Here is a 60,948-nt window from a genome sequence, read left to right as displayed (position 1 = left end):
TAGGAGTTGTGAAAACTTCTCAGAGTGTTGATCTTGTGATATCTCAGTTGTATTGTGTGAGATTCTTTAGATAACATTCATCATCTTCAATCTTGAACTAAGAACCCATGGTTATGATGCTCAACTATAAAGATTGACTTTGAGTGCTAAATCCAAGGTACATTATAAAATCTAATGTTTTTTGTGAGGTTTTATTGTTTGTATCAGAATAAAGAATCATTTTGCTTTTATGGTATTTGTGGATTAACATCCAGCAAGAGAAGAGTTTATCTATACTCCATGGAATACTTCGGTAGAATCGAATAAAGATTATTGTAGAACAAAGTTGGGAGTTGTCTGATCATTTTTGTGTAGAACAAATGCTCAGACAAGGAACATGTAGGACTGAGTAAAGGTTGTTGCGTAAGAAAAGTTTGGAGCATGATTTTTGTGTCCACCATGATTGTTGGGTCAAGAAAAGTGAAGATCTTGAAAATATTAGAGTATTAAGTGTTCTACTACTATAGAAAGGAAAAAATATATATATTTGTGTTGGGTAAAGCAATAGGCTTGTAGTGTTCAACATTGTTGATTATTTATTGTACCAAATATACTATTCTACCAAATTTACAAATATTGAAATGCCCTTCAAATTTTCAATGGTGAAATAATTGAAGAGTAGATTAAGCTCTATTAAGGACGAATGCGCTAAGCCACTATAAATCGGATGTACATTTTTCTTCTCCATGCCTCTTTTACATTCCAGCATAATATTGCATTTTTTAATTTGTTTTTCATTTTTAGAATACTATATTATTTGATCTTTTACCTTACTTATAGTGATTTATTGTATAATTGTAAGTAGTTTTAACTTTAGATTTGACAATCGATTGATCAGAACTCAATTAGAACTACATGTAAAAAAATGAATTAGGTAAATTTTTGTATTGCTTTCCAAAACAACTTCACTTATCTTGGTTGTGTTTATCTCTTTCAAAACATTTTTTATATTTTGCTCCCGCTTGTTATCTACGCATCATTTGTTAAAACTCTGATTTTGTAAAAGAAAATGTTTTTGAAAATAGTTTTAGGGAAACAGACTATTCAACCACCCTATTTTAGATCATTCGATCTCCATATTCTCCACCATTAACTTCTTGTCTGGACTTTACTATTATGTAATTCATGTAGACTTGTAACATATCTCTAATCTCATGTCGGTATTCTTGAGTTTGAAAATGATTTATTTGTTACAAAAGTTGTTGTTTTGATCGTAAAGCATGTTTTTTGAGCAATTCTTCAGATCCATGGTATCTAATTATAACTCAAATACACATTCATGACCAATAGAATTTTGAACCTACCAAAAAAGTTATCTAAATTTTCAATGTTAGAGGGGGAGATAAGTGTCATCCTAACAAGCCTTATTATGATGAAAGCATCACATATTAACTATTTATTAATAAATTTCTTAAATGCAATACTATTTAATAAATTTTAAATTACATTTGTACGTCTTCTTGGGATTGTGAGTTAACCACGAGGTTGGCGGGTCGGGTGAGTAAGATGGTCGAATTAGTCCGGATGACTTTGCTCTTAAGCACTTTGTTTGTTTAAACTTCATACTTTGGAAACTGTGTACATTCCAGAATTGTCTGTTAACCCTAAAGTTGGCAAATCGGGTGATTAAGATGTTCATATTAGTCTCAATGACTTTACTCTTAAGCAATTCGCCTCTCCATGTATCATGCTTGAGAAATTGTGTATATCTTAGAATCGTCGTTTAACCACAAGGTTGGTGGGCTGGGTTTATAACCAAGTCAGGCATGGCTCATTTTTCAAGTCTTCCTGTTTGTTTTTGCTTTTTTTTAAAATAATTTTTGTAGTGTAACATAAATTTGTGTAAAAAAAATTATAAAAGAACTTTTCATCTTTAGATGAAAATTTGTTTTTAATACTTATCCTATTTAAATATTTTATAATTTTATTGAATTTTTTTTTTGGATATCAAAATTTCATTAAATCATTTAGTTTTGAAACTATTTCATAGATTTTTATAAAAATTATTTTTATAATAAAATTTTTTGAAAAAATTACAACTTCGACTATGATTTGATTTTCAATAATGTGTGTTTATATTATAAAATATCGAAGTTAGTATTTTAATTTTTTAAAAGGTAAATATAAAAAAATTTGTAATATTTTAAAAATAATTTTATAAAATTCATTTTTAAAAATACAAAGAAAAATATATTTTTTTTAAAGGAAAAACAAAGAGGGTCTATCCCAAGGCCGAGATATATCCATAACAAATATTTATGGTCCATAACATACTAAAAATCAGATAAAAGATTATTATGATCCTTAATTAGAATTTATTTGCATTGATATCCGGTCTCATATTATGCTAATGAAATTAGTATAAAAGAAAGCATGCTTCAAAAAGAATGGAATCGACTGAATTCTTACGAAAAAGTCACATACTATAACTATTTCAAACCGAATGGAATAGACTGAATTAGTACGAAAAAGTCGCATACTCTTTCAAACCGATTGGGATAGATTGAATTCTTACGGAGAAAATCACATACCATGACTCTTCCTTACCAAAATTAGAGGAATTATTCAAGACTCCCGTAATGTTATTTGCGTGAAGAATATCTAACAGAAACATTTATAGTTTGATATTACTCTTAAGGAGAAGGCAAACATCCTAACGGTTTTATCTCATTGAAATTGAATAAATAAACAAATTTGTGATACATTTAGGCGAAGCTAGAAGAGAATATGAAGCTACGAGTAGATAAAAGTAGGGATGTTCACACGAATGTATACGGTTCCGTTTGATATGTTAGAGTTTTCTCCTAGTCCTATTACACTGTATATATTTACAAATAGAAAGAAAGCTTTTCATTTTCTAATAAAGTGAACATCCCCTGACCGTTGATCAACATGTTTGATCCATCGGTTAGGAATAACATTTCCCTTATGCGAGTTCTCACCACCACCGGCCGCCGATAAGTGCGCCATATGAAGTCCCTTCCCCACCGGAAGAAACACCGAACGAACAAGCCGTCTGGATCCCCTCGCCACCACGCTCCACCATATATAACCAGAATCCATCTTAGAAATATAATTGGCATTCTTGCATATCAACACAGCACCTTTTCCACTCAACTCAGCAAGCCTCAAAACTCTTGAAAAATCCTTCCTCCGAGAATCAACAACCAAGAAATCTATTCCGACCAAACCATCCATCACTTCTTCCGGTTCACCAACAATAATTTCCGGCGACATACCGGCTTCTCCCATGATCTTTGCATACTCTGATCTAGACCGTTCATCAGGAACTATGCACACGTGTCTTCCACCTGTGTGACGGCTTGCTATGGATAAACCAACACTCGTTGGGATAACTCCGCCACGTGACCATGTTTCAACTATCAGCTGTGCGTTCCATCCCGCTGCCATGGCGGATACAAGCTCCGCCACGCCGGACTCATTGGAAAGTTGGGACTTACTGCTACTAACTGCTTCAATGGTGTCGATGTATGAGTTAGTTGCTCTCTCTGGGGACCAAACTAGTTTCATTGCTTTCATGTTGTTGCTATGTATGTTTTTCTCTCTGTATGTGTTTGTGAATGTGAAGTTGTTGTTTATTGTTGTGTTTGTCGTTGGAGTGTGGAATGGGAATCGGGTGCTGGGTGTTATATTTATGGGTGTGTCGTGGGGAACAAGATCGTTGACTTTTCCTGTTTCGTTTTTGAATGTGTGACGTATTGGATTACGATAGCTGTGGGGTTCATTTTTCAGTAATGGCCTTTGTTCTCTATTTGGCATTTTCTAGGTGCTTTCTTTCTTTTCTTACAGACTCGGTGCGCATAATGAATACTCCCCTTTAACATGTCCAAATTACCAATATGACCTAATATTTCATTACTTTTCGTGGACGGTACTTCTGTTCTGTTCATAACTTTTCTTCTACTACTGTTGGCGTTGCAATTCAAGTTTCAAGGCTAAGTGCCACAAAATATCAAACCTTATTTACCAAATCTATCTATCTACTTCTATCTACTATCTACTATCTACTATCTACTATCTATTCAATAATAATAGATTGACCAAATTGCCTAAATTACCCTTTTACTAAAATTTATTTGCACTAATAAAAGGTCATTTTTGTAACTAACAAATTAAGTATTCACTCTTTCAACTTTATTGAATGGATGTCCCAAGTGTTAGCTTTTCATTGGTCCGAATTAAATAACATTTTCCCTACAACTTTATTGCATGAATGATGACATCACATGTAAGCCAAGGATGATGGAAGTCATATTTAAATTTCTTTTACATTTCATTTTCCCACACTTTCTTACTTTTATTTTAATTTTTCTTAATTTATTTATTATCACATAAAATATTAATAATCTATTTTTAAATTTTAATCTTACTAAAAATTTCAAATTTCCTTCACATTTTATTTTTTCATACTTTCATTTTAATTTTTCTACATTTATCTATTATCACAAAAAATATTAATAATCGATCATTTAATTATTATTCTCAAAAATATTTAATTATTTCACAGGCCACTATCAACACAATATTTAATTTTTTTAATCGATCATTACACATTTTCTCTATCTTAATTAAAATTTCAAATTTCTCTCACATTTTTTCACACTTTCTTACTTTCATTTTAATTTTTTTCTCTATTTATTTATTTATTTATTATCTCACGGGTCACTATCAACATAATGTCTATTTTATTTTAATCAATCATTGTCTTTATTTGAGAGATAATATCTTTATTTTTATTTTTTTCTCCATCTCACGATTTTTTATCATTATTTAATACAATTAAATGTCCATGATTATTGTTTATTTTACATTTGTTTTTAAATATATTTTATATCACATCAAATGATTTTTTTTATTTCACGGGTCATTATCAACATAGTAGATATTTTATTTTAATCAACAATTACTATTAATTGAGAGATAGTTTTTATTTTTAGATGTTAATATTTTATTTTTATTATCTCCATCTTATAGTATTTTTTTATATGATTATTTAATATAATTGAATTTATATGATCATTTTTCATTTATAATTAAACCATAGTGATCTATATCATTTTTTTTAATTGTTGTTGGACCGTTAATTGTTAAATTACCTGACCCAAATTTGTTATTGTGTTCTTAACCTATCTTAAACATTTTTTTGTGGATTATTGTTTTCTATATAATTATTGTTAAATTTACAATTAAGTAAATTATTTCATATTTTTCATTTATATTTAAAATTTTACATTTGCATTTGTTAAAATTTTATTTTTTTCTCCAACTCACATGTCCTTTTTTATATGGTTCTTTATTACACACAAAATTAGCACATGAATACGATAATAATGTTTAATCTTAAGGGCCACTTTCAATACAATGCCTATTTTATTTTAAATAATAATGACTTTTATTTGAAAACTAAAGTATTTATTTTCAAATTTCAAAATCATTCCTATGGATATTCGGTTTTCAAAGAATTGGGAGTATAACAGAACAATCAATAAAACTTTAACTCTATTCAAGTAAAACAATTCATTTTAATTATGCATATTGCTTATAATTCCTTTTATTTATATTATTCCTATCATTAAAAAAATACTACACCAGAAAAAAAATCACCCGTGCGGAAGCACTAGTCTCTGACTAGTTTCATTTTATATTATATTTAGGACTACGACCGTTCTATATTATTTTGCTTTATATCTTAATTTTTGACAATTAGTTTTTTCTGATTGTTATCTGAGGAAACAGTATTCTATTCTGATAAGATTGATGGCTTGGATGTAATAAATTGGCCTGAATGACACGTTCTCCGTGTAAAAAAAGAAAAGGAAAAGAGAATACACGGGTCAAGGAGTTGAGGAAAATAGGAAAATCCAGAAGAAAAATAGTCAAATGGATACCGTTTTAACTTTTAACTTTAAGACTAGTTCAAGAAATAAATAGATTTGCCTTATAAGTTTAAACTTGAAAGATTAATCTGATCAGGTCACCGTATTCGGAATTAACAATTATGGATGGAGTCTATGCTTGATTTAGTTTGTTAATTAACGTCACCACTTATGTTCTCATCTTAATCTAAATTGACTAGCTAGTTGGAATCATATTTAGATTAATTAATCAAAAACAAATATACAAGAGTAAATATGATTTAGGCTTCCGTAATCTTTTAATCTTTAAATTGGTTGTTTTTGTTTTACGTCCGTGCGGATTTTAATTTTAAAGAATAAAACCAAAAAAAAAAATTGACATTTAAGAATTATTTTAAAAAAATAAAATACAGACAAAAATTAAAAACATACAAACTTAGAAAGATTAAAAGACTATTTAAGCATATGATTTAATATAAAAAAAAATAGAAGAAATTATATCATATTATTATTTGCAAGCATTTATTTATATTATAATATTTATATCATAATATGAATCTTATTCATAGACACAAATGAGATAAAAACATACTTGATATAAAATAAGAGTCATTATTTATTAGTGGAACTGTTTTGGGCCAATCAAAATCTCTAAAGAGAATAGTGATTCACTCAAATTTGCTCATAGCAGAGTAAAACTATCCTAAGAAAAAATATAGGAAATTCGAGTTCAGGATACATCCAACGATTTCCTGCACCACACGCCTAGAGAATAGCAAATTGTTATAATCGTTTCATTATATAAAGGACACATACGAAGAATCTCCGATACACAATTTCAAATTTAAATTTCATTCTCTCGTGTCCTTCACATACTGACTTGAGCGTGGAGTGCTAACCTTATAAGTTAGCCTCTCCTCCACCGCATTTGAAGCTCTGGTCCCCCATTGTCCAGAGCCTCCACCGATTCTCCAATAAATTCTAGTTTTATAACACAACATAAAGTTTATTAATTGAAAGACAACATATTTAGCATCTATAATATATTATTCATAACATTCCACTTATATATTCATCGAATGACATAAATTGATATGTCACATCGTATATAATTAATAAGATACATCAGTGCTCAAGTCACATTGAGATATTATCCTTCAGAACCAAGTAGGGTTTCATCATCTTCTTAAGGTCTTAAAGGATCTTCTTCACATTTCATGATCTAACAATTATTGTGGGAGACAATAAATATGATTTGTCCATATAGAAACATTCACTACTAGAAAAAACATGTTTAACCTCAATTGAATATGAGGTGTTATCTCGGTTTTAAAGACAAGGTAACGAATGACATCATAAAAAGTATCCATTTTACCTCTAGAGTATTGCTCCACCGAGAAAAAAGGCTGAACTTGTAGTAGGTTTGATACTCAACAACCGCATACTTTTTTTAGACGCTACTTTATCTCTCGGTTATTAATATAATCGAGGGGATATATATATATATATATATATATATATATATATATATATATATATATATATATATATATATATATATATATATATATATATATAGCAAGTGCCCATAATGTGGATGAAAGAGCTTCCAGATTGAGGGAAAGCATAGAGGATAGACTCGCACTTTATAAGTGAGATGACTCATACACCTATCACCTTAAGAGTGTGTTTGGATGAGGCAATTAAGAATTTTCAAAGAATTTAAAATTCTAAGCAATTCAAATGATTCAATTGAAATTCATTCAATTTAAAATTCTTTTGTTTGGATGAAGTATTAAAATGATTCATTGTTAAATTTTTTGGTCATTTTCATCAATTTAAAAACTTTTGGGGCAAGTTTGAAATATAAAAAATAGGGACTAATTTGTAATTTTTGAAAATTTTAAGGGACCATTTTGTAAATTTGGAAAATTATTAGGGACTTATTTGCAATTTTATGAAAAATTTTGGAATAAATTTATAATTTTAATAAAATATTGGACCATTTTGCAAATTTAGAAAAATTTATAAGAAACAATTTAACACTCAAGTTATGGAGCAATTTCAAATTCTTTACTTTTTGGTGTCATTTGAAATTCTTTAAATTTAACTTGATTAAAATACTTCATAAATTTACATCATTTTAACAATTCTCCATATTTTTTATCCAAACAATGGATTTTGGTCAAATCATTTTCAATTCCCTCAAAAATTACTTTCTCTCATTAAAATGCTTCATCCAAACACACTCTAAGAGTGTGTTTGGATGAGGCAATTAAGAATTTTTAAGGAATTTAAAATTCTAAGCAATTCAAATGATTCAATTGAAATTCATTCAATTTTAAATTCTTTTGTTTGGATGAAGTATTAAAATGATTCATTGTTAAATTTTTTTGGTCATTTTCATCAATTTTAAAACTTTTGGGTCAAATTTGAAATATAAAAAATAGGGACTAATTCGCAATTTTTGAAAATTTTAAGGGACTATTTTGTAAATTTGGAAAATTAATAGGGACTTATTTGCAATTTTATGAAAATTTTTGGGATAAATTTATAATTTTAATAAAATATTGGACCATTTTGCAAATTTAAAAAAATTAATAATAAAAAATTTAACACTCAAGTTATGGAGCAATTTCAAATTCTTTACTTTTTGGGGTCATTTGAAATTCTTTAAATTTAACTTGATTAAAATACTTCATAAATTTACATCATTTTAACAATTCTCCAAATTTTTCATCCAAACAATGGATTTTGGTCAATTCATTTTCAATTCCCTCAAAAAATTACTTTCCTTCATTAAAATGCTCTATCCAAACACACTCTAAGAGTGTGTTTGGATGAGGTAATTAAGAATTTTCAAGGAATTTAAAATTCTAAGTAATTCAAATGATTCAATTGAAATTCATTCAATTTTAAATTCTTTTGTTTGGATGAAGTATTAAAATGATTCATTGTTAAATTTTTTTGGTCAATTTCATCAATTTTAAAACTTTTGGGCCAAATTTAAAATATGAAAATTAGGGACTAATATGCAATTTTTGAAAATTTTAAGGATCATTTTGTAAATTTGGAAAATTATTAGGGACTTATTTGCAATTTTATGAAAAATTTTGGGATAAATTTATAATTTTAATAAAATATAAGGATCATTTTGCAAATTTAGTAAAATTAACAATAAACAATTTAACACTCAAGTTATGGAGCAATTTCAAATTCTTTACTTTTTGGTGTCATTTGAAATTCTTTAAATTTAACTTGAATAAAATACTTCACAAATTTACATCATTTTAACAATTCTCCATATTTTTCATCCAAACAATGGATTTTGGTCAAATCATTTTCAATTCCCTCAAAAAATTACTTTCCCTCATTAAAATGCTCCATCCAAACACACTCTAAGGTTTTGAGTGAGTATATCGTTGCTCATAAAGAAAAGACTCCGACGTAAATGTTATCTCGTGTTGACCCCCCGAATCAATAGCCCCAACATATCATGCTTCCAAATTCTACCTATATCCCTTTGATTCTTCTTTATTCACTGAACAGCATCATATTCAGATATATCTAAGTTAACTAACATAAGTAAATCATTAACAAAACTAGACATTTTATAATTTTTATTTTATCTACTATCTAGCAATCAAAATAATAGTCCTGCACAATTACATTATTGCCCTTCCTTTTTAACTAATTTTCTACTCAAGGGTTAGTTTGGTCATTTCATAAACCAACTATTTTTCTACACTTTCCACATATCCTCACCTTTTCCTTTTCTTCTTTTCATTCAAATTTCAAATTTTCCCCCACATTTCTTTTTCTTACACTTACTTTCTTACATTTCAACTTTCTTATTCATATTTATTTTCTTATTTTTCTTACACTACTCTTATTCTATCTCACTTCTCTCTCCACATTTATTTATCATTTCATTTCTACTTACTTTTCTCTCTCTTTCTCTCTTGCATTTTTCTCTCCAATATTTTCACTTTTATTTTAATTTTTTCGCTCACAATTTTAATAAATTGAATTAACATAATTATTAAAAAAATTATTTTCAAATGTCAAAATGATTCATAATTATTAAAAAAATTATTTTCACATGTCAAAATTTCTACTTTTCTCACGGATCACTATGAACAAAATACATATTTTGTTTTAGTTGACATTATACTTATTTGAGACACAAAATTCTTATTTTCAAATGTCAAAATTTTCTATTTTTCTCACGGGACACTATCAATAAAATAATCATTTTATTTTAATTACTAATTATCTTTATTTGAGACACAAGATTTTTATTTTCAAATATTCAAATTAAATTTAAATTATTATTATTCATTTTATAATTAAATAACTCATTTCAAATTTAGATGCATATTTAAATAAAATCTATATCGTATTAAATAAATTTGTAACAGGACACGATCAGTTAAAGTTACGCAAATTTTTTTTTGATAAATATTGCTTTCAATATACATTTGAATACGAATTTACTATACAAAATTATTTTAACCTATACAAACTCATGAATATCATTAATTTTTTATGCAAATTATTTTTTCGCTCACAATTTTAATAAATTGAATTAACATAATTATTAAAAAAATTATTTTCAAATGTCAAAATTATTCATAATTATTAAAAAAAATATTTTCACATGTCAAAATTTCTACTTTTCTCACGAATCACTATGAACAAAATACATATTTTGTTTTAGTTGACATTATACTTATTTGAGAACAAAATTCTTATTTTCAAATGTCAAAATTTTCTATTTTTCTCACGGGGCACTATCAATTAAATAACCATTTTATTTTAATTAACAATTCTTATTTGTAACGGAACACGATTAGTTAAATTCACACAAAAATGTTTTTGATAAAAATTGCTTTCAATATCCATTTGAATACAAATTAACTATACAAAATTATTTTAACCTATACAAACTCATGAATATCTAATTTTTATATAATTAAACTTATCATTCAATATTCTAAACATCTAAACAAACTATATATATAATATCAAATAAATGTACCCGTGCGGCAGCACGGGTAGTTTACTAGTTTTAATATAAGAAGACTTATAACCTATCAATAGATCATTGCCTGATAAAATTTGCGTCTCTCCTCTCTAAAAGAACTACATAATCAATTCAACAACAGAAATTATACAAATCCAAATTCAAAATAAACATGTATAAGTTGTAAAAGTTTTTATATGTCTGACTAGAAGACTTGTAGTGCAATTTACAATTATTTGTCAATGATTAACTTAGATAGCTTTATTGCATGCTCATGAAAATAAATGACAGCCATGGATGAAACCCAGCAATTAGGAATTAGTAGATCATTTTGAATGAGCCGGAAACACACTTAGCTCCTGAATCACATTCACCATGTTTGGTCTTTCATCAGGGCTTTCATGGACACACTGTACTCCAAGCTTTGTCAGCATCATTGCTTCAGAACTAGAATATCTTCCATTAAGATTTGTGTCAATGCAATCATCAAATCTGAGAGACTCAAACGCCGTCCGTATCGAACCACCTATCGCTGTCTTGCCAGACAAAACTTGGAGTACAATAACCCCAAATGCGTATATGTCACTCTTCTCAGTAAAGCGACCGGTAGTAATGTATTCCGGAGCTAGGTATCCCATGGCAGCACTTACTTTTAGAGCTGAGAAAACAACGTCTTCCGCGAGAAGTTTGGGAAGTCCAGCATCCATGATCAATGGATTAAACTCTTTGTCAAGGAGAACATTCTCTACTGAGATATTCTGGTGTACTATTGTAGGTTTGCTTGCTTCATTGCTGTGCAGATATCCAATACCTGATCATAAACGAATAGCAAGTATCAAACATAAAGAAAACAGCAAGGATCAACAATCTTTCTGCTATTTGGTTAAATCCGGAATAACTTACCCTTTGCAATGCCCTTGATGATAGAAACCCTCTTGGACCAATCAAGCAAATGGCCACTTCTATCTTCCATGTCAAGATATTGGGACAGGTCGCCCATTGTGGCAAAGTCATAAATAAGGTAACATTCACCTCTACTACTTGAGCAACAGAAACCTCTCAGCTTGACAACGTTTTCATGTCTAAGTGAGGTTAATAAGCTCAATCCCTTTGCAAATTCGGCTTCCTCGGCTTTGCAACATGTCATGTTAATGCTTCTAATAGCTACGAAAGAACCATCCCTGAGAACTCCTTTATACATTGCTGAGAATTTGCTCTTACACAATAAATTCGCCTCCGAAAGATATTGCGTTGCAGACTCGACTTCATCTACATTAAATCTGAATTTATTTAGATATTCATTGGCTAATCCACCAGCTTTTTGATCATCGGGCAAAGGATAACATCCATTATAATAGTCAAGATTAACAAGGGTAGATGGGCTTTTTCTGTAAAAATCTTTAGGCTGCTGAGGACTAAGTTTCCCTTCAGAATAGTTCGAAGAAATCTTCTGCTTTCGACGGCGGTATTTGACGAATGTAAACAATCCAGCTCCTATGAATACAAGAGTGATGATTATAGCACTTGCTGTTGTGATGACACTTTGAGGAAACCTTGATTTTGAGCAATGTGTCTGGTTACAATGCACTGGGATATTTGCAGGCTCCGGGCGAGGCGTGGCGAGGTTATTATTTTTGAAGTGGTCTTGATCCGAGGTATCAATGTTGCTGACATTTAAATCTGGATACTGGTTGCAAGCTCTCAAAGTAGAAAGCCCAACTCCGCATAAACCTTGGTTGTTTGCCCCTTGGAATCCCTCCCCAAGTCGCTTCAATGCTTCGTTTTCATTTTCAAAATGTCAGTTAGGATTTACACTATAATGTACAAAGCTACTATGTAGTACCGACACTTCAAATTGAAGGTGTGTGAGGTGTCAAAAATTGTTGGTGTCTGACACAAGCCAGTAACACAATTGATTAGATTCAATTAACTTATTTTTTCAAATTAATGTCGGTGTGAACGTGTCAGTGTCTGCATTTGTGTCTTGCTTCATAGGCACAAAGAAATGCAAGGAAAATTTGGAAGTGGGGTTAGGTTAAAATTCAAACACTACTTTACTAACAGAACAGGAGATAGAGGCATACCAGAAGGAACAATTCCTGATAGAAAATTGTTTTGAATATCCAATACTTCCAAATGAGCAGCATTGGCTAGTGTTGCTGGAATAGTACCACTGAAGTTGTTGAAGCTCAAATTTAGCCTGCGTAGTTTCTCCAGGTTCCCCAAGCTAAGGGGAATTTGACCATTTAACTTGTTATGTTGCAAAGCAAGAGTAGTAAGTTGCTTCAACAAACCAATCTGTGTCGGTATATTCCCAACCAATTGATTATCTCCCAACTGGAGTACTGGAATAACAATTCAAAATCAATTATCATCACAGCGAAACCAAACACGCGCTTAAAAATTGAGCTTGGATCAATATACATGACCCGTAACAAGGTCGCTCATTGAAAACACCTAAAACCATTTAAAGGATTCATTCCACAAAAAACCTGAGATTTCAAAATATATTCAAATTCAACACAGTAATACAAACTCTCACCTAAAGTCATATACCAAAAAAAAAACACCTAACAACTGTAAAGTAACATTTCCACATGACATTGAATACAGAAGCACCTTTTTTTCTCTTTTTTTTCACTTTTAAGTAAAGTAGTAAGCGGAAATTAAGTGAAAAGGTTCGCAATATTGGTCTTGTTTGAACTCACAACAGCTTGATCTTGCAAAACCAAACAACTATTAAGAACTTGAGACTAAAAGACAGTACTTATGTACTATATACAATTATACATACCTTGGAGACTAGCCATGTTGCCAAACTCAGGAGGAATAGTTCCAGATAGACTATTAACATCAAGATAAAGATCAACAAGCTCAGTGAGATTCGAAATCTGTGATGGTATCTCACCAGAAAGATTATTGTAATGCAAGTATAACCCTGAAAGGCACTTCAGTTCAGCAACAACCGGAGATAATGAACCAGAAAGACCCTTTCCCTGCAAAGAAATATTAGCCACTTTCCAATGATCATTACAAGCAATCCCTTCAAATGAACCACTACATGGATTACCATCACTGATCCATGAAGTAAGAATCTTTCCCTCTGGATCAAGAGAGAATTTCAAGTCCATCAAAGCCCTCAGCTCAGCATTTCCACAAACAGTTTGTAGAGTTAAAAGTGAAATCAAGAGAAACATAGAAAGGAGAAGATGGAAGAAACTCATCTCTTAATTTGGTTCAAAAAAGACACCCTTTTGAGTTTTTATGTTAAAAAATCAAACTTTGATTATGGGCTGATTAGACAAGTACCTAATTTGAAGTTTGTTTTGGGACTTAGTTAATTTAATGGTGTTGGATTTTGTTAGTTTGTGTGGATAAATTTAGATAGAGAAAAAAAGTGATTAAAAGGGGAAGCAATTTTCAAAAAAGGAGTGCATAATTAATGGGTTTAACTTTATGAGTTGATGACAGAGAGACTAGGTAGTAGTTTGTTCACATTGCATGAGTCTTGACTTTGAACAGTTTTGGGGGGGAAATGGGAGTTTATGATGACATTAGTGTTTGGTGGGAATGGCTGCAATAGCACTCTTTGCGGAAAATCTTGGTGGAGTTAATTAAAGCATGAATATGATGTGTTGTAATGTGGGGCTATAATCTTTGACTATTTTGTTTTCACTTTTCAATCATTGAGTTTCTAGTGAGTACTACTATTGTTTGTCTAGGAGTAGTTTAGTGCACTTGGTTTGTACTGATTACTGTTTTTGAACTTGGTGGATATATTTGAAATCTTAGCATTTATAGCATCCAGCTACTGCCTCACCCGCGAAGTGCCCAACAGGGTGGACAAAAGGAATTGAGGCAATTCGAGTATGATTCATCTGCAAGTTGGGTGGTTTATGTTTAAGGCTGATGTGAGGCATGTGTCTTGATTCCTATGTCATACTTAAGTTATTTTTCTGCATTTTTTAAAGAAAGGTGATTTCTAGATAGTCTTAGGGAGATAAGAAGAGAATTCTTAAAAGGTTTATACTCTAAGCTTATGTTTGGAAATCGATCGCATGTTTTGTAAAAGCTACTAGTAGCTTCGTAAAATCACGGTGGAAAGGATGTGAGTGAACATGCAGCAGAGGTAATTGGCATTGTTGCCAAACACACGCTAAGGTTGCGTTTGATTCACATTGAAGTACAGAACAATGAGAACACTGGCATTGTTGCCAAACACACGCTAAGGGTGCGTTTGATTCACATTGAAGTACAGAACAATGAGAACAGCACATCACAAGCCGTTAAAGAACTGGACAATTATTTGTCTCGTGCTTTGTTTGAAAAATCATGGACATCACAAGCACAATAATTTCAATTTTACCATTATATTTTTACAACCCCTTTGTCTTTTAAATTTGACTATGGTTATTTGTTAATAGTTAGTATCACTACTACTAAACGCGCATATGACTAAACTCATCATCAATCGTGATTCTTGTTCTTCATACATAAGGTATTCTTCTTCTTCCATCTTCTTGTAGATAGTTTATAATTATCTCTTTTGTTGAATCTTGTTTAATGTTCTCTTTTTTGTAGATTCGTCTTCACGACCTTAACAGGAATAAAGTACAAGAAATATGAAGTTATGTTGAAAACTTCATCCCCCTTGTACTTCTTCATCATAGTTTCACAAACAATATGAACTCCATACTTTGTTACAGTTCCACGAATTCATGCAGGAGTGCCTTGAGCATAGGCTTGCGGGGCGGGAGTCCAGGACCCCATGATTTTAGGGGCACCGAAATTTTTTCTTTATCCCTATATATATTAAAAGAAAAATTTCTATAATAAAAAATTTTGTTAGAATTTAAAAATAATAATAAAAAAATACTGACTAACAAAATTATAGGGGCACTACAAAGTCAAAATTTATAAAAGAATGTAAGTTCTCATAAATAAAATATAGAGTAGAATAAAATCAATTAATTCCCCTAAAATAAAATCAATTAATATATCTATAATTTTAGCAAGTAAAGAATTTAATTAAGGCACTAAAATTAAAATAATGATATAGAGAATATTTTATATTATTGATAATGTTATTTGTTAGGTCATAAATCTTCTGACTGTGTCAAATTTGGATTAAGTTGTTGATCTTGATGGTGAAATTTTGTTTGAAGAATTGAAGGTTATTAGAGAAGTTTTAACAGTTGAATCAAAACCAAGCTATATGATATTGAGTCCTTTAAAGACTTTTAATTGTTTTCCTAATGCATGCATAGCTTATAGAATAATATTGACTATTCATATTAGTGTTGCATCTGCTGAAAGAAGTTTTTCTAAATCAAAATTATTAAAATCTTATTTGAGATCTATTATGTCACAAGATATATTAAATAGTCTTGCGTTGATTGTTAAGAGTCCCACATCGGATAATATATGGCCTGAACATGTCCTTATAAGTGGGGGCAATCCTCACCCTACAAGCCAGTTTTGTAGGATTGAGTTAGGCCCAACCACATTTCTTAACATAGTATCAAGAGCCTTGTTTAAGATCCGGTGGGCCACCTTCTATGGTTTTCGCTATCGGACCACCCGCCATTTATTTCCACGCTCCAGTTGTCTAGTCCTGGGCGTGAGGGGGTGTGTTAAGAGTCCCACATCGGACAATATATGGCCTGAACATGTCCTTATAAGTGGGGGCAATCCTCACCCTACAAGCCGGTTTTGTAGGGTTGAGTTAGGCCCAACCACATTTCTTAACATGGTATCAAAGCCTTGTTTAAGATCCGGTGGGCCACCTTCTATTGTTTCCGCTATCGGGCCACCCGCCATTTATTTCCACGCTCCAGTTGTCTAGTCCTGGGCGTGAGGGGGTGTGTTAAGAGTCCCACATCGGACAATATATGGCCTGAACATGTCCTTATAAGTGGGGACAATCCTCACTCTACAAGCCTGTTTTGTAGGGTTGAGTTAGGCCCAACCACTTATAAGGACATGTTTAGGCCATATATTGTCCGATGTGGGACTCTTAACACACCCCCTCACGCCCAGGACTAGACAACTGGAGCGTGGAAATAAATGGCGGGTGGCCCGATAGCGGAAACCATAGAAGGTGGCCCACCGGATCTTAAACGAGGCTCTTGATACCATGTTAAGAAGTGTGGTTGGGCCTAACTCAACCCTACAAAACCGGCTTGTAGGGTGAGGATTGCCCCCACTTATAAGGACATGTTCAGGCCATATATTGTCCGATGTGGGACTCTTAACACACACCCTCACGCCCAGGACTAGACAACTGGAGCGTGGAAATAAATGGCGGGTGGCCCGATAGCGGAAACCATAGAAGGTGACCCACCGGATCTTAAACAAGGCTTTGATACCTTGTTAAGAAATGTGGTTGGCCCTAACTCAACCCTACAAAACCGGCTTGTAGAGTGAGGATTGCCCCCACTTATAAGGACATGTTTAGGCCATATATTGTCCGATGTGGGACTCTTAACATTGATTTTAGTTAAAAATAATTTTTTGAAGAACCTTGATTATGACCAAATTATTAATGATTTTGCAACAAAAAATGCTAAGAAGATGATATTTAAATAATTTTAAAGGTTTAACAAAATTATAGGAAAAAAGATCAGATCAAGAAGAAGAAGAAGAATAACTCTCTTCATATTGGTTTATATTTTGATGTAGTATAAACATTGATTCAAAGATCCATACATGTATTTTTCTTTTGCACAATGTCAAATGAAAATGTATTTTTTATCCAATTATTTCTTTTATCCTTATGTATTTATTGTTAAAAAAATATAGGGCACCACTCTTCTGATTCGCTCAAAGCACTCAAATTCAAAGGACCGGCCCTTACTTCATGTATATCCATTGATGAAGTAAGTTGTTAGTGTTTTTAATTTGTTTCATGTATTTGTTGTTGAAAATTAAGTTTGCTATTTCACATCTTGATAACTTTCATGGTGTTTGAAGGACTCAAAACAAGAACAATACATTGTTAAGTCACAAGAAAAGTAAATGAAGAAACAACAACAACAACAAATTTCATCCAATTTGAGAAACTATGAGAAGAAATATAAGAATTATAAAGTTGTTGTGTAAACTTATTACTCCTTATATTTCTTTTTCATAGTTTCACAACCTAGATGAACCTCATAATTGATTCATGTTCCATGTACGATTAGTTTTAATAAAAGACGTGTCCTAGAAACATTTATAATATTTAGTTCTGTTGTATGATGTTGTTTTGTTGATAACTGCTTTTGTATGTTGTTGTTGTTGATTAATATTCTCAGAGCAAGAATATTAGGTTGAGTTTGTTATATTTTATGTAGTTTGTTTGTTTCACTAATCCTCACTTAAAATACAGTCAATTAAATTGACATAGATACTTATAATCTGCAAATTAAGTTGTATTTGAAAACCAACTTATATCAATCAATTTTTTTCGAAATGCTTGCGTCTTATCTTTCATTTCATGCTCTTTTACATATAGAATATGGTATAATGACATGCCTTCTTAGATGCATCGCTATCTTTGATTATAGTTAAATTTCAATAACAATAATTAATTGGCTAATCTGCCTCGTCACTAACGCTTATAATCGTAATTTTTATGATGATCTATCATCATAAAAATTACGATGATAAGTGATGATGACGAGGCAGATCATCCAATGCCTTGTTGTTATTGAAATTTAACTATAATCGAAGATAGCGGTGTATTGAAGGATTTAAACCAATAAACCACAGTCTATATGTAAAAGAGCATGAAATGAACGATGAGTTGCATGCAATCAGAAAAAATGATTTATTTAGTTGGTTTTCAAGAATACTTAATTTTCATATTATAGACTTCTTCATCAATTTGAATGCTTGTATTTCTTTAGTGAGGTGTTTGGAAAAATAAGCAATCTACATATTATATAATAAACTCTGGGTACTTTCAACAACGATTAATTATTGTAACTGTGATCAAAAGTAATTTATGTTTTAAATTAATTGTTGTTGTTGGGTTTCGAACCCAGTACCTACGTGTATATATCACAACATTTTATAAGAATAACCGTTGTGATATGTGGCGCGCGCCCTACCTTACAGTAACGATTTCCAGACCGTGGTGGAAATAACGAACTTACAACCACGCCCTATTTAACAACGGTATGGCACGCGTGATGGTACCCTTTTTCTAGCCGTTGTGTAAGAGGTTTTCCGTAGTAGTGTATTTGTATTTGTTATTGTTTTCAATTGGTTGAAGTAATTAGTTGAGGTTTTAAATTTAGAACAAGAATATTTAGTTTAATTTGGATTGTTGTTAATTGTTGTTGCAATATTTGACTAAATAATAATATTTATAATTATTTTACTTTATTAGTATGAGACTCATTAAATAAACTTACTAGATTTAGATTAATCTCTAATTAAGCAGATTTATTATAGTATTGTAAATTACAACGTTAAAATATATTTAAATTTTTTTCTAAATGGTATCAGGAGCTCCCAATTTTTGGATGAAATTGTAAATTATTCCATTCAATTTTTTTCATTAAAAAAAGGGTGAAATTGGAACAAAGCTTGTGATTCTCTTTGCTATTATTTGTTGGGATTTTTTTTTCTTGTTCTCTTAAGAAGACAATTTTGCATGTATCATCCAATATGGTTGAAAATGAATGTATTATCATTTTTCAGTTTAAATATTATCGATACTTATTCTCAAAGTGCTTGGATCCTTGATTATGCTATTATTCATCATATGACATTTAATTCTTAATATTTTTTATGAATATTTTTCTTAAAATTTTGTATATTATTATTGGAAATATAGTTGTAGAGACATTGATCTTCAATCTTTAAAATTGAAATATGTGTTTCATGTTCTTGGATTATTGAACAACTTTATCTTTATTTGTAAGTTTATAGAGGATAATAATTGTGTAGTCGTATTTTCTATTCTCGTTGTACTTTTTAGTATCTTGCAATGTGGAAAATGATTGGAGTTGCTAAGAAACATGGAAGCTTATACTATATCTATGATATATAAACTTATCAAATGGCGTTCTCTTCTGAACTTCAATCTCAATCAAAATATTTTTTTGCCTCCCAATATGAATTCAGCACAAGCTTCTTGGTCATTCTATTTTTCACTAATGACGTGTTTGTTTCCTTTCTTGTTTTCAAAACAATTTGTTAATTCTTTTAAAAGTATGTGTTGAGTATCCATTTCTCCAGGGTTGTTACCTTGCTTGTTACCTTGCTTTCCAATGTAATGCTAGTTGTCTTTTCAATTTGAATATCAAATAGTAGTTGATATTTTTCACACATAAACAACTCGGATGCAAACTATACCAACAAGTTAGCAACAACAAGGATAACAACTAAGATTCTATATACAGTATAAACAAAATACACAAAATAAATTAAAACGATAAAACTTACTAATAAGTTTATAATATCTAAACACCAGCCTCGGACAACAACATCATTTTGATGAACAATATAGTGGTATAATTGTTATTAAAAACAAAAGTGAGCATTTTATATTGTCTTCACATGGACTGATATAATAAATAACTTATAAGTAATTATTACTATTTTAAGTAAAATAGAGTTTCAAGATTGGTTTGAGAAATGTATTCAGACTATGCAAACACCCAACCTTTTTAAAGTTGACGTATGTAATGTAACTGCAAACCCAACATCGATGGACGAGCTTAAAGATTATCTCTAAAAATAGTTACTATGTACCAAGTAGCAACGAGGAAACTCGAAAAATTAAAATAATTGCATCCTAGTACCTCATTATTGCTAGTAAGTTATACAAGAGGTTTTTTTACGACTTTTATTGCGTTTTTGGAAAATGTCGCAAAGCTATGATTTTAGCCTAACAAATTCTCATATATGGATACTATTGGCCAAAAATTAAATTAGTTTGCAAGAAAATTGTGTAGAGATATGACAAGTAAAAGGATTTGTCAATCAATAACTTGAACCACCTAAAATGCTACATCAGATAGTGATGTTATAAACTTTCAACACTTAGGAGTTAGACATTCTTGGGCTTTCCCACTTGCACCATATCATATAAATTCATTTTTCTTTTTATAGATTGTTTTTTCAAGTGCATAAAGATTATGCCTCTATTCACTATTACAAGAGAAAAAATTTGAAAGTTTGTAAGTAAAAGTGTTGTCTGCAAACATGGTGTCCTAACAACTTGTCTGAAACTTGTTATGTTTTTACGACTCATAAGATCCTTAAGCACTTCAACATCAAAATCCCTAACCTTCAGTACAACTCTCCTAATTTGGCTCAAGAGTTCACACAGCATACCTTGACTAAATGAGATATTTTTGGGATGAAGAGCGCAACATATATTTCTTCCGTATGAAGGGGTTTCGTAAGTGTATCTATAATTTTAATTTTCCTGCTGAATTTATAGGAATTATTGAAGATCATGTGTTTGATGAACAACCAATTGGTAGTACTCATTAAGATGATATTTACATGCATGATGTTGTTCATGAGGAAGATGAAGTGTGGCTAAATGTTGCAACCAATCAGCAATCTGAAGAAGATTATGGATGGGGAAATTAACAGCAAAATTCTTGGACAAAACAGGGTGATGCTTATAGAAGTGGCTATGAGTATGGTTCTAGTTATCAAGATTATGACTCTGGTCCTGGTCAACAGGGACATGGTATTGGTGTTGGGTCTGAAAATTATTCTCAAATTCTCTCTATGCTTTAAAACATGCAAGTCAAACAACATGATCGTTGTAACACCCTTCTAAAACCCCACGAAATAACAATTTACTTTAAATAAATATTCACCAATAGGGTGTTACACTTCATAAAAAGATCATAATTAATCATGCTCCGTAACACGGGTTTCATAAAACCTCATATTTAAATCAAACATGCACATTCAAGACACTAACACTTCATTAAAACCCTTTTAGAAACAACACATCGGACTCACCTTCATAATTCATCAATTCAATTTGAGTATTAAACTCAGACATCAATAATAACAACGTTAACGAATAACATTCACATCTTAGAAAGTTTCAAGGCTTATTCATGAGATATTTCAAAATAAATAGCATAATTCAATTAAGAAAAACATGTGTCAACCCCAACCTAGTGTTACATGATCATAGCAGAATATCCACTACATAAAAACACATGAACTGAAAATTAAATACTCCAAAGTTATCTTCGAAGCTTTGACATGCTAGTCCTGAACATCTACACGATGTCGTATAAAGCATCATTCCAAAAGAAATGAGAGTAATCAAATTAATCACAAAAGATATAAGGAACTGGTTAGTAGCAACATCATCATCATATCACCTATATCATTTATACGTAATTTATACTCATGCCTACACATCATTCATAGCACATATACATATTTCGTCATAAAACCAACTCACATAATTCCCACGGTCCTCAAGTATCATCACATCACATCTCATCGACACAAACTACGTACTAATTTCATCAATCAAACACCAAACACCATATTAATTCACAATTTCATCAACCAAATAATGAAATATCACATAAAATGTTAATGCACAACTAACTCAATGCATGTGGTATCAAACTCTTTGATGAACAATTGGTCATCACCCTCTAAAGATCCCCACCATGGGATCGATTCCCTCTTGTAACTGAAGCACATCATAAACGCACACAATGGGATTAAGACTCGTCATAAGTGGAACACCTTCCAAAATAGAATACCATTGTTCAAATATGCTATGAATGCATGATGCAAGACAACTTCATAATATAATTGCGACCACGACTAGTCAAATTGCATCATCATTCATATAATCAACATAAACTCATCTTCACATATCATTTATACATATTAACACACACATCATTAATCCTCATCACAAACAACATCTATCACATCATGTCAACATCATAATCACCATAATAATTCCACAACAACATCATATTCATCATTAGAATTAGGGCATCCATAATTATCAATCATACAAGGCATTTGCATATATTTCACAAAACGACATAACTCCACACATACAAAACACCCGTCGACATGCCAAATAGTTATAAATTTGGTAAAGAAAATATTTTTAAGTTAAAGTGCATTAAACCAGCGTTCCAACGATTCGAATGGAGAATCAATCAGACACTCACAGTTCAAGATATGAATTTTTAAAGTTTTTGGAAGATGCAACCATCGACATCATACACTGTCACCATAAAACCTCATTACACACTAAATAAATTTATTTCCAAAAACATGAAACCGTTTTACAATAAATTACACTGTATTAGCTTTCCCCAACTTCAACGGCGCGTCAAACGGACACCCGAAACTCAAGTTATAAATTTTTGTAGTTTTTAAAATAATTCAGTCGGACACAGTGGTAACGGGTTACCCAAAAACTGGTACTCGGGTACCACCAGAACAATAGCAAATTTTCTAAATTTTAAAAATACGAAAATTACTTTTCTAACACCTAAATAGTCCAAATTCTCATACACAATACACAAATCAAATTCTAAGTTTCAATTCTTAATCACATACCTCAGTACCAACATTCTAATTCACCACAACACAATTAAACACATGAATTCACACAATTAATCACATTCATTTATATTGACATAAACATACAATTCATCATTATTAATTGCACCCAACATCATCACCAAAATAGAATTTCATTCTACAATTATCAACACCCATTAATCAATCCAAAGAGAACTAAAGTCCTACATCTACCTTAACCTGATATCAATAATAATAAGCTTGATTACCCACCCTTACCTGGTTATTTCCTAGCAGATGAATTCTTCCTTCTGATTCTACGATGTTCTCTTCTCTTTTCCTCTTTGTGTCCTATATGCTTCTTCATGTTCTCTCAATGTTGTGTGTCTTTGTTTATGTTTTTGGATAATCTATGACAACATTATAACATTAATGTTACAATGTTGCTTGAATTTCCATTTTACTTATGTTTAAGCATTTATATTTTGTATCATTTCACGTATGTGAGTGCACGTTCTTTCTTTACAAATGTCTTTGTGTGATATATTGGTATATATGTGATATAAGATATTTCTCATGGCTTGCTTTGTCTCTTTTTGATGTTGTCAAAGGGGGAGAAACGTCTACAAGATGAAGTTGGGATGCACATATTCAGGGGGAGCCTTCATGAAGATACGGAATGCATCGTTACAAGTTTTGTCATCATCAAAAAGGGAGATTATGTGAGTGCATCTTCCCATTAGAGATGTTTTGCATGATTTCAAAACACTAGGAAAACTTTAGAATTTATGTATATTGGACGACATCTCTGAGTCATAAATGTGCATCTTAGTATTAAGAAACTTAGAATGCATTTAAAAAAGGTTTTAGGCATCAAAAATCATGTTTTATGTGAAAAACAGACTTATGTGTCGACACATACGTGCTATGAATCGATACATGTGGATCGTTATTAAAGAATGTAGCCGCTGTTTGCATGTGTCGACACATGAGGGCTTTCAGGTCGACACATAGAAGAAAATTTTCTTTTATGAGTCGACACATATAGGGGTGTACATGGGTTGGGTCAACCCGAAAAACCCGGTCAAACCCACCCAAAAAAATCCACTAAAATGGATTGGGTCGGATAATTGGGTGGGTATGGTTTTACAAACATAAAAATACATTAAAAAAAGTGGGTTCCGGATAAAACCGGACCTGGCCCAAAAAAACCCATAGACCCGGTTATCAAACATTTCATTAGGTTATTATTAATATTATTACTATTTTTTCATAGGGAAGGGGGACGGATAACAACTGATTGCCGTATTATATCGTGAAAATCTCAAAGGTCTCAATTTTAACTCAATTGTCTCTTCTTCTTCTTCTCAATTTCAATTTCCCAAACGAAATGGCTGCTCTTTCTTCTCCCAGCTTCTCAAAATTCCAAATATTTGATGGTTTTGATTATTGTCTTAAATTAACTTCAGTTTCCGAAATCCCTAACCCTCAATTGAAAATCGGAACATGCTTACTTCAAATTAAGAGTGTTGATTTCTTTCCACAAAAAACCCATAACTAAAACATAACTTTGTTCTTACTTCTTACTAGCCATTTTCACGAACCTGAGGGCTGGGAGGCAGAAGTTGCATCTATTTTCGTCTCCGCGTCGGCACTGCTTCTTCGACCTTACACCGCGTGTTCACATAATCAATCATAAATGGTAAGTATATTTACATGATTGTTACTAATTCTTCTTCATTTAATTCTTCATTGGATACCAAGTACTGAATGTTGCAAGAAAAAACCGAGGACTAAATATCTAGTGAACAAACCACAACCTATTTTTTTAGTTTTATGAGCAGCAATAGATATTTAACTAATTCTATTTCACTTCTCTATTGCATTTACTTCACATGATATAGCTAATATACATTTTATTATTAACTTGATTTGATTACCAAGAATGATAGCCTCTGTTTGCTTTAATCACTGTCTGGTTTAATTTCTATTTTCCACAGTCAATTAGACACTAATATTAGAGATACCCATTAGGTAGAAATGATCTTAGTTAGAAATTACAATGTGATATATATTACATAAACTAATGTATATAAATTTTAATTACTGTTAGCTTAAAATTTTAGGTTGTCATAATAACATATATTATGAAAATTGATATTTATATAATAAAATAGGATATAATATAAACAAATTTTAGAGTTGCAATAATATCTCCATCAAGATTAATATCTTGCAAGCATTACTAAACTTAGCTTAAAATTTTGCAGGAGAATCTGAATGTTGGTGATGTTCCCGCAAATGCTGTTGAAAGACCAATTGATGTTGATTCTGACCAAGACTCTAAAAGTGATGAGGTTGTTAACACTGGAAAAGCTCCGAGACGTTCTCGTGCTTGGGATCATTTTGTAAAACAAGGTAAGAGGGCAAAGTGTATTCATTGTAATAGGTCATATGCTGCTGATGGTAATACACATGGAACCTCAAATCTCAATAAACATTTTAAGAAATGTCCTAAGAATCCAAATAGGATAACTGACAAGGCACAAAAAACTATTGTACTTGGGAAGCAAGTAGAGGGTGATAGTAATGTGTCTTTCAAGCTTGTTGAATTTAATCAAGAAGAGTGTAGATTAGAACTTGCTAAGATGATTATTATTGATGAGCTTCCCTTTAAACATGTTGAAGGTGTTGGATTTAAAGGTTTTATGAGTCGTGCTCAACCTCGTTTGAAAATTCACAGTCGTGTAACAGTTGCTAGAGGTTGTATGCAATTGTATAAGGAAGAAAAAATGGTCTTAAGATCTTTATTGTCTCTCAACCATCAAATGGTTTCATTGACCACCGATACATGGACCTCAATTCAGAATATGAACTATATGTGTGTGACATGTCATTTCATTGATGAAGGGTGGGAATTACAAAAGAAAATCATAGGCTTTGGGTTGATTGCTAACCATAGGGGTGACACCATTGGTAAAGCCTTAGAAAAATGCTTGAAAGATTGGGGAATTACTAAACTTTGCACAATTACAATAGATAATGCCAGCCCTAATAATGTTTGCTTTATCTTATTTGACTAGAAACTTGAGTGCTTGGAATGGAAATACCTTGCTTAATGGGGAGTATATGCATTTACGATGTTGTGCACATATCTTGAATTTGATTGTGTCCGATGTATTATTTCTTATTGATTCATCCATTATTAAAATAAGGGCTGCTTGCAAGCATGTTAAGTCATCTCCATCAAGATTAGCATTGTTTAAAATGTGTGTGAAAGATGCAAATATTTCTAGCTCGCAAAAGGTTGTAATTGATGTAGCAACAAGATGGAATTCCACATATTTAATGTTGGAGGTAGCTTTTAAATATGAAGAAGCATTCAAACGCTTATAGGGTGAGGATCCTTCATATGCATCTGAACTTGAGGCTGTAAATGGAACACCAAGTGTGTATGATTGGAACCGTGCACGCATGTTTATTAGTTTTTTGAAGATATTTTATGACGCCACCTTAACTTTTTCTTCTTCTTTGCATGTAAGTGCTAACTCCTTCTTTAGAAAGTTGGTGAAGATTCATAGTGCATTGACATCATGGATTCAAGGTAATGATGTTGTGTTGAAAAAGATGGCATTGACTATGAAAGAGAAATTTGACAAGTATTGGAGTGATGAGAGTATAAATTATCTATTGTTTGTAGCTGTTTATCTTGATCCTAGATACAAGCTTGAATATCTTGATTTATATTTTGGATGGATGTATGGGGAGGAAAAGGGCAAAACAATAATTGTTAAACTTAAAGAGCTAATAGGTAAATTGTTTGATTATTATAAGACATTGCATCCCGTGATTTTTTATTCTAGTTATGCTGCCTCTAGCTCCACTAATGCAATTCAAAGTACTGTTGTTACTATGGATGTTGGAGGTAATATGGATATGGATGCTTTGCATCGGATAAGGGTTAAAAGAAGACAAAGTGAACATAAATCAAGTGAGTTGGTTAGATACTTAGAAGATGAAGTTGAAGAAGACTATGATGGATTTGATCTTTTAAAATGGTGGAAAAGTAAGAGCACAAAGTACTTTGTTCTTTCGCTAATGGCTAGGGATATATTAGCCATTCCGATATCTACTGTGTCTTCCGAGTCTGCCTTTAGCACTGGAGGTCGTGTTCTTGATCCATATCGTAGTTCTTTGAAAGCTGAAACAGTTGAGGCTTTGATTTGTACACAAAGTTGGATCAAACCTGTCACAAGATTTGTTTTAGATGAAAAGAAAGCTTTTAATGTGGTGGAATTCGAAACAGGTATTAATTATATCTTAGCTTTTAGATTTTAATTTCATCGTTTATTTTTATTATAACATTGTTTATTTTGTCTTAAGAAATGTCAGATTTGAATGGTCTCGAGGATCTTGCAGCTGAATCTCTTGATGATTAATTAGGTAAAATATGCAATTCTAGCTTGTGCAATTTTACTGAGATCATGTCCATTTGTTGAACCTGAGTTGTAAATTGCAGCATGTTTGTGCTCTTTAATATAAATTGCAGCATGTTTACAATTCTGTTGTAGATTTTTGTTTGTGTAAATTGCAGCATGTTTACAATTCTGTTGTAGATTTTTGTTTGTGTAAATTGCAGCATGTTTGCAATGTGTTGTAGATTTCTTTTGTGTGTGTGTATCTTATATAACCTACTATGATACTGATACAAATGAAAACCTGTTTGCATTACTATGAACCAATTGCATAAAAAGTTTAATTATTCAATTTATTTTTTGGCTGCAGGTTTTAGGTTCCTGTGAATCAAAGAATAGTTGCTAGTGGAGGTTTTACTGCTAAGGTGAGACAATTTTCTTTTCAAATTGTGTGTGTATTTGTTAGCATTCAGAAATAACAAATGTGAATAATGATATATGTTAGAAAATTTTATCTAATTTACTTTTTTGCAGCAGGGCAATTTTAATGCAAGGTGTGGTGCTATCAAGAAGGGCAATGAAAAAAGTTTTCTTTCTTCTATAAAGATCTATAAAGATTCAAAGGGATCGTTGAGCAAGCAAGAGATGCAATATGATAATATGCATGTTTTCTTTAGTTGTTATTTTTAAGTCAAGACTCTTTTTGGATTATGTTTTGGGCTCTTTTTGAGTTATATTTTGAGCTCTTTTATGTAATTTGATTTTGAAGAAATTTGACTTATATCTTGCTATTTTTGAATATTGAACATTAACTATTTTAATGAGTCATGGTGAATTTTCTTATTTGATATTTTTATTTATTATTTTATGATGTTAAAAAAAATTTGGATTACCCATTGCCCAACCCAATCCAACCCGGATATTAGTGGATTTGCCCAAACCGGCCCAATGTTATAACGGGTGGTTATTTTATGTCACCCAAACCGGAGTTCCCTTTGTGGTTCGGGTTTTGGGTTTGGCCAAACTCAATCCAAACCGGCCCATGTACACCCCTAGACACATGCGATGAATATGTCGACACATGCTGCTCATTTTTAAAGCTTGTAGCTTTTGTCTCTCATGAGTCGACACATGACTCATATGCATTCTTTTCTAAACTTCTAGTTTATCTTTTTGCCTCTAACTTGAACACATATAAATTCCCCATACATACATCATTTGAAACTTGATGAAACCATAAATATACAAAGAGTTCTCTTCAACTTCAACCTCACAAGTCACATCTATGTATACACATAAATAAATTACACAAACTCATTCTTTGTTTGGGTTCCATCTAGATTCAGTGTTGATAGCGTCCTTAGGTTGTTAAAATGTAAATTGGGTTAAAATGTAAATTGGGAAAAACTAGTTAGGGTTTGTCCTCCAAGATCAAGGTCTTGATTTGGGGGTTTTGCACAAGACTTTGCAATTCAGACTCAGCCGACTGAAAGCTTCAAAGAAGATAGTTCTGTTGAAGGAGTTACGGTAACCGGAAGATCGTTTGGGAGCCTTAGGTCACGATAATTCACAATTGGATTCAGCCAAGTGAAATCTTTGAAGAAAATGGTTATATAAAAGAAGCAGCGGTAACTAGAGGATCAATTGGTATTATCAGGTTACTTGATCGAGCTCAAGATCAAGGGAAGAGAAAGAGTTAGGATCAACATCAAACATAAGGTTTGTAGGGTTGGATTGCTACATTTCTCTTGTAAACATATTTTGCAAAAGAATATTGATTATCTCAATTCCGTTTGGAATTAGAGGCAGACGTAGCTATAGCTAGGACGATTGGTGAACGGCCTAAACAAGTCCTTATGTCCCCCATCTCAATCTCTTTCATTTACTTTCAATAGCAAATTATTGAATTCAGTAATTGTGCAATTGATACGATTAGATAAATTCGTTATCATTTCAAAATTGTTTTGTTGGCTTGATTACAATCCTTGTGATTATAATTGGATTTCAAATCAACAAAACCATAAGAAAATTCTGATCAAAATTGACTGCACAACAAGTGTTTGATAAATTGCTTCACTCAGTTTTTTGTTTAATCATTTCATTGGAAATAGATTATTTGCGTGTTTAAATTCAAATGCATAGTGTTGATTGTTGAAATATATTGATTTAATTGTATTTCATTATCATTGCAACTCTTAGTGGTTTTCACGTATATTCGAGTTTTTTCGATAACGGTTCAGATTAGATGAATTGATCCAAGCATTTTCCGCTATCCATAACAAAAAAAATTTAAAACAATATTTTCACCAAGTATTTTTAATTAGGGATCTATTCACCCCCTCTAGATAAGTTGACTTCGTCTAACATCAGGGACCTATTTATATTTCTAACCTCCCCCCTCTAGATATCGAAGAAGCATGGCTTTAGTAGGTTTTAGTAACCATTAACCATTCGTAACATACTCCATTAATTATTTTAACAGATTCATGACCATTGACCTTTTGTAACCGAAATATGCCATTAGATGCAATTTCTCATATTCCGAGGTGGAGATTTATCCCGTCAAGGAGTAAATTCGAAACATACCCAGGTTATGGCCAATCACAAATTATTGGTGTGCAAATCGGCCTTATCCGAGCTAGATAATCAAATTTGGGATGTACATACCAACCAAGGTCTGAGTGTGGAAGCATCTATTTCCCCACTGAAATACAAGAATCGGGGTATATCTTGGATAAGGAGGTATATCAGCCACAAATTCAATAATCTCAATTTAAATATGTAGGGGGATAAAAGATCTCCTTATCGCAATTCTCTTTGAGGTTTGATATACTTAATAGGCCTACAATTGATATGAATAGAGTAAAAGAGTGTTCTTATATAATTTGTAATAATAGTTATAAGATTGGTTAAAAATTCATAACTCCAAGAGTAAATTCCACAAATTTCTACTTCATTCTATCATCAATTTTTGCCAATCCAATTTGAAACCTATATAATCTTTGTTCTTGCTTTTGTTTATGTGAAGTGAAGGGCATAAAAGATTTCAAAAGCTACAATAATGCTATAGGTGATAAGTCTTCCTAATATGAAAGCACTTTGATTATGATTAACAATAGTATTTAAATAAAATTTTATTCTATTTGTAATAGTTTTTTTTACAATCTTAAAAATCACACTACAAGATCTATATGCCTATAATTGTAGAATTGGTAAATATAAGTGTTATCTTGGTTGAGAATGTCTCAATAATGCTGATAGAAAATAGTAAGACAACCATTGGGCTAGGGCAGAAGTGCCGTTCATTTGGTTTCATTTGACAAAGATATTTTATAAAATTATTCTATTTCTCTATTTTATTTTTCCACTCATTTTTCTCATTCCCTTGGTCTTCCTCATTTAATTTTCTCTTCGTATTTTCTTCTTAGAACCAAACAAAAGCTAAGAAGCATTGAAAAAGTAATTTTTTTTTCTGTTGAGCTATTAACGAGGAGTCAAACATAAATTTAACACAGATACAGGGCAGATACAATTAAAAACATCAGTTCCCAATGGTCCGACATTTCACTTCATCACAGAAATAATTGATCATCAGCCTACTCCGTGCACCCGTCCCTACACTACTCCCTATTCCCTCTCCTAATGGGCTTAGGCCCAAATAAAACACCCTCCAATACGACGTCGTAAATAAAACTCCCAATAGTACATTCCACCGTAATAATCGATCTGAGAACAGAAACTGAAAAACAGAGAGTGGGAAAACATTTTCAATTTCTCCATCATCATCCCGTAACAAAATCCCCAAACCCGAAAACCCGAAACGAAACCGAAATGGGCAAAGATCTGAGCGACGATCAAATCTCTTCCATGAAAGAAGCTTTCACTCTATTCGACACCGATGGCGACGGCAAGATCGCTCCATCGGAGCTCGGAATCCTCATGCGATCTCTCGGCGGAAACCCGACCCAAGCTCAACTCAAATCCATCGTCGCCGAAGAGAATCTCACATCGCCGTTCGATTTCAATCGGTTTCTGGATCTCATGTCCAAGCACATGAAACCTGAGCCGTTCGATCGTCAGTTACGCGATGCGTTCAAGGTTCTCGACAAGGATTCCACTGGATTCGTCTCCGTCAACGAGCTTCGTCATATTCTGACTAGTATCGGGGAGAAGCTTGAGCCGGCTGAGTTTGATGAATGGATCAGGGAAGTTGATGTTGGCTCTGATGGGAAGATCCGGTACGAGGATTTCATCGCTAGAATGGTTGCTAAGTGAGGCCACACTCAGATCCTTCTATTCAAATCGGTTCAAGTGCTTTTTTTTTAATTGCTTTTTTCTAGTGTTTTGGTATTTTCTATGTTTAATTTGTGATGCTTGTTTTTTTTCATTCGGTTTCTTCAAGTGGATCAATTAATTAACCTAGTTGTGCTTGTTTTTGTAATTGAAACGGAGTTACTGTTGGGAATATATGTGTATCTAATCCTTTGTTTCAAGTTTGTGTTTCCAATTTTGAATGTTATGAAATCGGAAGTAAATGACATTGTTGCTATCCTACAAAATAATCAAACCCTAATTAGTAAGGAATTGGGCACTATTATGTTTTGTATTTGTACTGGTCCTTCTTGCTGAGGGAAGAAGAAATACATATAATTCAGGGTAGAAACAATTATTCTTTATTAGGAAGTAAAAATGAAAATTTTGTTAGTAAACTTCTATTCACAAAGATGGAAGGTAGTGGTCTGGTTTGAATAGCCTTTGAACATGAACAATCACTATTGTAGTTAACTGAGGTAGTGAACAATACACAGAGGCAGATGTATTGGTTTGATTTGGGCATGGCATGATAACCCTCGATTTTGTAATGCTTGCATGTATGGAATTCATTTGTAGATGTCAACAAAATTATAGTAGTAGGAAAAAATTTATGTTGTACTCTGGCTCCACCTCTTATGTTGTACAAGACATCGTAGCATATGTCATGCATTGAGGTTTGATGTGTTGAAGTTGTGTTTTTGCATTTGTAATCTGTTATGTGTGATTGAGAGGGGTAGAATTGGTAACTGTTTTGGTTCTGCAAGTGTTTGCATGTTGTTTGAATGTGTCTGTAATGAGGGAATATAATGTTGGATGATGCAAAAGAGAGCCCACTTTAAGAGTAGGATGGTTGTAAATAGAACCTGGATTGAAAATTTGTGACTTTGTCTATGCAATCATGCATGACAAATGCAAGACTCCTGCTCCTGTATCATTATTCACTGTGAAAGATACTTTAGGTTGATGACATGTTTGTGAACTATGGATATTTAAACCTTGATGACATGTTTGTGAACTATGGATATTTAAACCTTGATGACATGTTTTGTGGTGATAGTTTCTAAAACAATGAAATTCAAGGTAGTAGTCTATTGAATGGTTGTCTATGTCAATATAAGATTCAATTGATACCCTAAACCTTTGATCCTTCCCTAGAGTATTGCTATCAGGTCAAGATAAAGTAGAATTGAAAGGTAGTAGCAAAAGGAAAACATTTCCCAAACATTTGTTGGTGAGATTCATTAATTGAACAAGAATGCCGATGAACAGTGACTTTATGATTGATTATTTTTCCTTGCACACATGGGGTTATGTCTGCACAAGCACATACATCGGAAAAACGAAACTGACATGTCGACATCGATAATAATTGAAAAAATGAATAAATTAAATGTAATCACAAGTATCGGAGTCGGTTTTGGACAACGACACTAATACAAGTACACCTTTTTTTAGAGGTATTTGCACTACGTTGCTTGTGTGTCTATTTAGATCTAAATTTCTCATTAGGTGCACAATATGTTGTCATGTGGCGTGTGTTTTTTTCCTAATTGTTCTATGGGGATGCTGGAAATTGGGTTCTCAGCGGCGAATGCTCATATTTTTCAATAACAAGTAAACACAGATGGAGTTGTATGAATTGTGCCCAAATGACTTTATTAACAAGTAAATATATATGGAGTCGTATGACTTGTTCCCAAATGACTTTATTTCAACAAGTTTATACAGATCGAGTTGTATGACTCTTGCCCAAATAGCTTTATGATGTTTAATTTGTGATTTAAACACCAAGTTATTTTACTCGTTTGGGTGTAAGCTCCAGCCCTACAACCCGATATTGTGTTGGCTAGCTTAATCTTTGAATGAAGTTGTTTGTTCTCAAAATAGTGGGTTGCATTCCTTGCATTTCAATAAAAAAGTTGTGGAATTAATTCTTACATATTCACTTTGTATAATAGTGGAAATTTGAATGTTAGGCATAAAAGGAATCAAAATCTGCTTTTGCTTGTAATTTTTCTTTTCTCCTAATAAGTGCGTTCTTAGCATGACCATTTGCTATTACAGGAATAAGCAGGTTTTGTGTCTCTTGTTCCAAAGTTTACATGCATCAGCTTTATTAGGGAAAATGTTGATTAGTAAGAAAAAATCTCAATCACTCATTATCACTACAATGCCATAATTTCTATTAAAAATTTAAATTTAGAATCCATTTAAAATTCACCCCTAAAATAGTGACATGTGTGTATTCTTGTTTTTCTTCTTCAAATTGTTTCGTACTAAATAACATTATTCTTTTGAAAGAGACCAAAATGCCTTTGACAAAAAAAACAGAGGCACAAATATAATTACACGTCACAATATTTATGTTTTTCAATTTTGATTTATAATAACCAGCCAAGTTGATGAGCACATCAAAATAAATGGAAATTTCTTTGGCCACCTCCCAACCTTCTAGTTCACCTCTGGTGAAAAACCCAAACTACCCCTGACTTCGGAAATGCATTTCTGAAATGCAAGAAAAAGGTGTTTTCGGAGATGCATCTCCGAAAGCGCCTTTTTTTTTGAAAAAATTGTCTTATTTCGGAAGTTCATTTCCGAAAACAGCATTTCGGAAGTTCATTTCCGAAATACTGCGCGTTTTGCAGATTTAGCAAAACACTCCCCCTCCCCCATTCATTTACCCTAATTCAACATCAAACACAACCAAAGGAGAAATTTTGTGCAAACACTTTCAAGGCTACATCAAAGGCTCCAATAAGCTTCCTATACTACATTAAAAAGCACTCCAATCTCTTCAATCGGTAAGCTAGACGCGAGCGGGCGGCGGCGCAGCTGGCGTCGACACAGGGACGGGGGAAGGGCCAGGGACGACGTGTGCGAGTTCCCGTGGACGTGGGAGAGGGTACCTCTTCATCTGGATCTAGGAGTCGGCTGGCTCGGGTATCTTCTTCCCGCCAGCGAGAGGAGGAGGAGGAGGAGGAGGAGCAGGAGGAGGAGGTGGCAGTGCCATACCACGAGCCGGAGGGAGTACCAGATGTTGACCCTCCACCCGGGGAGGAGGATGAGCAGGAGGACAGCTACCCGGGAGGACCCTTTGACACTTCCGTGCTGATTAGCTACCACGATCACGTCGCTCGGCGTATCTGGGAGGGAGAGGTATTTTTTTTAATTTAACCGTTTATAATTTAGGCGTTTATTCGATATTTTCTTAACGGTATATTTAACATATGCTTTTATTTATTTTTTTGTAACAGGAGAGAGAGATCCTTTGAAAATGGTGAACCACGCCCGGAAGATTTTCAGTCTGTTTAAACCAGCAGATGAGTGGTTTAACGACGCGGTGCGAGGTTCAGGGCTTAGCGGGCTCTGCATGACGGGGTACACCACCATCAGCCACGGCATGCAGGGGGCATTTGTGGAGCGCTGGCACAGGGAGACGTCTTCTTTCCACTTGCCGATTGGGGAGATGACGATCACCTTGCATGATGTGCAGTGTCTTCTCCACCTGCCCATCAGTGGGCCGCTGTTGACCCACTCCCGGATCCAGAGGGTCGAGGCCAGTCAGTGGATGGCGCTCTATTTGGGCATGGAGCACGAAGTTGCTGACTTCGAGTGCATCACGACAAATGGGCCTCATATCCGGTTCACCACACTGAGTCGCTATTTCGAGCACCACCTGGACGCGGCGGCCGATGCCGAGGAGGCGGGTAACGATCTATTCACACAGTATCACCGCGACTGCGCTCTCCGGTGCTGGTACATGCATGTGGTAGGCGCTGCATGCTTTGTGGACAAGAGTGCAAGGTACATCGACGTGACCTACCTCCGCTACTTCATGGACCTGGATACCGTTCACCAGTGGAACTAGGGGGCAGCTACTCTGGCATACCGCTACCTCCAACTAGAGGACGAGGCAGTTGGTCGGATCCTGCACACTACTTACGGTACGTTTCATTTTAATTATTTCGTATTTATTTATGTTTCGTATTTATTTATAATACATTATCGTGTTTCTGTTTCAGAGCTGGATCATCTCCTACTTCTCCCGCATCCACGGCTTCCACATCGATCCTGTGTATGTTGACGCCATGCCCATGGCCGCCAGATACGTTCTCCAGAGGGGGAACAATGCGGTGGGACCATACCGTGGATACCTGGACCGCACGATGCACGACGACGTCACCTGGAGGCCGTTCAGCGACTACGCTCAGGTTGTCCCCTTTGACGACATTGCTTTAAATTCAGGCTGGTTGGCATGCGGGACCGGCATCATGGTCCGGTATCTCCCTGAGCGGTGCATGCGTCAGTTCGAATTCGTGCAGCAGATACCCAGGTCACCCTTTGAGGCTGCTCCTGACACAATGACCCGAGTGCAGCTCACTACCATATGGGAGGACTGGCAGCATCATGTGGTACCACAGGAGTACCGTCGCACTCGGGTCACACAGGACTGACACAGTGTGGAGGGATACGTCACATGGTTCTATCGGGTGTCACATCCTCTACTGAGACCTGACGTTCTCGGCGCTCCTAGGCCAGCACACGAGGAGATCCTAGAGAACCAGCAGGCCGAGGATGACCATGCCATTGATCTCATGCCGATCTGCCAGCGGATAGAGATGCTTGGGCGGGACGCATTGGATCGAGGTGTCGTTCATCAGGGTGGTCCAGAGGCAGTCGCCGTGATGGAGATGATCATCACTGATGCGGGCCGTGCGGCGATATACAGGCGGTAGAGGAGGTCCCAGGGAGAGAGGGTTAGGCACACCCAGTAGTGGTCGGGTTTATTTATTTTTTGTTTTCGGATTATATCTTTAGCACACTATTTTTATTTGGATTTGGATCGGCTTGTATATATCACTTTTTTTATCATATTATTTTTTTCTGTTTATATGTCGCTTATTTTATTTCCCGGTTTCCTTTAATTAAAAATACAAGACTGTTAAGAAAAACATAAAAAAAAAACACAGTTTCTGCATAATTCGGAATTTCATTTCCGAAACCCCCCAAAATCTGAACAAAGGTGTTTTCGGAAGTTCATCTCCGAAAACACCCCCCATGAGGTGTTTTCGGAGATGCACTTCCGAATTGTGGAATTTTTTTTTAAAAAAAAATGCTTCGGAAGTTCATTTCCGAAGCAGGGGTAATTTGGGTTTTTCGCTGGGGGTGACCCCCATAGAGAGGTGGCTAAAGAAATTTTCAAATACAATCCAGACGCGTTTAAAAACTAAGGATCACATTAGCAAAGCCTCTGACAACTTAAGGCTGGAATTAATATCTTATTAAATGAAGATAGCGGAAAATCTTTCAGCTTTGAAGTTCACAAGAACGTTAGCTCACTTAAACAACATACTTTTCTTAACTATAAAGACTCAATGTCAGAGTTTGTTTGGTTGAATTGGTGAGAGAAATTTTGATGTAGAGGAAGAAGCTAGACTTTGTTTGGTTGAATTGGTGACAAATTTTAGTGTAGAGGAGGAAGCTAGGGTTTGTAAGAGAAATTTTAATATAGAGAAGAAAAGGCATTTTACTCAGATGTTTGTTTGAAAAAATGAGATATAAATGATTTGAATCTTTTTTTTTTTTTGTTTTTTGTGGTTTTAGGCCTCTTCATATCACAGTTGCGGGAATCGAGCTGTGGTTCTCCCTACCAAGTCCAGCGCCAATCACCACTAACCAACTAACGATTAATAATAACTTTAATTATTTAGTTTACGAGTTTAAACTATTATATTATTACGGGGCTCTATGATACAAACCTTTTTAAAAAAAATCTCTAAAAACGAATCTTAAATTTTATATTAAAAAAAAGGAAATATATTAATATTTTAAAATTTATTTGAAAATAGCAAGGGTATAAGTTTGTTTAAAAAAAATCCATACTGGTGGTATATCATAAAATTGAAGAAAACACGCATAGAATAAAAGTTGCAACCCTTAAGCACTTCTCAGGAGATCCAAAACAAACCATGACTCGACTTGACTAACACTGGCTCAGGGGCTAGTGTTGTATCTTATACTTAATGCCCAATTAATAGCAATCCAAATCAATATAAAATTTGTCAGAAGGTTAACGATAAAAGGTTAATGAACCATCATATATGAGGATCAAATAATGTTGACGTCATCATGATGAGCACACTCCTTTTGAGTAGTTATCTATAAGAATGTTATAGCATCACTGCATCTAATATGAAACTATCCTATGTTGACATCATCACGATGATCTCACCCTTTTTGAGTAGGTATCTATAAGAAAGTTATAACACCACTGAATCTAATATTGAACTGTCCCAGAAGGACAACATATTAAAACAATTAAAAGGAGTAGAATAATGAAATCATACTGAGAATAATCTTCTCACACTTATCCTTTCTTACAATTGTTCAAAGAAAAAAATTACTGGTCCTTAAAACCCTAAAAACTTACTATAAAAACTAATTAAAGGGCCGCATCGGTTACACATTATTTTAACCTTTACATATCATTTATAATCGTAACTAACTTGACATGTGGATTTTTGGAAGTACCCGTTCACTAACGTCAACAAGTACCCTACTATAAAAGTTAATTAAAGGGTCACCTCAAATATCTCTTACATTATTCGGATCTTAAATATCTCTCACTTTTGACTGTCACTAATTTGACATCAAAGTATTTGCAAGTACCCCGGTCACTAACTTTGCATTAGAGTGTTTGCAGATACACATTATTCTAACCTTAATTATCTTTCACTTTCTTAATTTATATACATTTTACTATAAAATAGAAACCAAATGATGTCATGTGGTGAGAAGGTTAGTGACTCGATAAAGATTCAAAAGGTATTGAGGACCTTATCTGTGGGCTTTTATCATGTTGTTACTATTGAAAAATTTGACTGACTTGACCGGAACAAAGTGGGAAGAGCATCAAGTCTCATTACAAGACTTGAGTTAAGATTGAAGTAAAGAATTTCATATAGAATCACAAGCACTCAATTCCAATATAAAGAAGAAGAGAAAGTTGGCGATTTAATAAATAGTAAATGTAAGGAGAAGTATAAAAATAAGAGATCACTCATTGGAGATTTTAACAAGAGCTAAAAGAATCAAGGTGAAGGGTCAAGCAAGAGCAACACTACAAACCACAAGAACTTCAAGAAGAAGGCAAATAATAAAGAAGTGCAGTACTACAACTGCCTAAAATTCGGCCATTATGCAAGAGAGTGTTATGCAACTGAGATTCTGATGATGATTATGAGAAAGGTGAATCACAATTTGTTCATGTTGTTAGTAATGACTCGTATGACATGCTTCTCATGACAATCACATAAGTAGATGAAGACAACGCAAATTTATGGTGTCTCGTCGATACAAGATGCATAAACCACATGGTAGGAAACTAGTCAGAGAAAGATAGTAAACTTCTTGAGCCCAATTTTAGTTGTTCCCTAATATCTTAAATAAAAGACCTACAAAAGAAGAACACTGGGTTGGATGACGAGAACAAAAAAAATTTTAAAGCTTCAAATAATTGAAATTGATGAGTATGCAATGCACAAACACTTGAATTGACTGGAGTAAAGTATAATACCATATTTCGGGAAAACCCTCTAGAGTGAGTTGCAATGGAGAAAGATGTTGAAGTTTTCGTAAAGAGAATCTTTTAATGTAGCTTTGTACCCTGAAGAAACGTCTTAAGGAATTAGAAGAGAAGCACTATCGTGCGAGGGAATATGCAACATCATTGAGAGCATAATTGAACCTAACTCAACAATTATCAATGTAAGCATAATCACTAAAATTTCATCTATTGATTCACTATACAACCATCATCAAATATTTGAAAAAGAGTTAGTTAGTTTAAAACTGGACCTACAACAGGAGTCGATGATTAGGCACAAGTGAAAAGAAACATCAGCATCTTACGAGGTATGTATTGCATCATTGATGTATGAAAAGTATGAGTTGGAAGAAAAACCTGAACTCCGCATCTAGAAAGGTTGTAGAAGTCTTAGATAAATCAACTTACGAGGTATTCACTTTGAAAGAAAAGCATAAATTTGATAAGTGTGTAATTATGATGATACAACCACAAGCGTACGATCACAAGCTTTTCAAAGAATTTCTTGTTTGAATTTAATCAATGTAAGAAATAACCTCATTTCTCAAAACACTCATCAAATATGGAAAAATTTGGATGGGGAAATCCTGGAAGATTTGATAGATAAAGGTTGGAGCCACAACTGCCCAAGCATGCAAGCAACCACCAATCTCCACCAGCACTTCATAGATTTTTGATTCGATAGAATCAAAATATATTGATGGAGTTCTAGGGTAGGTATCATCCATATAAGGGTACAAGTGAACCCTTTGTCGTCAATTATAGACCCATAATAATCATACTTAATGCTTAGCACCACAATACTTATTTACATAAAGAGAAAAGTAAGCTCTAGGAAGGTAACCCACATGTTCACCACTCCACTTCACATTCATGAAATAAAAGCCATAAAAATAGTTGCATCAACAATCACTTAGATGCATCTTAACTTTTTCAACCATTGTCAACAAAAAGGGCAAGGGTTGAGGTTTGGAGAAGAAGAAACACAATCACTACCAATCCCCACCCGATAGTTATCTCTTCCAACAAAAAGAAAAGTCAAAATAGCCTAGTAAAGGAGAGAGAAAAACAAATCAATCATTAATTGATGAATCACATAAGAAACTTAGTAATATAAATTTTGATGAAACTTGAAAATGGAGAATGAAGTCATTTCGAAAGAGAAGAAACCAACAACAAAGAGTGATACTATTTAAAGAAAAAACAACAAATAACGAAGAACAATGAATTAAACGAGAAAGGAATAATAAAGATAACTAATTCCTTCTAGAGATCATGGACGGTTAAATCAAAGCTAAGACATCAACAAACATTAATCACCCGATCACAAGTGTTTAGGAATATAAGATTCTATAGACTAAGAGTTCGTTTGGCCCAACTTTTTTAAGTCTTAAAAGTTACTTTAAAGTTAAAGTTAAAAATAAGAGCTTTTAAAATAAAGTTAAAGTTGTTTGGTTATAATTATTTACATTTTGGTGTCATTTGATCATGACCTCATATATATATATATATATATATATATATATATATATATATATATATATATATATATATATATATATATATATATATATATATATATATATATATATATTAATTATTGTATTAACATATATAATTTAGTGTATAGTATAAGAAATTAATAATATTATTATTGAAAATCATTATACAATAAAAAAAAATATAATATACAAAATGAATAAAAGTTAAAAAATATTAGTATCTACAAAAATGATAATGTAAACAGAAGAAGAAGAAAAATTTATAATTTTAAATGTTATGAACCATAGAAAATATTGAAAAAGTTACAGTTTAGTATACTAGTGTTATTTTTTTAAAGAAAAGTGTCTTCAATGAGATTCGAACCGCGACCACATATTTTAAGCTCCTAAAAAGTTGGTTTCAACTCCTTTTTTACAAGCTCCTTTTATTCAACTTTTTGTCTTTTAAAAAAAGCTACTTTTTTTCATAAGAGCTTTATAAAAAATGTGTTTGGCCCTCCATCTCCTTATAAGGAGAAGAAAAGTAGATAAAAAGTTGGGCCAAACAGTCTCTAAAACTCACAAAAGAGACTAAAAAGTCCAATGCATTCCTCATAATGCAAAGTTCACACATTTTATAGCCTAAATCTCATTTCACTTCCTATACTCACAAACTTGAGTGTTAGAGTATTAGCAATAATCCTATTGGTAGACCAAGACATCAATGCTCCAACGAATAATCGAAATCACTCCAATAATAAACACCTCGAATTTATGTGACATCAAATGTATAAGTTTTATTACACATTTTAATTTAAAAGATTTAATTAATAATAAGCAATTGTCCAAGTGTGTGAATTAATTTTAGCACTCATTTGCAAAAAGTAATATGAAAAAATTGTTTAACTTTTAAAAGAGATAACCCGGCCCAAACGTAAGCCAAGTATAAACGGCATAGTAAGAGGTAAAGCTTGCTCACTAGGGTTTGTATCCATAACCAATACTTCACCGGCGCGCAGTTTGTGTGACAGCCGAAACCAGAAACCATGGGGCGTATGCACAGTAGTGGGTCCGTATCTCTTTTTCCATTCTCATCTCAACCTTGTTCGTTTCTACTGATTTCATCGATTTGATTGATTTTCCTTTTGTTTGATTGCAGTAAGGGTATATCCTCCTCCGCTTTGCCATACAGGCGAACTTCTCCTAGCTGGCTCAAGATCTCTTCACAAGATGTAACCGACTTCCCATTACATTCTCCTAATTCTTCGTATACATTGTAATTTTGATGATTTGATAATGTTCATTTTTTGGATTTGTTTCAGGTTGATGAAAATATTTGCAAGTTTGCTAAGAAGGGTTTGACTCCTTCTCAGATCGGTGTTATTCTCCGTGATTCTCACGGTATTGCTCAGGTCAAGAGTGTTACCGGTAGCAAAATCCTTCGCATTCTCAAAGCTCACGGTATTCCATTCTCTTCAATTTGTGTTGTCTTGGCTTCTCTGCAATTGTTGTAGAATTTAGGGTTTATAGTGAATGAGCTAAAAATTTGGTTTTTTTAGTTGTAGGTACTAAGATTATAATATTATATGTAACACTTGGATTTATAGATTCATTGTTTTGAATGTTTTGTTTTGCAGGACTTGCCCCTGAGATTCCTGAGGATCTATACCATTTGATCAAGAAGGCAGTTTCAATCCGCAAGCATTTGGAGAGGAACAGGAAGGACAAGGACTCTAAGTTCAGGCTCATCCTTGTTGAGAGCAGAATTCATCGCCTTGCTCGCTATTACAAGAAAACTAAGAAGCTTCCCCCTGTGTGGAAATAGTAAGATTTTTACTCATTTTGTTTCCTATGTAGATTATTGTTGTTTGATTTATTCTGCTTATCATATAGATTGAAGTTTTTCTATTTTTGAACAAATGGGAGGAGTTATCCTTGTTTATGTCATTAGCCAAATTTTGATGTTGACCTTTGTGGGTGGATTATTTTACTTGGATCTATTTATTTTGCAATTCATGTTAGGATACACCTAGTATAAGGATTATTTTGATGTTGAGCTTTGTGGGTGAATTTACTTGTATAAGGATTATTTTGAATAGCTGTTAATTAAATATTGTATTGTGGAATGCTTTCAAACTTTGTAAACACTTCTGTTATAGACTCGGGGATGCAATTATGAGGTATGTTTAGGAAAAGGGAAGTAATAATCATAGGATAAAGGAATAGAAAGGAACATGTTTTAAACAATAAGCTTTCGTCCCTTTTGTTTGTATTAGGATTTTTTAAACAAAAAAACTTACTACAGAATTATATTGCAATAAATTTAACTAATGTATTTTGGGTCTAGTAATAGTCTTATTTGAATAGAATGCTTAATATCCTCCCCATGGGTTCTTCTTCCTTCATGTTTTTCACATTTTAATCTTGAGTTCATGCTCTGCCATCTTCAGCTGAATGCAAGCTATTTTTAAAGCTAGTTTAATAGTGTGCCTAGTTAGAAATGGTTTTCAATTAAGTCTTTATTTTTCATTCCAATGTGTTTTTCTACCAAATAAGTATAAATCTGAAGTGATTTTCATTCTGATATTTTACTTTGGTGCTTTCTACATTCTTACCCAAGCACATACTAGTTATATATTGGATTTCTGTTTGTTACCAGGGTTTTGCAATTACTTCAACATTTTTTGTATCATTGTAGCTGTTCTGTTGGATTGTATGTTGATGTATATGTATGATATTGTTTCTCAATAGACTATTACAATGGGTTGCTTGCTTGCATTGTTGTTTCTCTTGTACTTTTGTTTAACTCTGAAAGACTGAATGATACTTTCTAATCTTCTTTTATTCTCTGGGACTTCATGTTTTGCATTCTTGTACATTTGCATTTCTACTATCCTCGAATGGCAACTAATGACTTTTGACATTTGCAGTGAATCAACAACTGCCAGCACTCTAGTTGCTTAGAGATTGTATGGGCTCATGTTTCACGCGTTCCAGTTACATGGTTGCTGGCAATCTGCTGGGACATTTTGATGTTAATCCGGTGTTTAGATGGACCATGCCATTTCTTATTTTGTTGAGAACCTTTGGTTAAGCAGAGATATTATTTTACCTTTAGTGTGTTGTAATTCTTTTTTAAGTAACATGTGAAACTGCTTGAAAGTTATTCAAACAATTTTTGTGTTTCTGCATTCATACTTCTGTTATGTCGTGAAAGTAACAGGAATTTTAATCAAAATCTTGTTAATCCCTTAGTTTGCACTGGGGATGGAGCTTTCTTTTAAACCTTCCTGAAATTAGCATTCAAGTCAGTGAATCACTATCTCCTTTGTTCATTTGTCCTCGGCAATCATTACTCTGTTGACCAAGTGCCTGTTTGTTTAAGTAAATGTGAAAAATACATGTAGTTCTTTAGGCCGCCTCATATACTTCAATCTTTTGGGGTTGGGGGTATGGTTAAGTACTCTGGTGTCCATAATGTCTAACGAAACTGCTCTTATTTGGTTGGCTCAGTAACAAAACTATACACTATTAACAATGTAGTACTACATTCTTCCCAAATCAGACTTAAATGTATATCACTAATTAAAAAGTTCACTATAATTAAAAATTAAAAATAGTAAATAAAAATAGTAATCTAACCCAATAAAAGGTTATTTTTGTAATATAATATGAGACACTTGAATTATTAGAGTTTTTTTTAGAGCATAAGATCGAAGAACTCATTTTGGGTCATTTATGGGAGAAATACTTGCATGGACACGAACCTAAATCTAATTTTTTAGGCACAACCAATGAAAAGAGGGAGAATATAAATTTATTTAAATTTTAATTTCGTTATTGGTTGTGTGTAAGTACAGGTGTTATGGTTATGTCCATATAAGTATTTTCCCATTTATGGACTCCACCAAATTTAATATATTACTTCTTTTTAATTATTTAAACAATTCACCTATATTTTTTAAATATTTATACAACTAATCAAATACTCTAAAATGAATTTCATTTAATACCACAATATACACTAAATTTAATTATATATACTTAACGCATCTCAAATGCAAAACAATGCTCTCTTCATATAATAGATCTTTTTATGTATTCAAGCAACCAAGGGTAGAAGTTGTTTTGGAGAATCACAATATCAAATTACCAAATGTAGACTTTTTGCGGACTCACAGTAGCAATTTACCAAATGTAGTCGTTCTTTTGTAGACTGACAATGGCAAATTACCAAATGCAGGCGTTGTTTCGCAGACTCACGATAGCAAATTACCAAATTTAGATGTTTTGTAGACTCACAAAAGCAAATTACCAAATGTAGGTTCACAATAGCATATAACCAAATGTAGACATTGTTTTGTAGACTCACAATAGCAAATTAGAGAAACTTACTTTCGAGTAAAATAGCTTGTAGGTTTCTTCGAAAACACTCCGATTTTAAAATGACAGATCAATTCTATGAACAAGTGAAAATAGAATATGAAACTAGAAAATTAAAAATGTAACGAAGCTTAAAAATTACTAGCTTTCTTCTCATAACAAAACAACCGTTTGAGAAATTGTTAACTTTACTTGGAAGTTGCAATTTGAAGTTTCTAGTTTTCACGTCAAAATATCATCAATCCGAGGGATGGAGAAGAATAAAACTATACCAAACAAATGTCATGAAACGGTGGGGTGGCGGAGAACAAAACATACACTTACAGATACAGCTTATTCGAGGATCCTAAGAAATAGCTAGTAAGGGTTAAGTTATGGATTTGAATGCATTGATATTCAATCCAAATCCACATAAAAAACCAACAAATCCCTTTGACCCTGGAAGCAAAGATACCATACAGTAGAGAGGAGAAGAGAAACATAAGGAAAAAAGTTGTCATAGAAAGCGGTTAGCACCACTGCATAGTCAATGGCCATTGCCATCTGTTTCAAGAGGTAGGTTTTTTTCCGGGAATAGCCATTTGATAAATTCAGGATGAAAACTCATTCAGACACGAGAAAAACTGTGTGTTTAAATTTTTGACTAAAAGATATGCCTAAAATACATAGCATCCCAAATGACAGCAGTACATGAACTGATACATATTTATATTTACAAATTATCATTCTGAGCTATACATTCATATCCATTTCATAACAAAAATATTCTTTATCTCCCATTATCAACAAGCATGGATAGGTGAAGCAAGTACATAAATAACAGTATGTCTAATGATATACTGCAAAGTTGAATTGTCACCACAGGCTTATACAGAGAGTTGGGGGTAGCTCTGTAGTCTATACAAATACCAGTACTGGCAAACACTCCCAGTCTCTCAAGACACTCAGGCCAGATGTCCATGCAGATGAGTATCTACAAGACTAATCTCCAAGAGGAAAAGTGAAAAATATTATGTTTCTTAAGGAACATTACATGCCGGCAAACAAACTGGTTTAAACCTACAACACGGCATAATGAGTTTGTAGTTTAAACCTAAAACATGATAGGTAAGGTTTAACCATACAAAACCTAAACATAAATTAACCCCAAAGAAGAGCTCTATAGATGCTTTGGGGCTAACCATACTTCCAGAAATTTTTGATCATATAAACAAAAATTCACTTGGTAAGCCCAGGGTTTGACTAATTATTCCAAAATTCATTTGGTAAGCATAGGGTCTAACTAATCATTCCAAAATTCACTTGGTAAGCATAGGGTCTGACTAATCATTTATGCATAAAGTTTTTAATTGCAGCTCACAATCTGCCACAGCACAAGGATTCCAAGGTTCTACATATCAGTGTAACCGCATCACAGTGACAATCTTAGTTCAAAGGTTTTAAATGGCATTGTAAACGCGTCACAACACATTATCATGCAACACAGGGTAACCAGAATTTAAATTTTGCATGGAACATAAAAAGTCAATCAGTGCCTCAATTACTCAATAAAACTGTACAATGGTTAACATAAAAAGTCATACATAGGAAGATTAAAGTCCATCAAATATAAAACTAACGGAAAAATTAAAAGACCGTAATACTATATACTAGTTCTTCCCTCAGTTCCCCAACACAATTGGCACACTGCATCCATATAAGGAAGAGAAACAAGGGAATGTAGAACAGAACAAAAGCAAAACAAAGGAAATCAAATCACCAAGCACTTTTGTTCTTTAAAGGAGAGTAAAAGTCAAGATACCACCTCACAAATTTCTTGAGTCCACTCTCCAAATCAGTAGTAGGCATATAACCAAGCTCCTTTTGCGCCCGGCTTATATTAGCATGAGTAAACTTAACATCACCATTCCTCGGCATCGGCATCACCTTCCTCTTCACCTTCACATTCAAAAGCTTTTCCAATATATTAACAAGCTCCGTAACCGGAACCGGCGAAGTATTACCCAAATTAAAAATCCTATACTGTGCATTCCCCTTCTTCTTCCCATCAACACCAAAACCAGTACTCTTCTTAGCAGTATCCAAAGCCCCTAAACAACCCTTCACAATATCATCAATGTAGGTAAAATCTCTAGCAACACTACCTCCATCCGGCGATTCAAACACAGTAATCTGTTTCCCTTTCAAAATATCCTTAGTGAAAAAGAAATAAGCCATATCAGGTCGACCCCAAGGACCATAAACAGTGAAGAAACGCAAACCAGTAACCGAAAGACCGTAAATATGATTATAAGCATGCGCAATTTCTTCACCAGCTTTCTTCGTAGCCGCATACAAACTCGCTGGTTGATCAGTCCGATCCTTTTCAGAAAACGGAACCTTCGAATTCAACCCGTAAACTGAGCTCGAAGAAGCGTAAACAATCGCAGGTTGAGGCTTGGCAGACTTAGAAGCTTCTAGAAGAGTAACAAAACCTGCAATGTTGCTATGAATATACGAATTAGGGTTTTGCATAGCGTAACGAACCCCAGCTTGAGCAGCAAGATGCATCACGTGCGTGAAAGGAACAACATCAAAGAGCTTATGGAGGAGATAAGCGTCATTGATATCACCTTCAACGACGAAAACCCCGGTGCGTGAGAGTACTTTCTGACGAGCGCGTTTGAGGTTAGGGTCATAATAGCGGTTGAAATTGTCTAACCCGATGACGCCATCTCCGCGTCGTTTGAGAGCGAGGGAGACGTGAGTACCGACGAAACCGGAAGCGCCGGTGACGAGAACAGTGAGAGATGAAGCGGAGGTGCGACGGGCGGATTTGGTGACCCGTTTTTCCCAATCGGGTCCGCCCCATGAGTTACGGGTTTTAAGTGATGAAGGGGAGGGGGAAGGAGGTGAGAGGATGAAGAAGAAAATGATGAGAGCGAGGAAGATTGAAGAGTATAGAGTGAGTTTTGATAATCTGATACGGTGGATGTTGTAAGGTGGGTGGTATTTTTCTGGTTTTAGTTTACCTGGTGTGGAGGGTGAAGTGTTTATGGTGTCCATTTTTATTACATTTGGAAGTTGTTGATTGAGTTGTTGAGGTTTGGAATTGAGGTTTGAGAGAGAAGGAGAGGGATAGGGTGGGGATTTTGTGGATTTTTTTGGAGGGTTTTGACTTAGTATAAGTTTTGTTGACTTAGTTTTGTTTTAGTCTGTATTTGTTTTCGCTTGCTATTGCCGTTTAGAGGTTAGTTATCAACTTATCATGACTGACTTTCGCTTGCTTCTGCCGTTTAGAGATTACTCATGAGTCATGAATGAGACTTTTTGCTTGCTTACCGTCTAAGACATTTTCTAGTGAGACCTATCTCATCAATTTTCTAACTTTTGACATTAATTCATTAAAATTTAAAAAATTACTTTATTTGAATGATGGAATTAATTAAGGGTGTTCAAAACCAAACCAACTCAATAAAAAACTGCAAACCAAACCAAAACCGCAAAAAATCGTATTTGGTTCGGATTAGTTTGGGTCATCTTTTAACAAAACCGCACGGTTCGGTTCGGTTCGCAGTTTGTATTTTATAAACCAAACCAAACCGAATCAAACCGCATTATATTACAACCTAACTTTTACTTAACTCAATTCCAACAAAAACTTAAACCTATTATACCTTAGTCTTATGATTACGAACAATTTTTTCATTCTTACACATATAATTTCAGTTCTGATCTTCTCAAATCTTTAATAACATTATCGCACATTCTTTGTCACATACATCTTCCCTCTTCTTCTATAATCTGTACTCTCTTATATTCTTTCTTTTTCACTTTCTCATTTTTATGTAAATGTTCCGTATTTCAGTTTTATTTTTATCGTACATCTTCTATAATCTCTCAACTTTTTTTTCACCTTCACTAATCTCTCGTCTCTTCTATTTTTTTGTTTCATTATAATAATTTTTATATTGTTTTATGCTATTATTTTATGTTTAATATTCCACTTTTGGCTAATTTAATTTTTACATATTAAATAGAAAATTGTTGTCAAAATATGACAAGTTTTGTTGTTATTTGATAGTGTATGAATGTCTAAATACAAAATTATGTTGTCATCTATATGTGTATATATGACTCAATAAAATATTTGTAAAAAACTGAACCAACCGAACCGAACCAAACCGCATTAGTTTGGTTTGATTTGGTTCAGATTTTTTTTAAAAGCCAATCGAACCAAACCAAACCGGACGATTTTTTCTCTTGTGGTTCAGATGATTTTTTTCGTCTAAACCGCCCAAACTACACCGCAAACACCCCTAGAACTAATAGAGTCGTAAACACTACTTACAAAAAGTAAAATAAATGTGATAATTCTTAATAAGGTATGTCAAAAGCTTTAAAATTGTTAGGATACTAAGAGTTATCTTACAAGATGTAAAGAACTAATGCATGTGTGTATTTTTTGGTGTTATTGATTCCTCATCTCAATATGGTGATAATTATGTCTTTATAGTCATTGGGTCTGAATCGAGTCTCATATAATTTAGCAACCACTTTAAACATGAGCGGTTGATTCCTTGAAATCTAGGATGTCTGATTAAGTCTCACGACTTCCAATGTAAAGTCTGTTGACCTAGTATACGTTCTACACATGATCGAGCATTATGGAAGGGAAAACCAGAGACTCAGGCGACACATCTAGAAAAAGGATGCTCAAATCAAAGGGGAATCGCTCGAACTATTGCAAGGGCAATTTAGGAATGACAAAGGGCCAAGAGTGTGCCCCTCTGCCCGCCCCTAAGGTCTCTCTAAATTTTATCGCTACACATTCCCTCAAACACGAGAGCTCGTAGAGATCGAAATATGTTTAACCTCTGACTCATCTTTTGACTTTCGTGAAGAGTTTTTTTGAGGCTTTGCTCCTGCCCTTAGGTCTTTAATGACACTTATAGGAGAGAATTAATTGAGTCCCTCAGACGATACCTAGTTGAGACCCCTAAGCGAGACTTAGATGAGTCACTTAGGCACCTTTGAAAGTGTTTGTCTTAGTCAGACTCACTCTTTCCCTTTTTTCATACACAGGCCAATCAGACCCTTCTCTTAGTCAACATTGTTTCTATGCTCACCAGAGTCAAAATTGGGAAGTCCAAACCCAAAGCCTTTCTATTTCACTATGAACCAACTACTACAAAGCAAGCGCTGGCTCAACTTGAGTGGTTCTGAGCCATAAAAATTGAGTATGACTCACTTATCAAGAATGAAACTTGGTTCCTTACCGCACTACCGCAACATAGAAAGCCCATTGGATGTAAGTGAATTTTTAAAGTCAATGAAAACTCATATGGGAGCATCTACTAGAGGTGTGCATGGTTGGTTATTTTTAGAAACCAAACCATAACCATTTTCAAATCATTTAAATGATTTGGATTTATAACCATAACCATATTTTTATCAAAACTGGTTATAAATTTGGTTATGATTATATAACCAGTTTTTTTTTTTAAAAAAAAAAATTCAATTTTAAAAATATTTTTATTTTAAAAATTAAAAAATTTATTATGGAATTAAAATATTTGGATTAATTTTGAATTTTGGATAATAACTGAATTATAACCGAATCCAAAAATAACTTAACCGAATTAATAACCATTTAATTATATCCAGATTATATAAATGGATAACCAAACCATAATAACTAAACTGATTAATAACTATTTAATTATATCTTAATATTTAAAACGTATTTGGATTTGAGCCTCACAACCGAATATTTTACACACCCCTAGCATCAACAAATACAAGGCATAATTAGTGGAAAAACTATTCCATCAACAACATAACTTTGATATTCTTGAAACATTCTCACATGTGTTTAAGCTAATTACAATTCAAATTATTACGACTCTAGCCATCACCTATACGTGCGAAGTGCAACAAATAGATATCAACAATGCATTCTTGAATGAGGATCTTCAGGAGAGGAGGTGTATATGCAACAACTCCCAGGGTTTCTCGACACAGACTCCATCTTGGTATGTAAACTAAAGAAAATGTGATAATTCAATTTTCATCTACAACCATCAAAATGTCACAATGTATGCACATGTGTATGTTGATGACATACTTCTCATAGGATCATGTTATGCCTTGCTTCACAAGCTTATTACCAAGTTACATAGAAGTTTACTCTAAAGAACTTATTCCCCAATATATTCTAGGTATTGAAGTCCATCACCAAGAAAATAGATCTATAATACTTGTAAAAACAAAGTACATTAGAGATTTATTGTCCAAGATCAATATGACTAAAGAAAATGGTGTGAGTACATATATGTTCAGCTCCATCATACTAAGCAAGCATGGTGATGAAAAATTATTAGATCCCTTTCTTAACGGATCCACAGTGGAAGCCCTATAATATGTCACTTTCACATGTCCAAATATTGTGTTTTGCATCAACAAAGTTTGTTAATATATGACTGATCCGCTGGAGTCACATTGGGTACCAGTGATTTCTGACAAACAACCGCCAGTCCTTCAAAGGCGTAAACTTTGGTAACTCACAGGATCGACTAGATTGATCCTAGGACATGTGTCTCGAGGGTTCGTATCTGTGTGATTTGAGTCATGATTGTTGATATTTCTGGATTATGAATATTATCAAGATCTTTCAACCAATATTAACTTTTAATGATCTATTAACAATCACTCTAAGAGCTCGTTTGACCCAACTTTTTATCTACTTTTCTTCTCCTTATAAGGAGATGGAGGGCCAAACACATTTTTCATAAAGCTCTTATTAAAAAAAGTAGCTTTTTTTTAAAGACAAAAAATTGAATAAAAGGAGCTTGTAAAAAAAGCGTTGAAATCAACTTTTTCGGAGCTTAAAATATGTGGTCGCGGTTCGAGTCCCAGCGAAAGCACTTTTCTTTAAAAAAAATGGCGCTAACGTAGTAGACGGAAATTTTTCAATTTTTTCTACAGTTCATAACATCTAGAGTTATGTTTTTTTCTTCTTCTTGTGTTTACATCATCATTTTTGTAGATACTAGTATTATCCAACTTTTTATTCGTTTTATATATTATATCTTATTTTATTGTATAATAATTTTCAATAATAATATTATGAATTTCTTCTACTATACACTAACTTATAGATGTTAATATAACAATTAAATAATACGCATTATATATATATATATATATATATATATATATATATATATATATATATATATATATATATATATATATATATATATATATATATATATATATAATGCGTATTAAAAATAACTTTTAAAAAATAATCATAACCAAACAACTTTAACTTTATTTTAAAAGCTCTTATTTTTAACTGTAACTTTAAAGTAATTTTTAAGACTTAAAAAAGTTGGGCCAAACGAGCTCTAAGTACAACTTAAAAATCAACGAAATAAATGACAGAAATGTAAATAAACTGCATGTAAAAGACTTTAACTTAAATTGTAGTAAGTAAGTAAATAACTTGAAAGAAATAAACTTGTAAGCGTAAAGAAAGTAAAACAACGACTCTTGAATGATAAAATTGAACTTATATTGCATAAGTAAAACGAAGAGTAAAATGTGTGGTGTTCGAATTAATATACAGTCATTCACAAAAGTTACTCGAAGTACCAACGTTAGAGAAAAGAGAAGTGGTAAAACGTATGTTAAGATACTGAAGCGACACTATAACTCACGGGCTTAACTTAACACTGACTAACTTTATGCAAAGATTCTCATTATGAGTTTACAGTGGCTCGGATTGAGCCAATGATTCGGATAATAAACATTCAACTTCTGGCCCGTGTGTTTATTTTAGACCAAATCTCGTTGCATGGAGCTCCAAGAAGCAGTCGCTTGTAGCACATTCTAGCACAGAGGCGGAGTACCAGGCCTTGGCACATACAACTTCTGAAGTTTTATGGATCGAAACTTTGCTTAATGAGCTACAGATCTAGTACTTACCACTAACGCTTCTGTGCGACAATATAAGTGCAGTGATGTTATCTCACAACACGGTCTTACATGCACGCACAAACATATTGAATTGGACATCTATTTTGTTTGTGAAAGAGTTGTTGCATAAAAGCCGCACATACAACATGTCCTGGCTCATGCATAAATAGTAGACATTCTTACAAAATCTCTTTCTACTAATCTCGTTGTTGCGACAAACTTAGGGCCTGTTTGTTTCAGCTTTAAAAAAATGGATTTTTTCTTTGTATATTTGAAAATAGATTTTTCAAAACCGTTTTTCAAAATATTACAAGTTTTTTTATATTCGTTTTTTCTAAAATGAAACACTAATTTTGACATCCTAGAACATAAATATAGATTATTGAAGACCAAACTTAGTTAAAATCGCAATTTTTTCACAAAATTGTATTTCAAAAATGATTTTTATGAAAATCTATTTGAAATAGCTTCAAAGTTAAGTGATTTTTTGGAATTTTGATATCCAATTTTTTTTCCATAAATAGATAAAATACCTAAAATCACATTTTAAGAATAACTATTCAAACAAAATTTTTATTTAAAGTTTTTATAAAAAAAATTTTTGCAAATTTTTTTTTCATTAAATTTTGTAACACTATAAAAATTATTTAAAAAAAAAAAACCAAAACAAACGGACTCTTAATATTACTTCCACAATGAGTGTATTAAAGAGTAGAGATTAAAAAAAAAATCAAAACAAACGGAATCTTAATATTACTTCCACAATGAGTGTATTAAAGAGTAGAGATTAGTTATGCAAGTAAAGAGTTAGTTATGGTAGTTCTAACTTTGTAACTAATTACTTCAAGGTTACACACCACAGTTCTATATAAGTGAAAATATAGCTTCACTATAGCTTCAATGAGAATAATATACAAAAGTAAGAAGAGCTTGCTACCTATTCTCTTCACCATGAATGCTTAAGCTCATCTCACCAGCCATTCATATTCATCAAACAGTACCAGAGACAAACAACAATCTTATTGAATACACAAAATATAACAACAATAATGAAAATTAAAAAACACAGTATTTTTAAAATATGAAAATATGTATTACAACATTTATAATTTATAGAAGTTTTGGTATTAAGTAAACTAATATTTTTTCTCTGTAAAAACACAATGACTATTTACTGGCTCCCACAAAATAAACTTTCTTGATCCATCAATGCCTTTCTTTTTAACGAAACAACACAAATGCCCAAATAAATACTATGTAGCCAACTCTAGTTAAAGCAACATTGTTTGCTCCTCCTTCATCTCCTCGAGTTACTGACATATAGGTAAAAAAAAAACCAATATTATTAATGATTTTATCACATAAATATTACTCATCTTATAATTTTGAATACAATAAATTTTAACATAAACTAAAAATCTGAAATTAAAAGGTTTTTACCTGGGGGTTGCGCCGACAACATAGGAAGAGTTGGAGAAGATGCTGAAATAAAATTTCAGGATATAAATGCATTAATCCAATTGTGTTTTCATTTGAATAAACATTAATACTTATTAAACATAGTGTGTGTTTTCATTTGACATACCTTTGCATGTGGTATCGAATTCGACACCACACAAGTGTATAACTCGAAAAACCTGAGAAATTTTAAACCCAAAAGTTTCAAACAAGCCAGGAGTTAAAACAATTTGACAGAAACATGTCTTTTGTGTTTCGTATAGATCCTTAATAGGATCGCAGCATATGTCTGGTGGGTTACTTGAGTTAACGTACGCAATGCATGGTAATACTTGATTACCGCAACTTGGAAGCACTTGTGCGTCTACTAAACTAATCACTACACTCATGCTAATTATGATTAACACCATAATAATGCACATTCTCCTATTATTCATTTTGTTATAATTCATCATTGAACAGCAAAACATTAACATATATATAGTTGCCATTGCATCACTCGAAAGGTTTATTTGATGGAGTTGAGATTCTTTGATTTTGTTTGGTCTACTAAATATTCTTGTTTTGTCTTTATCTATCTAGTCAATCTTTTCTGTTTCTAATGCTTATCTATCAAATCTCAACCACTCTTCAATTAATCTCCATTTTCTTTTGAGAGAGAAAAGAGAAGAGTCTTTTCGAGTTGTTTTAAGAACGAAGTGTTTTATTTATAATTATATTGGTTTATTGGACCTTGTTAAGGAGTACTCAAGGATACTTTTTAAGCATTTTAAATAAAAAAATATTTTATAGAAAAATTAATAATTATAATTTCTAAAATATTATATATATATATATATATATATATATATATATATATATATATATATATTAAGAAAAACTTGCTAGTTTAAGGCCTAAAAACAATAGTTAGTATTTCTCTTATTTATTTCAAATTTAAGTAACAATTGTAAGAAGAAAATAAGACATTAGGAGGAAACACATCGGCTCTTCTTCATTTTTAGGAATTCCATCCTCTTACATACTCTAAAATTTCATTTTTATAAACTATATATAATTAAACATATAATTTTCATTTTCTAAAAAACATATAATTAAACAAAATATTTTGAAATTGAATTAAATTATTAAAAATTCATAAAATTTGTATTTAAGTTTTAAATTTAATTTAATTTTTAAAATATAATAATTTATTTTTTTAGAATCAAAATTAATTATAAGTCATCAAATAAATAATAATAAAAAATATATAGTATGGAATTAATTATTGTAAATGTAACTTTGAAACATCATCAAATGGATTGAGTAACATCATTAAAATTTGGTCTTAGATTACAAGATGAACTAAAATCCAAAAAAAAAAAAAAAGAATAGAGAGACCAATAAATCAAATTTTGAAATAAAGGATCTAAATTTTAAAAAAATTAAAATAGAGAGATTAACATCGCATTTAAATCAAATATTAGAAGAAAAATAATAAATGTCAGTTGACATGAAATTGAAGAAAACATTGATATCATTTAGAGAAATCAAATTAAATTTTATTTCTTTGATTATAAATTTTTTTTTGAACGAATTGAAATTTTGTTTGGAGAAATCAAGTTTGAAAATTTGTAAAATCAAGTTGTTATGCTGGAGACTCTTTCTGAACAGACTTCCAACTAGATTTCAACTTCACAAAAGAGATATAATTCATAATGCTTATGCCAAAGTTTGTGTCTTCTACTTCAGACAAGAGAAAAAACTCTCCCATAAGTTGTTCCACTGCCTTATTTATGTTAAAATCTGATAGAGAGTTTTTACTTGGCTTGACACTAAAATGATTGATGAAGAATGCAACATATTATTGGGGTTGGTTGAAAATATACATGTTGAAGAAGTTTCATATTGTTTAGTTTTGTGAAAGAAGAGGGAGTCTAAGACTATATATAAGATTCAAGTTTTTCTAAGTTCCATATCGCTTAATTTTGTGAAAGAAAGGGAAGTCAAACTATATATATATATATATATATATATATATATATATATATATATATATATATATATATATATATATATATATATATATATATAATTCAAGTTCTTCGTTACAAGATGTACCAGTCAAAAGACTGCACCATTTTGTTCCCATCTGTGAGATATTGGATCGAACTCTAGTATGGTCGAAGGGTAGCTTCTTGGTTCGACAGGATTAAGCATGAAGTCGAAGGTTGTTCACATGCTGGTGTCGAAGATGCTAGGGTTGTTAGCATGTTAAATTAGGTTTAGTGTTTAAACCCTAATTTGTTAAGTTAGCTTGCACTACAAGAAAACTGCGTTATAGCGTCGGCCAAAAGCCCTCTCTAAATGGGGAAAAGCCGACGCTACTACGTGTTAGCGTCGGTTTCACGTCGGTGTCGGGGCGGACGCCCTAAACATGGAAGCAAAGCATACCGGCGGGCCGACGCTAACGCTAGCGTCGGTTTTCAAAGACGCTAAACTCCACACTACATTATAGCGTCGGCTTTGGTGAACGCTACATATCTTTAATATATTGTGTTTGTAGCGTCGGTTATTATAGACGCTAATGTTGGGGAAATTAGGTAGCGTCGGCCCTGGTGAACGCTACATATCTTTAATATATTGCATTTGTAGCGTCGGTTATTAGAGACACAAATTTTGGGGAAATTAGTTAGCGTCGGCCATTGTGGACGCTACATACCTTCAATAAAGTACATTTTAGCATCAGTTTTGGTTGACGCTCAGCTCTAAGATCGTGTGTAAGCGGCGGTCCTAGCCGACGCTATATTTTTTTTTTTAATTTAAACATGTTTAACACCAAATTTATTTGGCACATGAAATTTATCAAAACCTGTTTAAAATTTCAAACTATCCATTCATTTATTATTATCTCATCAAATTTTCAACACAAAATAACAAACTTATGTAAATCTCCAATATTGCTACATTAATTTAGATGTCAAAGTTATACATCAAAATATTGACACAATACACCAAACTTGTGCCCATCCACAGTATTGACACAATACATCAAAATATTGACACAATACACCAAACTTGTGCCCATCGATCCAAAGTATTGCTACATAGATAGTTACATCAAAATACCAACACAAAATATCAAACTTGTTAAAATCCACAATAATTTGAACAAGTTCTAAAACTAAGAAAAAGAAAATGCATATGACTCAACATCCATCACTCATTTCCTCTAGATCCAATGAATCATTATCATCATCGTAATGGCCATGAGAAGGACCCGTCTGACCCGTTTGCAAAGCCCACAACTGTTTCTGAAATTCTTCAAATTGCCTTTTCAAATCTGCTGTCTCGGCTATAGCTTTGTCTGCACGTGCATTAGCTAATGCAGCCTCTTCACGTGCTTTACAAGCCTCAGCTTTAGCCGCCTCGATGGCTTGGCTATCCGCTTCTCTATTCGGGTTTGAAACGGTCACTTCTGTCAAGCAAGACACTCCATACTGTACGTTAACCGCCATTAGGCCAGTTCCGTAACACCAGCCTGTAGCCATATATAGTTCAAATCCACATGCAGCCACATTATTATAGTTCCTAATTCAAACAAAACTCTCACACCATTTAACAGAACCACCATTAATTATACATCATTTAAAAGAACCACCATGAATTATACATCTAAACTAATCATAATGACCAAATAAACAACACAACAAAACTCACACCATTTAACAATCATTCAAAGATTGAAAAAATTCTATGAATCAAGACATACAACATATTTTTGTCAAAGAGATGCTGGCAGCAAATTAACAGACAACATTTAACAGACAACAAGAGATGCTGGCAGCAAATTAATTTAAAGATTCATATGATGAATTGGAGTATACCTTTGGCTGCCATTCAAATTTGAAACCACTATTAACTATTTCATATTTTTGTCAAAGTTATGCTAAAATGTTTGAAGAAATTACAAGATTTGTTTTATAAAAATTAGACCAAAAGTACAAGAATGAGCTTTCAAGTAATTTCACACTCGATGAGAGCGAGAGCTGAAAGTGCACAGAAAGAGATGCTGGCAGCAACCACAAGCAGTAGGGTTGAAGGCAGTGGATAAAATCTCAACCACAAACAGGAGGTCACAATTCACTACGGCGAAAAGATATATCCCACACTCAAAATTATCCCAGGAAAGGCATGTGATTATGGACCAAGACATCTTAAACACATGCTGTTGGATGGTGACCTAATTCATGACAGACTACCAACACTTTTTTAATTGAAGGTGTTGCATTTCAATGAGTTTGGAAGCTAAGGCACATGCAATTATGTGGGACAAACATATGGGAAATACTTCACATATAATTCATATGGAATGGTTGGCCTTACATGTGTTTTTTCTGCACGACGGTCAACCCACTGCCCATTCCTCTTTTTGTGAGTGGCCATGAATAGCTCATCAGGATTTGGTGGTCGGCGTAACTTCTTCTCCTATAAATAAAGACAAAATATATATGGTTACAATGAATATCAAATTTAAATATCTAGATGCATTGTAATTACAAATAGAATACACACCAATTCTTTAGCAACATCGTGATGAGCTTTACATCCTGTAGTATGGACCGCCCCACCTCTAGTTGACGCTCGATTAGTCTTATTTTGTTGAGAGGTCTTTTTGAATTCATCGCTTTTCCACCCGTTAAGAAGATACGCATAAACCTTTTCACCCATCCAGTCCGGCTTTTTCGCCTTTTTCCTAATCTTACCAAACATATCATCTATTCTTTTACCACAAGCTCTATGAAACAAATTTTTCATTTTTCTTTCATCACACGACTCCCACTGAACAAGAGACTGCCAAAAAAGAAGCACTGTTGATTAAATTGTAAAAAATATGCATTGTTATCATAATAAAGTATTTTACTAGTTTACCCTATTTCAAGTTGCAAATTACAATTTCGTACTTTAGAAGGAAAAGGTGTAAGTTTTTTTATTAACAATCAAAATTAAACTAACTCTAAATTTCCTTCCCTTTGGTCCTTTTGTCAATTTGTAACATGATAACAAGAATAAGGTTTTACCCTTCTTTTCCATACCCTGTCCTGCCCAGATCCCTTCCAGTTACTTTCCCTCCAAATTCCCAAACAATCATAAAGGTATTCCACAATTTACATAAGCATACAGCATGAGGAAGTTAATACAAGTATGAACATGATACCTACTTGCATAGGATATGACAAATAAAAATAATCATAAAACAAAACAGAATTATAAGAAGTGGGAAGCACTGCCTCAAATTCAAAAGCACATTGACAGAATGAAAAGGCAGGCAGATAGATGACATGCTTTACTAGCCATTATCAATCAAATTCATCATTGATTATACTACTTTCTTTATTGAAAGATGCCAACCTGGCCTTTGCGAAACAGAGCTTTCGCATTATCTCCATCATGCATTGCAAAGTCTGAATCAAACATAAAGTGTGCATAAACTACTAAATTTCTTACCCATCGCCCGGGCCAATGCTAATCATCGGCCTTTGCCCATCAGAAAAGGCTTGTTCTGCAGCCTCCTCTTCCCCACCAGAAAATGTTTGGTCCCTCCCCTCATCCTCCACCACTACCGTGGTTTGACGGACAGTTGGACCCTGCAAAACATATTGTGTCACTCCTGGGGTTGGAACAAATGTGCATTCCTCAATAGTTTGTGGTGCTGCTTCGGTTGTCTGAGGCGGCGACGCTACTTCGGTTGTCCGAGGCGGTGGAGGTGCTGCATTGGTTGTTTGAGGCGGTGGAGGTGCTGCTGTGGTTGTTTGAGGCGGTGGAGGTACTGCTGTGGTTGTTTGAGGCAGTGGTGGTGCTTGCGTTGTTTGACGCT

General features: G+C 33.1%; 6 protein-coding genes across 6 annotated transcripts; 2 read left to right on the top strand and 4 right to left on the bottom strand.

Moving 5' to 3' along the window:
• Positions 1 to 2,684: 2,684 nt before the first annotated feature.
• Positions 2,685 to 3,834, bottom strand: LOC131647007 (uncharacterized). The gene has a single exon (XM_058916922.1). It carries the CDS (start codon positions 3,817 to 3,819, stop codon positions 2,890 to 2,892), a length of 930 nt encoding a protein of 309 aa, XP_058772905.1. The 5' UTR covers positions 3,820 to 3,834; the 3' UTR covers positions 2,685 to 2,889.
• Positions 3,835 to 11,022: 7,188 nt separating this feature from the next.
• LOC131652400 (somatic embryogenesis receptor kinase 2-like) lies at positions 11,023 to 14,484 on the bottom strand. Its single transcript, XM_058922248.1, has 4 exons — positions 13,736 to 14,484; positions 13,026 to 13,286; positions 11,845 to 12,717; positions 11,023 to 11,752 (listed from the first exon to the last, which is right to left on the bottom strand). Exons 1-4 carry the CDS (start codon positions 14,163 to 14,165, stop codon positions 11,268 to 11,270), a joined length of 2,049 nt encoding a protein of 682 aa, XP_058778231.1. The 5' UTR covers positions 14,166 to 14,484; the 3' UTR covers positions 11,023 to 11,267.
• A 17,038-nt stretch (positions 14,485 to 31,522) lies between these two features.
• Positions 31,523 to 32,380, top strand: LOC131652399 (probable calcium-binding protein CML13). The gene has a single exon (XM_058922247.1). It carries the CDS (start codon positions 31,719 to 31,721, stop codon positions 32,160 to 32,162), a length of 444 nt encoding a protein of 147 aa, XP_058778230.1. The 5' UTR covers positions 31,523 to 31,718; the 3' UTR covers positions 32,163 to 32,380.
• A 9,821-nt stretch (positions 32,381 to 42,201) lies between these two features.
• Positions 42,202 to 44,483, top strand: LOC131652398 (small ribosomal subunit protein uS15-like). The gene is made up of 5 exons (XM_058922246.1): positions 42,202 to 42,357; positions 42,448 to 42,520; positions 42,611 to 42,749; positions 42,926 to 43,112; positions 44,219 to 44,483. The coding sequence occupies exons 1-5, from the start codon at positions 42,335 to 42,337 to the stop codon at positions 44,250 to 44,252; spliced, it is 456 nt and encodes a 151-aa protein (XP_058778229.1). The 5' UTR covers positions 42,202 to 42,334; the 3' UTR covers positions 44,253 to 44,483.
• Positions 44,484 to 47,188: 2,705 nt separating this feature from the next.
• Positions 47,189 to 48,880, bottom strand: LOC131652397 (UDP-glucuronate 4-epimerase 5-like). Its single transcript, XM_058922245.1, has one exon. It carries the CDS (start codon positions 48,714 to 48,716, stop codon positions 47,427 to 47,429), a length of 1,290 nt encoding a protein of 429 aa, XP_058778228.1. The 5' UTR covers positions 48,717 to 48,880; the 3' UTR covers positions 47,189 to 47,426.
• Positions 48,881 to 54,757: 5,877 nt separating this feature from the next.
• Positions 54,758 to 55,549, bottom strand: LOC131647006 (non-specific lipid transfer protein GPI-anchored 7-like). The gene is made up of 3 exons (XM_058916921.1): positions 55,219 to 55,549; positions 55,074 to 55,115; positions 54,758 to 54,946 (listed from the first exon to the last, which is right to left on the bottom strand). The coding sequence occupies exons 1-3, from the start codon at positions 55,544 to 55,546 to the stop codon at positions 54,855 to 54,857; spliced, it is 462 nt and encodes a 153-aa protein (XP_058772904.1). The 5' UTR covers positions 55,547 to 55,549; the 3' UTR covers positions 54,758 to 54,854.
• Between the last annotated feature and the right edge of the window lie 5,399 nt (positions 55,550 to 60,948).

Source organism: Vicia villosa, linkage group LG2 (genome assembly GCF_029867415.1).
Source record: "Vicia villosa cultivar HV-30 ecotype Madison, WI linkage group LG2, Vvil1.0, whole genome shotgun sequence".
In the NCBI taxonomy this organism is placed as follows: Eukaryota; Viridiplantae; Streptophyta; class Magnoliopsida; order Fabales; family Fabaceae; genus Vicia; species Vicia villosa.
This window is presented reverse-complemented; position numbering and strand designations above follow the sequence as displayed.

Excerpts from the sequence above, each read along its gene's own strand:
- LOC131652400 (XM_058922248.1), bottom strand. The coding sequence starts at position 14,165 with ATGAGTTTCTTCCATCTTCTCCTTTCTATGTTTCTCTTGATTTCACTT. Across the intron at positions 13,287-13,735 it reads CAACATGGCTAGTCTCCAAG|TACTCCAGTTGGGAGATAAT; the intron begins GTATGTATAATT and ends TTGTTATTCCAG. Across the intron at positions 11,753-11,844 it reads CATCAAGGGCATTGCAAAGG|GTATTGGATATCTGCACAGC; the intron begins GTAAGTTATTCC and ends GTTTATGATCAG.
- LOC131647007 (XM_058916922.1), bottom strand. The coding sequence starts at position 3,819 with ATGCCAAATAGAGAACAAAGGCCATTACTGAAAAATGAACCCCACAGC.
- LOC131647006 (XM_058916921.1), bottom strand. The coding sequence starts at position 55,546 with ATGATGAATTATAACAAAATGAATAATAGGAGAATGTGCATTATTATG. Across the intron at positions 55,116-55,218 it reads ATTCGATACCACATGCAAAG|CATCTTCTCCAACTCTTCCT; the intron begins GTATGTCAAATG and ends ATTTTATTTCAG. Across the intron at positions 54,947-55,073 it reads GTTGTCGGCGCAACCCCCAG|TAACTCGAGGAGATGAAGGA; the intron begins GTAAAAACCTTT and ends CCTATATGTCAG.
- LOC131652398 (XM_058922246.1), top strand. The coding sequence starts at position 42,335 with ATGGGGCGTATGCACAGTAGTGG. Across the intron at positions 42,521-42,610 it reads TCAAGATCTCTTCACAAGAT|GTTGATGAAAATATTTGCAA; the intron begins GTAACCGACTTC and ends GATTTGTTTCAG. Across the intron at positions 42,750-42,925 it reads TCGCATTCTCAAAGCTCACG|GACTTGCCCCTGAGATTCCT; the intron begins GTATTCCATTCT and ends TTTGTTTTGCAG.
- LOC131652399 (XM_058922247.1), top strand. The coding sequence starts at position 31,719 with ATGGGCAAAGATCTGAGCGACGATCAAATCTCTTCCATGAAAGAAGCT.
- LOC131652397 (XM_058922245.1), bottom strand. The coding sequence starts at position 48,716 with ATGGACACCATAAACACTTCACCCTCCACACCAGGTAAACTAAAACCA.